General features: G+C 38.1%; 1 protein-coding gene across 15 annotated transcripts; it reads left to right on the top strand.

The window, feature by feature from the left end:
* Positions 1–31,506: 31,506 nt before the first annotated feature.
* On the top strand, positions 31,507–69,295 carry FMR1 (fragile X messenger ribonucleoprotein 1). 15 transcript variants are annotated; one of them, XM_077888973.1, is made up of 17 exons: positions 31,507–31,663; positions 40,884–40,936; positions 44,185–44,278; positions 46,875–46,946; positions 47,222–47,370; positions 48,675–48,768; positions 48,852–48,968; positions 51,220–51,390; positions 51,480–51,558; positions 55,484–55,593; positions 56,345–56,479; positions 56,998–57,060; positions 59,361–59,447; positions 61,944–62,139; positions 63,764–63,871; positions 64,339–64,421; positions 66,937–69,295. In XM_077888973.1, exons 1-17 carry the CDS (start codon positions 31,613–31,615, stop codon positions 67,045–67,047), a joined length of 1,773 nt encoding a protein of 590 aa, XP_077745099.1. In that variant the 5' UTR covers positions 31,507–31,612; the 3' UTR covers positions 67,048–69,295. The 15 variants fall into 15 exon arrangements, with proteins under 15 accessions (XP_077745099.1, XP_077745097.1, XP_077745098.1 ...); XM_077888971.1 differs by having other exon boundaries at positions 66,886–69,295; XM_077888972.1 differs by having other exon boundaries at positions 63,725–63,871.
* The last annotated feature ends 2,794 nt before the right edge of the window (positions 69,296–72,089 follow it).

The following is a 72,089-nucleotide window of genomic DNA, read 5'->3' as shown; positions in this document are numbered from 1 at the left end:
ATAGGGAGAATTTGAAAAGTTAATTAAAAACATAATTTAAAATTTTGGGGTGTAAAAATACAAGGCAGGAGAGTTTTGCATAATTGTAATTCTATCAAGCCTGGTTTCCAAACAGATGTGTTCTTAAGTTTGTATAAACAAATAGTAACTCAGGGTATGCAATTCCCAACTACAGTAACTCAGAGGAAAGAAAGTTCCAGAATCAATTAACTTTACTTTTGCAGTTTAAGGTAATACTGTTTCCAGAATGAAGAATCAAACAAACCATGTATTACTAGACATGTGTGATATCAGTTTAAGTGGATTTAGAGTCATCTGAACACTTGATCCAGATTTTTGGTTTTGCCTATCTGCTACTCACCATGGAGGATATATAGATAGAGTCAAATAGGATTTTCAGGAAAGTTAAAAACCAAACAATATTCTAATCACTAGACTATGACTCTTTGGAATTGACTTTCAAAACAGGTAAAATACATGAAATCATTGGTTCTGTCACCATTTTTTGGATAAAAAAGAAGATATTTGAAAGCACATTTTCCCTATGACCTATAGAAACTAGACAGTCCTTTTGTCTCTAACACTGCTTAAGTATTTTACATATTTTATCACATTTAAAAGCCACAAAATCCTATGTGGGGAGAACTATCACTGTATGCATTTTAGAATGGAGGAAACAGAGAAATAAAGTTATGAACTTGCCAGAGGTTTGACAACTAATAAATAGAATGACCAACTTCTGAACTCCCAGCACTATGGTCCCATAATCTTAACCACCTCTCTCTAGTGCCTACAATTCAGAGCTGGCTTGAAAATGTCCCCTGGAGTGGGAAATATCAGAAAGGGAGACAGAACATGAGAGACCCCTAACTCTGGGAAACGAACTAGGGGTGGTGAAAGGGGAGGAGGGCAGGGGGTGGGGGTGACTGGGTGGCAGGCACTGAGGGGGGCGCTTGACGGGATGAGCACTGGGTGTTATTCTGTATGTTGGCAAATTGAACAACAATAAAAAATTAATTTATTATTAAAAAAAAAGAAAATGTCCCCTGGAAACAGCTGATGAGTCAGAAAAAAATCTTACTTCATCCTGTCTGAAAGAAAGCCTCTTTTAATATAGAAGTTGAAATATCAGCCACCTAATAAAATAAAATCTTCTTCTATTCGGTAAACATTTATTCAGATCAAACCATTTTCAAGAATGTAAAATATAAGGAAATTTCATTGTTATAAATACCCAATTCATGAGAATAAGAAAACATCTGGGTCTAATTAATCATTATAAACTCTGCATTTTCATATTCAAAAAGCAATCAAATATACTCTGTCCACAATCAGCTAAGAGTAAATTATGGTAATTCATGCATATTAGCTTATCACAACACATAACAAAAAAGCAGCATTCTTTGTCATTGTTTTTATTTTATCAAAGTAATGAATGTAAATGGTAACAAACCAAAGGGTACAGAAAATCCTAGGACAAAAGCCTACAGATCTCCCACCACACAGTTCCCCAACCCTAAACCTACTTCTTAAAAGCAATCCATTTTTCCTAATTCTGCTTTTAGCTTTCTGGAAGTATGGGTGATCTTCTTAGACATCTATTGCTTGATTTGTATCTGTTGAATCACTGATAGCCCTGAAATTAAAGAAGCACTTAACTCACAAGATCCCTCTGGCCCTTTCTCATCTCTCCGATTGTTGATCTTTGTTATTTTTAGTCTCTCTCTGGTTACCTTGGTAACTTTAAATACTGTACTTAAAGCTCTATTTCTACTTCCATCAACTTTTGATTGTATCTCTTGGACAGAATGTAAATATAGGCAATATTGACAGTATAGAAGGTGGAATGTGGACAGAGCTGGCTTCCTAGGTATGCGACCTGTGCAATCACACAGGAGCCGAGAAGCACTAAGTGCTTGGTTTAATGGTCTGCTGTCATTGTCTTGAACTCTTGAAGTTAATTATGAAAATCTTAAACAAAAAAAAGGGATGCCTTGTTCATGGTCAAGTGACCTATAATTCTGTATTTTTTTTTTTTTTTATAATTCTGTATAATTGCAACTAGAATCTCAACACATTTTTAAAAGTACTCAATAGGTACATTCTGAAATTTATATGCTTTAGAATATCCAAGGTTTGCTTTTGCTGTATCATATGTCAAAAATTATTATAAACCAATGTTAATGTAACATTGGTATAGGGATAGGGAACTGACAAAAAAAAAAAAAAAAAAAAAAAACCAGAACAGAGTGTGGAGAAAGAGATCCATGAATATATAGAAATGATAAATGCCAAGAGTAGTATTACAGTGACAGAATAGATTATTCAACAAATGATGCTGAGACAACTGGATATGCTACCATATGCCATACTCACAAATCAGTTGCTGATGGATTAAAACTTTAATATGAAAAAATAAATTTAAAAAATTTGAAACAGTATAGGAGGATATCTTTATAAACTCAAAGGAAATATTTCTTTAAAAAGACACACAAAGCAATGACAATTAAAGAAAATATTGATAAATTTGACTCTGTTAAAGTTATTAACTTTTATTCATCAACAAAGAAAGAAAATAAGTGATAATCTAGCAGAAGATATTTGCCACAAATATGCCTAACAAAATATTAACATGTAGGATACAAAAAATCCCTTACAAATCAATAAGAAAAACAGCCAAACAGAAAATTGGGCAAAAGACATGAACCAACACTTCACAGAAGAAAAATAAATAGCACATCACCACATAAAAAGATATCTCAACTCATTAATCATCAGAGAAATACAAATTATAACACAATTGGATATCATTTCATATCCCCTAGGTTGTGAAAAATTAAGAAATCTGTTAACATCAAATGTCAGGATGAAGATCACTGAGAGCTCCTGGTATAAGTACAAACAGGTAAAAACACTTTAGAAAACAATTTGGCACTCTGTTATAAAATTGAAATTCAAAAACTGAAAACAGCAATTCTACTCTTAGGAATATGGCCTAGATAGTCTTGTATATAAGCACCAAGCTTATACCTACACTGTTTACAACAGCAAAAAAAAAAAAAGGTAAAAATCAAACATTCAACAACAGGTGAATATAGACAAATGGGGGTAAATTCAGACACTGAAATATTATATAGCAGGGAAAATGAATTCACTATAACTACATGCAGCAACATGAATTTTATGAAGACAATATGGAGTGAAAAAAGAGACACTACTGTAGTATTTCATTTTTACAAAGCTCAAAAATAAGCAGAGTTATACAAACACAAACTTCAGGGTAATAGCTACCTCATGGGAAGGCACAAAGATGGAAGAGGGAAGGAGTATACAGGTGCATGCACCACCCAGAGCCCTGGCAGACAGATGTTTTCTTACTCTCCCCATTTCCTGGAAGATGAAATTTTTCTAGTTCACTTTTCATTTAGACTGCCTCACTTAGCTTTATGTAGGGGTCTCCGTTCAACTCTACATGTTATGCAGTCCCCTGGGCTTATCTCCTGTTCTGCCTTGGTCACACATTCTAAACCTTTTGTTACTGAGATTGGCATGCATAATAGTGATAGATGCAGCCCCATTCTCCAGTTACCCCTCTGGTTTTCAGCTCCATTTGACCTATTCCCCAGGAACTGCCCTTACTTTCTTTTGAAAGATATGCTTTTCAAAGGATGCTTGTAATAGTTTGTCCAACATTCTAGGGTGGATTTTGACACAGTAGATCTTAAATCACTCTTCCAATCTCTTTTATGAGATTACTCTTTCCCAGTTTTTCTACTCTTCTTTTTTGGTCATCACATACTACAAAGAAATCAGTAAAATCCCTCTGCTTTCAGATCTGCTGTCAAAGATCTGTATATAATATTGACTTATAGTTCTATCACTATGTTACATGAGTTTGTCTTCTTTCTGCTTATAAATTTTACCAGATTCAGTTTTTTCTGCTTGTTCCCCTTAATCAGTCAAGCAAAAGGATTTATCTAATTTATAAGTATTTTCAAATAACAAGTTTTGGGATTTTTATCCTATGTACTACCCTATTTGTTTCCTAATTTATTAATTCTACCTTTTGTTTTTCTTGATTATTTTTTCATAGTTCTCCTAGTTTCTTTCGTTATGCTTTTTCTAAAAAAAATATTGAGTTCTTAGTTTCCTTATTTCTCATCATTCTTTTTTAAAATGAAAATGTTGGGCAGCCCAGGTGGCTCAGCAGTTTATTGCCGCCTTCAGCCCAGGGCCTGATCCTGGAGACCCAGGATGGAGTCCCATGTCGGGCTTCCTGCATGGAGCCTGCTTCTCCCTCTGCCTGTGTCTCTCATGAATAAATAAATAAAATCTTTTTTTTTAAAGAAAATATTTAAGGCCATGAGTTTTCCTATGAAAATACATATTAATTACTCCCATTCCTTTCTTTTTTCCCCCATTCCTTTCTAAATAGTTTCCAATTTTCTTTTTGTCTTTGATCCTAGGATTATTTTAAAATGTGTTTTTAAATATCTAAGTTGAGGGACACCTGGGTGGCTCAGTTGGTTAAGCATCTGCCTTGGCTCAGGTCAGGATCCCAGGATCCTTAACTGACTAAGCCATTCAGGTGACCCTAAGTATATTTGACAGTCTCTGTATTTTACTGGAAGAAATCAGTCTATTCAAATATAACGTGAAGTCTGATGTCCTTGGTTTTTTGTTTTTGTGTTTTGCATCTGCTCTATATTTACTATTTATCATGTATTGCTGTTTGCTAGTTTTTCCTTTCCTCTAATACACATATTTTGTTACTATTTATTTAAAATAAGATATTAAGGGGTGCCTGGGTGGCTAAGTCCATTAAGTCTCTGACTCATGATTTTGGCTTGGGTCATGATCTCAGAGTCATGAGATTGAGCCCCATGTCAGGTTCCGTGCTGGGTGTGAAACCTGCTTAAGATTCTTTCTCCTCCTCCCTCTCCATCCCCTCTAAAAAATATCACTAAAACAAAATATCAAAATGCTCCATTTCCTCCCCCATTCTTCTCCATGCCAGTAAGATGAAATATTTCAAATACTTTTGCTCTACCCAACCCCCCTCTATCTTTTAAAAGGCCTTATTTCCACTCATTTCCCATCTTGCAGCCTGAGCCCTACATGTGGTGTTAAAACAATTTGATACCTATTTGGTTTTTTTATATAAACTTATTTTTTATTGGTGTTCAATTTGCCAACATATAGAATAACACCCAGTGCTCATCCCGTCAAGTGCCCACCTCAGTGCCCATCACCCAGTCACCCCCACCCCCCTTTTTCCTCCCCTTCCACCACCCCTAGTTCGTTTCCCAGAGTTAGGAGTCTTTCATGTTCTGTCTCCCTTTCTGATATTTCCCACTCATTTTTCTCCTTTCCCCTTTATTCCCTTTCACAATTTTTTATACTCCCCAAGTGAATGAGACCATATAATGTTTGTCCTTCTCTGATTGACTTACTTCACTCAGCATAATACCCTCCAGTTCCATCCACGTCGAAGCAAATGGTGGATATTTGTCGTTTCTAACGGCTGAGGAATATTCCACTGTATACATAGACCACAGCTTCTTTATCCATTCATCTTTCGATGGACACCGAGGCTCCTTCCACAGTTTGGCTATTGTGGACATTGCTGCTATAAACATGGGGGTGCAGGTGTCCCGGCGTTTCATTGCATCTGTATCTTTGGGGTAAATCCCCAGCAGTGCAATTGCTGGCTCATAGGGCAGATCTATTTTTAAGTCTTTGAGGAACCTCCACACAGTTTTCCAGAGTGGCTGCACCAGTTCACATTCCCACCGGGGAAAATTAACAAAGCAGGAAACCACAAATGTTGGAGAGGATGTGGAGAAAGGGGAACCCTCCTGCACTGTTGGTGGGAATTGATACCTATTTGAAAAGAAAGTGAAACACAACCCATACCTCCCACCTCATACAAAAGTTAAACTGAAGTGGATTATGGACCTAAACCTAAAAGCTGAAACTATAAAACTTCTAGAAGATAACATAGGAAAAAAGCTTTACCACTTTGGCCCAAGAAAAGTTTTTTAGGTAGAACACACAAAGCACAATCTATAAGAATAAATAAATAAGTTGGACTTCATCAAAGTTAAAAATTACTGCTCTTCAAAAGACACATTAAAATAACGAAAAGACAAGCTACAGACTGGGAGAAAATTTTGCAAAACGCTTATGTAACAAAGGACATGGATCCAGAATAATAAAAGAAACAGGCTTATTGGGGATCCCTGGGTGGCGCAGCGGTTTGGCGCCTGCCTTTGGCCCAGGGCATGATCCTGGAGCCCCAGGATCGAATCCCACATCAGGCTACCGGTGCATGGAGCCTGCTTCTCCCTCTGCCTATGTCTCTGCTTGTCTCTCTCTCTCTCTGTGACTATCATAAATAAATAAAAATTAAAAAAAAAAAAAAGAAACAGGCTTTTTTAAATGAACAAAAGATTTTTAAGTAATTTACCAAAAAAGCCAGTGAATAATTTAGAAAGTCTCCAACCCAGCCCATATATGAATGAATAATAAGCACATGAACTTAATTTGACTACTCATCATGGAAGTACAAATTAAAACCCAACTGTGATATCACTACACACCTATTAGAACAGCTTTTTAAAAAAATTTACTTATTCATGAAAGACACAGAAAGAAAGGGGCAGTGGAGACACAGGCAGAGGGAGAAGCAGGCTCAATGCAGGGAGCCCGACGTGGGACTTGATCCCGGGACTCCAGGATCACACCCTGGGCTGAAGGCAGACGCTAAACCACTGAGTCACCCAGGGATCCCCTAGAACAGCTTTTTTTTTTTTTAAATAACAATACTAAGTGCCAGCAAAAATTCTGAGCGAGTTGTTTGCACTGCTGGTTGAAATGTGAAATAGTACAGCCACTTTTGAAAAGAGGCCGGCAATTTCTTATAAACATAAGTACACACTTAACCTATATGACCCAGGAATCCCACTCCTGGTTATTTACTTGAGAGAAACAAAAATTTGTATTCACACAAGTACCTCCACACAAATGTTTATATCATGTTTATTCATAATCTCCCAAAACAGGAAACAACACAAATGGCCTCCAAATAGCAAATGGATGAACAAACTATGGTACATGTACGTATGCACAACATGTAATACTACTTAGCAATACAAAGTATAGGACCACTAATACATGCAACTACATAAATGAATTTCATTTTTTAAAAAAGATTTTATTTATTTATTCATGAGAGACACAGAGAGGCAGAGACATAGACAGAGGCAGAAGCAAGCTCCCCACAGGGAATCCCAGGCAGAACTTGATCCCAGGACCCCGGGGATCATGACTTGAGGCAAAGGCAGAAGCTCAACCACTGAGCAACCAGGTCCCTCACAGATGAATTTCAAATGCATTTTGCAAAGTGCAAAAATCCAGACTGAAAAGGCTACATATGAATATATTAATATGACATTCTAGAAAGGATAAATCTGTAGAGAAAGAAAACAGATTAGAGTGGTTGTCAGGGGCTGTGTGTGAGAAGGCTGCCATTATACAACTGTAACTGTTTGTTAAAACTCCTAGAACCATACTGTTGAAAAGAGTACATTGTGCTTTATGTAAATTACTCTCCAATAATAAAAACAACCCAAAGAGACAAAATAGCCCAATTTTGCACTCTGTGGTTAGCTCATGATCAACATAGTGATAAATGGCAAAGTCCATTCCTTCCAAGCAATCTAGTGAATATAACCCACAGGAGACCCAAGTGTGGAGTATGGTTTTGCCAGACCCATAACAGGCTAACTAGGGGTTGAAATTCCTACTCAAAGTTGGATGGGACCAAGGCCAGTAATGTATTCTTCAGGAATTTAACTGCTTTAGATTAACCCTTTTCTAGGGGCCAGTAATACTAGCAGTTCTCATTTTGCATGTCCAATCAGCACCTGCTTCCAGCAGCAATCTGGCTCGGGGGCAGGGGCTCAGTCAAGATTCAGTTTTCTGAAGTTTTTTGTTTTTCTAATTATACCTTTTCCCTGTGCCTATGGGCACACTCTTCTCTGAGCTCTGGAGGAGAGAACTGCAGCTTCTCTTCCACCAGGTCCCGTCTGACTTCCTTCACACGTCTGACTTGGACATCTTTCTTTAAGTTTTAATTTTAATTCCAGTTAGTTAAGTTACACTGTTATGTTAGTTTCAGGCATACCATATAGTGATCCACGACTTCCATATGATACCTGGTGCTCATCACAACAAGCGCACCCCTTAATCTCCATCACCTACTTCACTCATCCCCTCACCAGCCTCCCCTCTGGTAAACACCAGTTTGTGCTGTATAGAGTCTGTTTCATGATTTCTCTCTCTCTCTCCTTCCCTTTGCTTGTTTTGTTTCTTAAAGTCTACATAGGATTTAAATCATGTGGTATTTGTCTTTCTCTGACTTATTTCACTTAGCTTCATACTCTCTACTCCATCCACGTTATTGCAAACAGCAAGATTTCATTTTTTTTTAATTTATTTTTTATTGGTGTTCAATTTGCCAACATATAGAATAACACCCAGTGCTCATCCCATCAAGTGCCCCCATCAGTGCCCATCACCGTTACCCTCACCCCCCGCCCACCTCCCCTTCCACCACCCCTAGTTCGTTTCCCAGAGTTAGGAGTCTCTCGTGTTCTATCTCCCTCTCTGATATTTCCCACTCATTTTTTCTCCTTTCCCCTTTATTCCCTTTCACTATTTTTTATATTCCCCAAATGAATGAGACCATTAGAAACGACAAATACCCACCATTTGCAAGATTTCATTCTTTTTGATAGCTGAGTAATATTCCATTGTGTATATAAATATATAAACATCAATCGATGGACACTTGGGCTGCTTCCATATCTTGGCTATTGTAAATAATGATGCACATATCCCTTTGAATTAGTGTTCCTGTATTTTTTAGGTAAATACCCAGCACTGTACTTACTAGGTTGTAAGGTAGCTCTATTTTTTACTTTATGAGGAACCTCCACACTGTTTCTCAGAGTGGCTGCAACAGTTTGCATTCTCATCAACAATATAAGAGGGTTCCCCTTTCTCCACATCCTCATCAATATCTGTTGTTTCCGGAGTTGTTAATTTTATCCATTCCGAGAGGTGAGAGGTGATATTGTAGTTTTGATTTGTATTTCCCTCATAATGAGTGATATTGAGCATCTTTTCACGTATCTGTTGGCCATCTGGACGTCCTCCTTGGAGAAATGTCTGTTCATGACTTCAGCTCATTTCTTAATTTGGATTATTTGTGGTGTTATTTTTTTGTTGCTGAGTTTTAGAAGTTCTTTATATATTTTGGATACTAGCCCTTTATTGGATATGTCATTTGCAAATATCTTCTCCCATTTCATAGGTTCTTTTAGTTTTTATTGCTTCCTTAACTGTGCAGAAGCTTTTTATTTTGGTGTAGTTTCAGTAGTTTATTTTTGCTTTTGTTTCCCTTACCTCAGGAGACATATCATGAAAGAAGCTGCTACAGCCAATGTCAAAGAAGTTATTGCCTGTGTTCTCTTCTAAGATTTTTATGATCTTAGATCTCACATTTAGGTCTTTCATCCAATTTGAATTTATTTTTGTGTGTGGCGTAAGAAAGTGGCCCAGTTTCATTCTTTTACATCTTGCTGTCTAGTTTTCCCAACACCATTTGGTGAAGAGACTGTCTTTTTTCCATTGGATGATTTTTCCTGCTTTGTCAAAGATTAATTGACCAGAGAGTTATGGGTCCATTTCTGGGTTTTCTATTCTGTTCCATTGTTCTATGTGTCTGTTTTTGTGCCAGTATCACATTGTCTTGATTACTACAGATTCCCAATATAACTTGAAGACTGGAACTGTGATGCCTCCAGCTTTTCTTTTCTTTTCTTTTCTTTTCAAGATTTCTTTGGCTTTTTGGGTCTTTTGTGGTTACATACAAATTTTAGGATTGTTTGATGTTATGTTTTTAAGATTTATTTATTTGTTCATGAAGACACAGAGAGAGAGAGGCAGAGACACAGGCAGAGAGAGAAGCAGGCCCCATGCAGGGAGCCCGATGTGGGACTCGATCCCAGGACTCCAGGATCATGCCCTGGGCCAGAGGCAGGCACTTAACCACTGAGCCACCAGGCGTCCCTCTAGTTCTATTTTATAAATGCTGTTCTTATTTTGATAGGGATTGGAATAAATGTGTAGATTGCTTTGGATAATACAGACATTTTAACATTTTTTCTTCCAATCCCTGAGCATGAAATGTCTTTCTATTTCTTTGTGTCCTCTTCAATTTCTTTGATCAGCATTTTGTAGTTTTCAGAGAACAAATCTTTCACCTCTTTGGTTAGGTTTATTCCTATGCATCTTATTATTTTTAGTGTAATTATAAACATTGTTTTCTTAATTTCTCTTTCTGCTGCTTCATCATTGGTGCATAGAAATGCAACAGATTTCTGGCCATTGATTTTTTATCCTGTAACTTTACTGAATTTGTTTATAAATTCTGGGATCCCTGGGTGGCGCAGCGGTTTAGCGCCTGCCTTTGGCCCAGGGTGCGATCCTGGAGACCCGGGATCGAATCCCACGTCGGGCTCCCGGTGCATGGAGCCTGCTTCTCCCTCTGCCTATGTCTCTGCCTCTCTCTCTCTCTGTGTGACTATCATAAATAAATAAAAATAAAAAAAATTAAATATAAAAAAAAATTCTGGCAGTAGTCTGGTAGAGTCTTTCAGGTTTTCCACATAGAGTATCATGTCATCTGCATATCATGAAAGTTTTGTTTCTTCCTTACCAATTTGGATGACTTTTATTTTAGTTATTGTTGTCTGATTGCCGTGGCCAGGACTCCAGTACTAAGTTGAGTAAGATTGGTGAGAGTGAACATCCTTGTCTTGTTCCTCACCTTAGGGAAAAAGCTCTTGGGTTTTCCCCACTGAGGATGATGTGAGCTGTGGGTTTTTCATATATGGCCTTTATTATGTTGAGGTATGTTCCCTCTAATCCTACTTTATTGAGGGTTTTTTTTAAGACTTGATTTATTTATGAGAGACACAGAGATGCAGAGACACAGGCGGAGGGAGAAGCAGGCTCCATGCAGGGAGCCTGAAGTGGGACTCGATCCCTGGACTCCAGGATCATGCCCTGGGCTGAAGGTGGCACTAAACCGCCGAGCCACCCAGGCTGCCCTATTGAGGGTTTTTTTTTTTTATCATGAATGGGTGTTATACTTTGTCAAATATATCACGTTGATTGATTTGTGAATATTGAATCATCCTGGCAACCCAGGAATAAATCCCATTTGATCATGGTGAGTGACTTTTGTAATGCATTATTGAATTTTGTTTGCTAGTGATTTGTTGAGGATTTTTGCATCTATGTACATCAGGGATATTGGCCTGTAGTTTTCTTTTATAGAGAGGTCTTTATCTGGTTTAGGTATCAGGGTAATGCTGGTCTCATAGAATGAATTTGTAAGTTTTCCTTTCTCTTCTATTCTTCGGAATAGTTTGAGAAGAATAGGTCTTAACTCCTCTTTAAATATTTGGTAGATTTCCCCCTTTGAAAACATCTGGTCCTGGACTTTTGTTTGTTTGGGGATTTTTGATTTCTGATTCAATTTCGTTGCTGGTTATCAGTCTGTTCAAATTTTCTATTTCTTCCTGTTCCAGTTTTGGTAGTTTATATGTCTCTAGGAACTTATCCATTCCTTCTAGGTTGTCCAGTTTGTTAAAATATAGTTTTTCATAATATTCTCTCCTAATTGTTTGTATTTCTGTGGTATTGGTCATTACTTCTCTCTCATTTGTGATTTCATTTGAGTCCTTTCCCTTTTCCTTGGTAAGTCTGGCTAGAGGTTTATCAATTTTATTGATTTTTTTTCAAAGAACCAGCTCCTGGTTTCATTAATCTATTGCTTTTTAAGTTTCTATGTCATTTATTTCTGCTGTAATCTTTATCATTTCCTTCCTTTTGCTTGCTTGGGGCTTCATTTGCTGTTCTTTTTCCAGCTCCTTTAGTTGTAAGGTTAGGTTGAGATTTTTCTTGCTTCTTGAGGTAGGCCTGTATTGCTACAAACTTCCCTCTTAGAACCACTTTTGCTACATCGCAAAGGTTTTGGACCATTGTGTTCTCACTTTCATTTGTTTCCATATACTTTTTTATTTCTTTTGTTTATGGTTGACCTGTGCATTGTTTAGTAGCCTGTCCTTTAACCTCCATGTATTTGTGGACTTTCCAGATTTTTTCTTGTGGTTAACTTCTAGTTTCATAGTTTTGTGGTCAGAAAAGATGCATGGTATGACTTTGATCTTGAATTTGTTGAGGCTTGTTTTATGGACTAATACGTGATCTATTCTGGAGAATGTTCCATGTGCACTTCAAAAGACTGTGTATTTTGCTGTTTCAGGATGGAATGTTCTGAATATATCTGTAAAATCCATCTGTTCCAGTGTGTCTTTGAAAGCCATCGTTTCCTGGTTTATTTTCTGTTTAGATGATTTGTCCATTAATATAAGTGGAGTGTTAAAGTCCCCTACTATTGTATTATTATCAATTCTTTTATGTTTGTTATTAATTATTTTATGTATTTGAGTGCTCCTATGTTGGGGGCATAATATTTACAACTGTGAGATCTTCTTCTTGGATTGTTCCTCTTATTATTATATTGTGCCTCTCTTATTACAGTCTTTGTTTTAAAGTCTAGTTTGCGGATATAAGTATTGTTACCTGAGCTTTCTTTTGTCATCCATTTGCATGATAGATGTTTCTCCATACCCTCACTTTCAATCTGCAGGTATCTTTAGGTCTAAAATGAGACTGACATCTTTCACTTTGGATAACTCTGGCTGTACCTGCAAGAGGAGCCTGCTGTGACCTAGCAACATGGGGAAATGAGAGATCTCCCAGTGTTTTGCTGGATCTCCTCCTACTCTCTCTTCTCTTGTGTGCCCAATGTCAGAAGTACTATTGGACTGTGAACACAACAGATTTCCATCCTGTCTGATACTGTCCATTTAATACCCCTACCATCTTTTGCAATCTGCATTTCTCCAGCTTTTATTACAGGGACAATCCAAATTCTCTATATGCTAGGTCAGATACTACAGCCTCAAGCTGAGATTTCAAAACTTTCTCAGAGGAAGAAAACAAAAGAAAAGCAGACTACTCTTTTCCCAAGTCTTCTAGCCTTGAGGAAGAACTATTTAATAACAGTCTGGATTTATTGACAACTGCTCCCTTGCCCCCAGTCTTAGCAGCATCCCATTCCAGCAAGATCATCTTCTCTCTTAAGTAAAATCATGTGTGAAGTAAAACAAAGTACCTAACTTGTTAAAATTATACTTATTTTAATCCTTTAGGTAAAGTACCTGAAGGCAATTTCAGTTCAGTACACTTGCAGAATATAGATCATCACAGAAATGCCAAAACTTAATTGCTCAGACCCATTAAAAGTCCCAACACTATCTGATCTACCTGCCCAAAATGCATGCATATACGGAGTTATTTTTTAAACAAAACATCAGGCAGAAATTGTTTTTTTGGACCATTAACCAATGGAAGTTCCATGTTGCATTTACATATACATTTTTGGGTGGAGGGTCAAATTCCATGTAGAAAATAATTTCTAAATCTTTGTCCTCTGACCATCAATTAAAAGGAAAATAATTCACCTTCATAAATCACAAAGTTCAAAGATTCCAGCTGCCTTTGAAGGGGAACAGTTTAGTACACCTTTCACAAGAGTTACTTTTAACAGAAACTTTTAACTTGAAGCCCATTTCCTCCTTAGCCTGTTTTTCAGAGAAAGTTAATAAAAACAAAGCTTTTTAAACTTTACTGGTATTACTATTATCCATTCCTACATTTAAAACTTTAGGGGGATGCCTAGGTAGCTCAGTGATTGAGCATCTGCCTTCGGCTCAGGGCATGATCCTGGGGTCCTGGGATCGAGACCTGCATTGGGCTCCCTGCAGGAAGCCTGTTTCTCCCTTGGCCTGTGTCTCTACCTCTCTCTGTGTCTCTTATGAATAAATAAATGAAATCTTAAAAAAATAAAATAAAATAAAATAAAAAACTTTAGGTATCTACTTAAATTCCCTGATTTTGTAGTCTCCATATTTCAGACCATTTCTACAAGGAATGAAAGTTAAAACTTTTTCGTCATTGCTGTCATCACTTACTTCCCACTTCTAAAAGCCCTGGATACTATCAAATCCCTGCCTGAAAATTTAGCAACTGTTCATTTGTTGGGGTCACAAGGTGGTCCTCAAGACATCTCTAATTTCCTGTGTTACCATCTGCAGTAATAGGACCGGGGGGGGGGGCATCCATTTGAGGTACATATTCAGGCCCCTGGCTTGAATGTCTGGTTTCCCCTCCATTCAGAGTTCCAACTCCCTTTTGCTGTGAATAAAAAATACAAATGATACATAAAAAAGACTAAGCCAAAAAAAAAAAAAAAAAGACTGCAGCAACATTAAGAGTGTACCAATGTCTCAGAATGGGAGACAACTTGCTTCTAAGTTCCACCTGGAGGTGCAGCTGCCAGTGGTACTTTCCCTATAGGCAGGATTCCCCCCAGATCAGAGAAAGTGGCCAAATGATTGCTACACCACTGCCCTTTTATTCTCAAATTCACATCACATTCTGGACAATCTGAATAATCTGGGTGTTTTCCTTCAAGGCAAGGTTTACGAACATTGAGCTCTCTTGATTCTCAACTGAAACTTGGCCCCAGCCAGGGCAGGGAGCAGAGTCATTGCCACGGTGTCCCTGGGGAGTACCTTATCCTGAGGCTTTCTGGTGTCCTGGAAAGCCCATTTCCCCTTCCCAGTCCCTCAGTTGGGAACCTGGTGACCTCTTTCATCCTATAGACCCTGGTCTTTCTTCTCTCAGGTCTCTACTGTGGACCCTCCCCCATCTGCTCCTTTTGCTCCTCTTAGGCCTCCTACTAACTTGCACATTATATATGTGTCTGTCCTCGAAATGTCCTTTTATTTTCTCTCATGATTTCCATGTCTCTCTATTTTTGTATTTTGGGTTGATGTTCCAGGCCACAAAATTGGATCCCCACAGTGACTCTCCTTCAATTCATCTACTGTATTGTGTAGTTCGGAGATCCAGTTGTAGAGCTTTAGACTTCTCTTCTTGGTGCTCTTGAATATCCTCAAATGCTTTTGCTATTTTCCATACAACTTGTTTTGTTGCCTCTAGCAGGCCATTTACCTGAATGTGTCTTGATGGATCTTTTTCTCTGGCTCCTGTGCCCCTGAGCTGATGGTTATTTTGTGTTATGGTTCCCTCTTTAGGGCTCAGTTCTGGATTTTAAAGAGCCCTATGTTGAGGTAGTCCTTCAGCTAGAAGCAAGTGAAGAAAAGATTCAGCCCCACAATCATGAACATAAGCAAATAGATTGCAAGTTCCCAGCAAGCAGGCACTGAAGATGACTCCATTTGACCACCAAGCTCTTCTTGGGATATAAAGCATTCTTCCCCTAAGCCCAGGACTTCTGGCTACTGCTCAAGGTGTTTCAGTAGCCTGTAGAGGAGAAAGTCCCACAGCAGTTGTCTCCACTGGAACTCAGAGCCCAAAGGTTTACCTGCACTCAATAGCTGGAGGCGTCAGCATCTGTCTCAAGAGGGAGAGATTGGAGTTGGGATCTGTATGTTCAAAGTCTCCCTCTCCACTTCCAAGACTTTGTAACACCACTAAAATTGAGGAATTTTTTATTTCAAGCTATAAATTGACTTTGAATTTAAAACTCTGCCTGATTTTCTTCTAGATTTATTGCAAGCATTTTCAGAAATTCATTATGGTAAAGAAGTTTCTGATTTTAAAAATCACAAGATTGGTAACATTTTTTGGTGTTCTTCATATGGTCTTCTTATCACAACACTTAACTGTCAGTGATCAGATTGACACCAGCTCCAAACCCTAGTGCTGAAGAATTAATTTCTTCTGAATAATTAATTGGTCAGTTTCCATGAATAATAATGATGTTTAAAATGTAGCTTATTTTCTCTCTTAAAAGACAAGATCACCATTTACTTGAAGAAAGTAGCATTTTCAAATACACATCTTTCAAGCCAAACTGATTTTCATTTCCTTTTTTATCATTCTGTATTTTGGTCAGCATCCATGAGTCAGATTTCATGTACTAAAAGAACCCAGCAAGTAAGAATCAGTTCTACAGTGAGGCCTTGCAAAATGTGTTCTCATATAAACTGTGATTCTCGGGTCATGTCAACCTCGATGTTAAAGGAAAGTTGCAATGGTGGTTGCATGTTAGTATTTCTCTGCCCCTGCTCTTATATAGTTCTGAGGAAATGTTGGCCTCTTCAAACATACGTCTTTCTGGTGAGTCCCCTGGCTTTGCTTCATGTATTTTCTTAGAACCAGCCTTCTTGGCTCCATGGCATTTTATATGCTCCTCTTCTCCCATATTGGTATCTCCTATCACTAAAACGATGCTACTGCTGCCAACTAGAAGCACCCCTGCTGATTCTTCCACCCTCCAATCAGACCAATGATGCTTGGGCCCATTGCTGAAAGTGCTACAATAAGAAAATGCACACTCCCATCGCTCTGAAAAAAGTTCGTGTCATGTCTCTATTGCTTGGAGAAAATCATGGGCCCTATGCAGTTGACACCTTACATCCTCTGTCAGCAAACTTTATGAGCCTTTTAATGTTTCTCTTACATCTAGAAATCTGGCATAATGCCAGGGATTCTAGAACTGGGATACACTCTCAATGACTGATATTGCACTATACTTAGAATTGGTCCTCTTGTCCCATGGTGGTCTCAGTCCTTGAATCACATTTCATTGATCTCTCCACCTCAAACATAAGTTCTGTAATAACAGTCTTTTCCTCGTGAAAAACAGACTCATGGTGGGCCTTCCTCCCACCAGTTTTCTAGACATGCCTAAATTTGAGCTGTGAAAATACCTTACACTTGGACCCCATTCACTCTAATTACAGTTGCTGTTAAATAAATAGAAACACTTAGTTTGTCATGTAACCATTTTTCCTCCAACATTATCCTAATTTTTTCATGAACGTTTTATGTTGGAATAATTTTCAGTTTACAGAAAAGTTACAAAGGATAATGCAGAGCTCCAATAAACACTCACCCAGTTTCCCCTAGCATTAACATACATAACGCCTTGTTACATTTGTCACAAGAAACCAACTTCCGTACACTTCTATTAACTAAACTATAGATTTTATTTGGATTTCACTAGTTTTTCTGCTACCTTCTTTTATCTCTTCTAGGATCCAAACTAGGATACCACACTGCATTTTGTCATCATGTCTTTTTAGTCACCTTTGGTCTATTACCATTCCTCAGACTTTTCTTGTCCATATAATTTTTAAATGGTTGAAATATTTTTATGTCAGTTTTATAGGAAGAGTCTGAGCCCTGCTCTGCCTAGATACTAAAGGTTATGGAAAAGATTTTTTCCCATTAGGGATGCCTGGGTGGCTCAGCAGTTGAGCTTCTCTCTTTGGCTCAGGGCATGATCCTGGTCTGGAGATTGAGTCCCACATCGGGCTCCCTGCAAGAAGCTTACTTCTCCCTCTGTCTATGTCTCTGCCTCTTTCTCCGTGTCTCTCATGAATAAATAAAACCTTAAAAATATTTTTTCCCAGTTTTTCCCTTCTGAAAAGGTTGGTTTGCCATTAAAGAGAGAAGCAAGAAAGCTCTAGAATATAGCTTTACAATATAGCAATTACATATTTCTGAGTTTAGACTTTCCTTTACTCCTTCAAAACAGGCAACCTTTCCATAGAGGCCAGGCACAAACATCTCTACATTTCACCAACACCCTTTGCTCTGTCAACTAGTTTGCAATTGTCAGCTCCTCAGCTATTATTGTTCCACAGTTGACACTATGGACTCAGAGTGTGGCACTCACAGCCACAGCCAGCTGTATACCCAATATCATTTCCATCTTCTTCCAAAATAAAACCCAAACAAACCCCAGTTTTGTTTAGAACTGCAATGTGTCTAGTTAAAAGATGGCAATCCTCAGGCTTCCTTGCAGCTATGTGTGCCCATGAAACATCATCCTGGCCAGTAACATGTCAGCAAAAGTCTACTGGATGGGGCTTTTGAAAAGCTAGTATTTTCCTAATTTTTTTAAAAAAGAAGCAGCTGGTATGTGCCTTGTGCATTCTATTCTTCCCTCTTTTTCCTGAATAAAATATAAACTTAAGGCCTGGAGAAGGAACGGTCAACTTGCAAGCATGAGGACATCAAGAACAGTAAGTGGAAAGCAGGAGGACTTCCCCCATACTAGCTCCACACTGCCTATCTCCAGGCTTCTCATTACACGAGGATAATAAATAAAATAATATTTTAAAAACCTTATTAAGTATTTGTCAGGCTTAAGTGATATGTATACACATATAATAACACAGATAAACAGAGCCACACTTGTGACATGTACTGACCCAGTACAACGGTAGGCAGTGACAGTTGGTAACTTTTTAAAATAATCTCTGAGAAATCAAGAGAATGAGAAAAATGCCAGGAGACTGTAGATGTCAATATTCCACATTTCAAGGAGGACATACAGACCTCCAAGCTTAGTCAATTCCTGAAATAATTCTAAACATGATTGTTACTAACAAATTCAGGCTTCCAAAAGACTTTAATTACTGCCCTCCAGGTTAAAGTTCACTTAATTTTTGCAGCTAATCGGGCCCAATGGTTAAATCAAGGTTCCATTGCAACTTAAGAAATGTTTCTCTGCCCTGCTATTAAGAGTCCTTCTTGGGGGAAAAAAAAAAAGAGTCCTCCTTGGAGTACTCCTTGATGTATGAAGAACAAGCCAGTCATGTGTGCTGCACTCCAGAGTGAGTTTGTGGCTAGTAATGGCCATGCAAGGCAGAGGGCTATGTCCACAATCCAGTTCTAACATTGTTGATACAATACTTCTGGTGTGCAGACAGCAGTTAAACTTTTCACATAGATTATCTCACTTAGTGCTCACAATGCCCCAGTGAGCATACTATTATTATCCTCATTTTACAGATAGGGAAACTGAAGCACACAGAGATCCAATAAGCCCAAGAAGACTGGTTAAGGAAGAACCTCTTACCCCTAATTCAGATATTTTGAGAAATCTATTCTTTGTTTAATTTCATCTGTGCAGCACTGGGATACTACAATAGCTCCAATCTCCTTAAAAGTTGCCCTTTTCTCATGCTACTGGTCACTGTGATTTTGAACTTACACAAAATCAACATTCCTTCCACATCTCACAAAATGTATGTGTAGAACAAAGGGCGATCAGCAAAACTCTAGTCCCTGGTATTTCAACATTAAGACTAATCTTTGCTTTAGTTATTTGAATAGGTGGGTGTCAGCATTACACTCTCATGGTAGTCAAACTTTTTCCTGCTCTTTCTAGTGTTTATCTATCAGACTCATTTCTTGGTTTTATACCTCAGATTCCATATTGGTTAGGTGTTTCATGAGTTAGAAGTGCATTACATCTATAGGTATAAAGCCACCTTAAGAAGGCTAAAACAAACAGAGGTTTATTTTTCTGACACAAGAAATCTGGTGATAGGTGGCTGCTGGCAATGGTTCACTGATCCCCTCCTGGTTTCCCTAGCTTTAGGTATCAAATCCACAATCAAGGCAGGCATTACAGAGGAAGTAGCAACACCAGCCAAATTTGTCCCCTTTTTTCAAAAAAAGCACTTTCTCAGAAACTTCCCAATAAACTCAGGTTTACATCTTATTTTTGAAAAGAAAAGGAAAGAAAGAAACCCTGTAGCCATTTTTTGCCTCCAGGTAGCTGGAAAAATGCATCTTCATGTTTTCTGGCCTCTAGGGTAGAGGCAGCCAAGGGGAGAATAAGGCTAGGAATGGAAGTGGAGTTAGCCAGCCCACTGCCTGCTATAGGTTGCATGCTAACTTGTTCTTAATGTATAAAAAGAAAATAATATAATTATCTCATAATGAAGTAGATACTTAACTGACCTTGAAAGTTAACACTTCTACTTGTGCAGGCTTATTAATGACGTTTGGGCTATGAATAGGAGTTCTGACACACAATGCCAAGGTACAAGAGAAATTCCAACTCAAATGTCTAATATGGAGCTCTGACATGTAGAGAATGTGGAAGTTCTCACTCCTGGCCTCACAAGAAAGATGCTGAGCAAACAGAAAAGCAATGACTTTTTTTTAGACCCAGAGAACTGAGGTCATAGGGCAGACTGCCAGCCTAAAATGCGGAAAGACAGGTGCCTACAGAGTATCAGAGCAGAGATCAGGTTACTTAAGGCTGAAGCTGCTGGAGCCAATTATTGGTAGGAACACTTAAACGGTGGTTTTAATGAATTACTCGAGGCTGGGTGTAGACTTGGTTGAGAGTTAAAAACTCCTGGGGGACCAATCTTTAGGGGAGGCCTATATTTTCATAGGTTTTGCCTCTAGAAACCCACCAGATTCTCACAGTGAAGATCAGTGAAAAAGTCCCTTCTGTTTCCTGAAGATGGAGAAAAGCAACCATTCTAAAATACACCCCGTTCTCTATAACAAAGGCCTGCCTTCCAAGGGAAATTACTTACCAGAGCCAGTCCTAATCTGGCAGAGGGGTTATTTGCTAACGCTAGTCCCCTCTAACCTTCCTCTATCACCTAAAGGTTGGGGGGAAAAGCTAAGAGATGCTTCTGAAGAACACAGGCCAGGGACTCAGGTGTACTAAAACTCTGGGAGTTAGTCATAAGATGATCAAATGCTTTCCCTCCCTAATACCTTGCCACAATGTCAACAGGACTCCAGGGTAATAGTGGATTAGAACTAAGAAAGCTGAGTAGTAGACTATATAAGAAGGAGTTCTCAGGGAAACCCAAAGATAACAAAGGGGACCAAAAAAAAAAAAAAAGTAAGGATACTGAAGGAAACTGAACTGTCACCTAAGCTGCAACAAATAAACACAGCTCAGCTCCTAACCAAATTAACATAAAACCTCAAACTAAAAGCCTAATTAACTTGGTTCATATTACTCAATACATCATTCCTTAATTTTATTTTTTTAAAGATTTTATTTATTTATTCATAGAGACATACAGAGAGAGAGAGAGAGAGAGAGAGAGAGAGAGAGGCAGAGAAGCAGGCTTCATGCAGGGAGCCCAACATGGGACTCGATCCCGGGTCTCCAGGATCCCACCCCTGGCTGCAGGTGGCGCCAAACCGCTGTGCCACCGGGGCTGCCCTCATTCCTTAATTTTAACCAAAAATTGCAAAGTATGCGAAAAGGCAAGAAAAAAACACAGTCTGAATAGTCAAAGCAAGCACAGGAATGAGACTTAAATATGATACTGGTTCTAGAATTATTAGATGGGGAATTTAAAATAACCATGAATTATATACAAAGATTCCAATGGAAAATGGAGACAACATGCAAGAACAAATCAGTTGTCAAAATCAGATACCACACACACTGGTGGTTTCCAGCTTATAATTTTTGCTATTATCTCTAATCATATTTTTCCTGCCTTTATACCTTAAAATGTCCAGCACTATAGTTTTATTTTTTATTTTTTATTGGTGTTCAATTTGCCAACATAGAGAATAACACCCAGTGCTCATCCCATCAAGTGCCCCCATCAGTGCCTGTCACTCAGTCACCCCCATCCCCCGCCCACCTCCCTTTCTACCACCCCTTGTTCGTTTCCCAGAGTTAGGAGTCTCTCATGTTCTGTCTCCCTTTCTGATATTTCCCACTCATTTTTTCTCCTTTCCCCTTTATTCCCTTCCACTATTCTTTATATTCCCCAAATGAATGAGACCATATAATGTTTGTCCTTCTCTGACTGACTTACTTCACTCAGCATAATACCCTCCAGTTCCATCCACGTGGAAGCAAATGGTAAGTATTTGTCCTTTCTGATGGCTGAGTAATATTCCATTGTATACATAGACCACATCTTCTTTATCCATTCATCTTTTGATGGACACCGAGGCTCCTTCCACAGTTTGGCTATTGTGGACATTGCTGCTATAACCATCGGGGTGCAGGTGTCCTGGCGTTTCATTGCATCTGTATCTTTGGGGTAAATCCCCAGCAGTAGCACTATAGTTTTAGTAGAAATTTGAGGAAAAATATTTTCATGAATGTTAGCAGTAATGGAATAAGCAGAAACAGAAGGAAATAAGAAAAACACAGTGTCATTCTCCAATATCACTACTGAAGATGTATAAACTGAATCTAATATTGATAGAATACGAGATAAACTCAATTTGAGTGACAGTGTACAAAATATCTTATAATCCTGAAATGTGTCAAGGGGATTAAAATCAAGGTAAAATCAAGTAACTATTATATATATGTGGCAATCAAATGTCAAAGTATTATTGTAGACTGAATCCATTTGCTATAAATGGCTTTAGAGAGATAATTGGCCAAACTTGAATAGAATAATAGGATTGTAGTATTTTATTGATGTTAATTCTTGATTTTGATGGTGGTATTGTCATTATGCACAGAATGTCCTTGTTTGTAGGAAATATGCACTGAAGTATTGGGAAGTAATGGGCATCAGGTAAACAACTTACTTCCAAATAGTTCAGGAAGAAAAAAAAGTCTCTGTAATGTAATCACAGTTTTTCTGTAAGTTTGATATAGTTTGATAATAGAAATAATAAAAAATGTATATGTATAAAATATGAAAAATAATAAGTCAGTAGTGTAAGCAGAGGAATGAAATCTCTGAGAAAGAATAAAAAATTATGGAAATTAATGAAACCACAGTGTAACAGAAATGAAGAATGCCTTTGATAGGCTCATTGGTAGACTGGTCACAGCTGAGGAAAGAATCAGTGAGCTTGGGGATCCCTGGGTGGCGCAGCGGTTTGGCGCCTGCCTTTGGCCCAGGGCGCGATCCTGGAGAACTGGGATCGAATCCCACATCGGGCTTCCGGTGCATGGAGCCTGCTTCTCCCTCTGCCTATGTCTCTGCCTCTCTCTCTTTCTCTCTCTGTGACTATCATAAATAAATAAAATTAAAAAAAAAAGAATCAGTGAGCTTGAAGATATGCAAATGAAAACTTCCCAAACAGAAATGCAAAAAGAAAAAAAGTTGTGGAAGAAGAAAAAAACAAAAGAGAATACCTAAGAACAGTGGAACAATTGCAAAAGGTGTAACACTAGCATAATGGGAATACCAGAAGAGGAGAGAAAGGAGAAAAAATATTTGAACTAATATAGGCTAAGAATCTTTCAAAATTAATGACAGACAATAAACCACAGCTCCAGAAAGCTCAAAGGACATCATGCTTAATAAATACCAAAAAATCCACACCTAGGCATATCATGTTCAAACCGAAGAAAAACTAAAGACGAAGAGAAAACTTGGAAGAAGTCAGGGGATGGTGGTGGTGGCATTTACTTATGGAGGCATAAGGAGAATTACCTCAGACTTCTCATCAGAAACTATATAAGCAAAAAGAGTGCAATAAAATACTTGAAGTGTTGAAAGGAGGAAAAAGACATAGAATTCAGTACACAGTGAAATTATCCTTCAAAAGTGAAGAAGAAATAAAAATGTTCTTAGCTAAAGACTGACAGAATTTCAAACTAGTAGATCTACCTTGCAAGAAATGTCAAAACTTCTTCACAGAAAAGGAAAGCAATGCAGGTTAGAAACTCAAATCTAGAGAGACAGAAAGAGAAGGAATAAATGAAGGTAAAAAAAAAAACCTCTTGTTTTTCTTAATCTTGATCTAAAATACATAAAACTATCTTTCAAACCAATAATAGCAACAATGTACTGGTGATTATTGAGCATAAATAGTGAAATTAAATGACAGGAGAGAAGAATTGAGAATACTATAATACGGTACCTGCACTACCCATGAAGCGATATAGTGTTGCTTTAAAGTAAACTTAAATTAGTTATAAATATATATATTACAAATTCTAGAGAAACCACTATAAACATTTTAAATAAGTATAACTGATATCTTAAAGAGAGAACATAGAATCATATAAAATGCCCAATTAAAACCAGAGAAGGTAGAAAAAGAAGATAAAAAAGGAAACAAAGAACAAATGCAATGGATAGAAAACAGTTACAAACATGGTATATTAATCAAACTATATCAGTAATCACTCTAAATGTGAATAGTCTACAAAAATGAATTAAAAAAGCAGAGACTGTCACAGAAGATATGACATTTTGTCTACAAGATATCCATTTTAAATATAAACACAAATAGATTAAAAGGGATGGAGAGAAATATACCATGCTAACACTAATCAAAAGAAAGAGTAGGTATATTAATTTCAGATAAAGCCGACTTCAGAGCAAGGAACATTATCAAGGATAAAGAGGAGTATTACATAATGATAAAGAAGTCAATTCTCCAAGAAGACATAAAATTTCTTAAGGTCTATGCAGCTAACAACAGTGTGTCAAAATATCTGAGGCAAAAGCTGATAGACCTATAATGGAGAAATGGACCAATCGATTACTCTGTTTTTTTTTTTTGATATTTTATTTATTTATTTATTCGTGAGAGACACAGAGAGAGAGCGAGAGAGGCAGAGACACAGGCAGAGGGAGAAGCAGGCTCCATACAGGGAGCCTGACGTGGGACCCAATCCTGGGACTCCAGGATCATGCCCCGGGCCGAAGGCAGGTGCTAAACCCACTGTGCCACTCAGGGATCCCTGGATTGCTATATTTGAAGACTTCAATACTATTCTCTCATTAATTGATAGACTGAGCAGCAGAAAATCTGTAAGGATATATAGTTGAACTGAACATCTCCATCAACCAACTCGATCTAACTGGCATTGATAGGCTACTTCATCCAACAGCAGCAGGATACTTTCTTCTCAAGTTCACATGGAACATTCACCATAACAGTCCACTGTCTGGTCCACAAAACATACCTTAACAAATTTGAAAGAACAGAAATCATATAATGTCTGTTCTCAGACAACAAAATTAGATCAGAAATCAATAGCAGAAAGACAACTGGAAAATCCCCAAATATTTGAAGATTAAACAACACATTTCTAAACAATACATGGGCAAAAGAAGTTTCAAAAGAAATTTAAAAATATTTTGGACTAAATGAAAAAAATACAACTTATCAAGACTTATGGGTTGCAGCAAAAGCAGTGGTTAGAGAAAGATTTATATATAAGCAATGAACAACTGGAATTCGAAAACACAATACCATTTATATCAACACCAAAAAACATGAGATACTTAGTCATAAATCTCACAAAATATGTACCTATATGAGGAACACTACAAAACCTTGATGAAAGAAATGCATGAAAATCTAAATGGAGGGATATTCCATGTTCATGGACAGAAGATTCAATATTTGTTAGCATTTCTTCTCAACTTGATCTACAATGCAATTGCAATCAAATCCCAGCAAATTATTTTGTAGATATTGACAGACTGAATCTGGAGTTTATATGGAAAGGCCAAAGACTCAGAATAGCAAACACAATACTGAAGAACAAAGTCAGAGGACTGACACTACCCAACTTTAAGATTTACTTTAAAGCTACAGTAATCAAGGGAGTATGGTATTAATGAAAGAATATACAAATCAATGAATGGAAGAGAGACCAGAATTAGACTCATAGAAATATAGTCAACTGATCTTTTCCAAAGGAACAAAGGCAATTCAATGGAGAAAAAGGAGTCTTTTCAAAAAATGGTGATGGAATGATTGGATATCCATATGCAAGAAAAAAAAAGAATCTAGACAGACTTACACCTTTCACAAAAATTAACTGAAAATGAATCATAGACCTAAATGGAAACTGCAAAAAAAAAAAAAAAAAAAAGGAAACTGCAAGACTATAAACTTCTAGAACTTAACGGGGTAAATCTAGGTGAACTTAGGTTTGCTGAAGACTTTTTGGATACAACGCCAAAAGCATGATCCATGAGGAAAAAATTACTAAATTAGACTTTTTTAAAATTAAAAAATTCTGCTCTGTGAAAGACACTGTTAAGTGAATGAAAAGAGAAGCCAAAGACTGTGAGAAAATATTTGCAAAACACTATCTGATGAAGAGCTGTTATCCAAATAACAAACTATTAGAACTCATCAATAAAAAACTTAATTAAGAAATGAGCAAAAGATCTGAACAGAGACCTTATCAATGAAGATATACAGATGGCAACTAAACATAAAAAGGTGCTCAACACCATGAGTCATTAGGGAATTGCAAATCAAAAGAACAAGATTCCACTATACGTTTATTAGAGTGTCCAAAATTCAAAACACTGATAATACCGAAAGCTTGTGAATATGTGTAGCAACAGGAACTCTCATTCATTGTTGGTGGGAATACAAAATGATACAGCCACTTTGGAAGACAGCAATTTCTTACAAAGCCAAATATAGTCACCATACAATCCAGTTATTGCACTCCTAGATATTTACCCTAATGAGTTGAACACTTACGTCCACACAAACCTGCAAACGAATGCTTACAGCAGATTTTTTCATAATAGACAAAAAGTAAAAGCAACCAAAATGTCCTCCAATTGGTGGATAAACAAACCATGTACATCAGATGATAGAATATTACTCCTCAATGAAAAGAAACATGCTATCAAGTCATGAAAAGACAGGAAGAATCTAAAATGAAGACAATATGAAAAGGCTCCATACTGTATGGAACCAACCATATGACATTCTGGAAAAGGCAAATCTATGGAGACAGTAAAAAGATCAGTGGTTGCCAAAATCTAGTGGGTTCAGCTGATGTATGTAAGTGGAGTACAAGAGATTTTTAGGGGAGTGGGATTACTCTTTTTTATCTTTAAATTTAATTTAAATTCAATTTGCCAACATAGAGTATAACGCTCGGTGCTCATCTCATCATGTACCCTCCTTAATTAATGCCCATCACCAGTTACCCTATCACCCCACCCCCCTCCCCTTCTGCAACCCTTTGTTTGCTTCCCAGTTAGGAGTCTCTCATTGTTTGTCTCCCTCTCTAATTTTTTTCCACTCAGTTTCCCCTTTCCGCTTATGATCCCCTTCCCTATTTATGCTGAGTGAAAGAAGTCAATCAGAATAATTCTATATACTATAATGGTGGATGCATTATGCATTTGTCAAAATCCATGTACTGCACAACACAGAGTGAACCTCTAGGTAAGCTATGGACTTTAGTTAATAACTATGTATCAATATTGGTTCGTCAATAACAACAAATGTACTAATATTATTAGATGTTCATAACAAAGGAAACCGGTGGGGGGAGTATCGGGGAACTGATATGGGAACTCTCTCCTATTGCCTCAATTTTCCTGTAAATCTAAAACTGTTCTAAAAGATAAAGAGTATTAATTTTTAAAAGTTTGTTTAATATCTAGTTCAAAGGAGAGGTCAAATTGAGGAGAAATTGTGTGAGGGAGTGTCATGAAAGAAGTGAAGCTTTAGCTGGGTCCTGGAGGATACATAGGGTTTCTAGAATTAGAAAGGACAAAGGGCATTTCAGCTGGGATTGAGGCATGAAAAAGACTCAGAGGGCTCAAATTGCGAAGGAGCAGGAAATAACACAGAATAAATCAATGCAAAGACAACAGGCAGCAACTTAATGGAAGCTAGGGGCCAAGACAAGGCTAGAAGTGCTGAAGCATCAATTCCAATATCAGATAAACATAGGCATGGGCGCGGACTCGATTTGAACTGGGTCTTCAACACATATTCACTCATTCATTCACTCAATAAATATTCATTCAATAAGCACCTGCTATGTTCCAAACACTGTGGTAGGCACTGGGGACAAGTGAATAAAAGAAACAAAGATCTCTGTTCTCAGTGAGCTGAGAAGAGACAGCTAGAACTTGCATGGTGTTTCTAGAGAGAAGAGACAGTCAGAACTTGCATGGTGTTTTCAAGAAACAGCAAAGAAGCCAGTATGGCTGGAATGGAGTGAAGGGGGAAGTAGAAGGTGAGATAGCTAACAGAGGCCAGAATAAATAAGCACTTTGGCTTTGACCCCGAGACAATCAGGGAACAACCGGAGGGGTTTTGAGTGGCAGAGTGCCTTGGCTGACACCTGAATAGGGTCACTGTCTCTTCTGTGTTCAGAATACACAAGACAGTAAGAGTGGCTGCAGGGAGACCAGCAAAGTTTTTGCTGTCATCCAGGTAAGAGAAGATGGGGGCTTGGAACATGGTCTTAGCAGTGCAAGTGGTGAAAAATAGATTGTAGACGACTCTGAAAGGATTTGCTCATGGGTTAGGTGTGTGGTGGAAAGGGTAACAACGACTCAGTTTTAGGCCTGGGGAACTAACTTAAAGAGTTGCCAGTTACTAAGAGAGAGAACATATGGGAGGAGCAGGCTCACAAAGGGGACTGAGCTTGCATCTGGCTTCAGCTAAGCTTGTGTTGAAAGGGGGCTTTGCAAGAGCTAGAGATCAGAACAAGACTAAGAGCAGATACAGGAAGTGAAGCTAGGCAGGTATTCATTCATCAAACATTTCCTAAAATCAACCACCTTGTGCCAAGGATACAAAGAAAAATAAGACATCTTTCCTGCCTTGAAGCAACTCACAGTCCAATGAGGGAAACAGAAATATAAATAAGTGATTGTAGTACATTAAGCATCATAGGAGAGGTATCCAACATTTACTGACTCCCTGCCATATGCCAAGCAGTGTGGTGACGAAGCAGGACGTGTGTACAAAGTTCTATGAGAGCACACACAAAAAAATTCGTAAAGACATTCACAAGGGTTGTCACCACAGTGTGACATCAGGGAGTTGGCAGTAGCCTAGAAGCCCATCACTAGGAAAATGTATCATCAGTAAAGTCTATGGAATACTCAGCAGCAGTGAGAAGCCAAAAACTAGGTGTACACACAGCAACGTGGATATAACTCAAGAACACAGTATTGAGTGAAAACAGTGAGAAACACATTTCCAGTCCAATATCATCTCTTTAAATGTAAAGGCATACACAAAACACTGCAAGTCTTAAATTATCAAGGATCTAGATCAACACATCGCAGTTGGTATCTAGAAGAAGGATGAGAGTAGTATTAAGATAATGAAAAATAATAACAACATAAAATAATAAAAATAAGAAGGGTTGGCAGTGACTGATGATGCTAATGTGCTAATAATTGAGGAGCAAAGTTATTTTTTTTTGTTGTTTTTGAGGAGCAAAGTTAACTCAACTCTCTGCACCTGAGGAAAAATAACTAGCTAATAGGAATCCATCCAAGGGGCACCTGAGTGGCTCAGTCAGCATCCAACTCCTGATTTTGGTTCAGGTCATGATCTCAGGGTCCTGGGATCGAGCCCCCAGTCAGGCTCTGCACTCAGTGTGCAGTCGGCTTGGGAGTCTCTCTCTCCCTCTCCCTCTGCCCCTGCCCTGGTCTCTCTCTCTCAAATAAATCTTTTATTCATTCATTCATGAGAGACACACGGGGGGGGGGGTGGAGGGGCGGGGAGACAGAGACACAGGCAGGCTCCATGCAGGAAGACTGATGTACTGGATTCTGGTCTCTAAGATCAGGCCCTGGGCTGAAGGTGGTGCTAAACTGCTGAGCCACCTAGGCTCCCCTAAAATAAATCTTTTAAAAACGGAATCCATCTGATAACCCTAAGGAGAAGGGTAATCCTGGGGATAATCCCTGTGTGTAGAGACATGGAGGCATGAAGTGACTCATAGATTCACGGAACAGCACCAGGTTTAGCAGGGCTTGTAGAAGTTTTGAAGAGCTGATAATGTCTGAAAGCCCTGGATGAACTGAACAACACCCTACATGTGGATGGTATAACCATTCGAGTCAATCTGTCCCCTTTAACTACATTGGGGTTAAAGAGCAGGCTCCGCTCCCATCCAGCCCGTGGTGAGATTCTCTTTCAGTCACCCTGCAGTCTTCACAGCTTGTGACTACCTCAGAAACCCTATTCCAATGGTTCATTTTTGTGTACTGTGGCCTCAAGGAATGTGGCCTTTGATCCACTGCTTTAAAACTGGAGCCCCACCCGTACTGCTCTGGCTAGGCTAGGCGTAGGGTGGGAAGGAAAGTGGAGGCCCAGGCATACCTCTAATTCTGGGGCACCTGCCTGGGGCGGTTCACCCAACCTCCACCAATTCTCTCTGGTCACATTCCAGCTGGAGTCACTTCCCAGTTCTGACCACCCCTGTCCCACCCCAGACTGGGTCCTGGCCACTATCATAGGTGTATCTAATTCTTCACAGCCCTTATCGCAGTTGCAACTCCACATTTACTTTTCTGATAATTTATGTCCATCTATGCCTCTACGTTCCTAGGTGAAATGCTGGCAACTTTTCTCTTTTTATTCCTCGCTAGCACTTAGCACAGTGCCTGGCATATAGCAGAGGCTCAATAAACTCCTCCGTAGGATACAGGCCTTCCAAAGGAAACCTAGGTCAACGTGGATGCAAGCTCGGTGCAGAAACAGGAATAAGAAAGAGCTGAGGTTTGTTGTACTGTGGGGGGGTAAAGAGGGAGAGCTGCACCGAAAACAGGCGCACTGGCCCCTGCAGAGAGGTCACCTGACTGCTGTACACATGCGCACACTCCACCCTCCTATTCAGGGTGGGCATACAGTAGGGGCCAAACAGTAGGAAAATAAATTGTAAAGAAATTTAACGAGTGTTTTAAGACATTTTTTTTTTAAAGTCAAGTATGGAACTGAGCCGAGGGAAGTACACGGGTCAGTGCTGGGTCTGAGGGCGGCCTGACATTTCCAGAGGTCCTGACGCAGTCCGCTGCCCTCAGAGGGCACAGGATGTAGCCACAGGACAGCCCAAAAGCTCTTGCGGAGGGAGCGGCGTTACTCTCACCTGCTGCCTCTAAGGGTCACACAAGGCTGGGTCACCGTGGAGGCCACTGTTACTAGTTCAAAGTCGTCTTCAGTGTGATTCTTCACCTGTAGTCTTGTCCCCTCCTCCACCCCCAGCTCAATGAGCCTCTGCCCCACTTAAACGAACCCTCCAACCCAAGGCAGCCCAGACTCGGATACGTGCATACACGTGACGCTACGCGAGCACCGTTCCCACGCCTCTGCTTGACCTTCTACAGGCATAGGCGCTCTGGCCCTCGCCGGGCGACGCCAAGCGACGCCAAGCGCCGCCGCCTCGGCCAGCGGCGCAACCTGTCACCGCCCTTCCCGCCTTCCCGCCCTCCACCGAGCCCGCGCACGCCGAGCCCGCGCGCCTTACGTTGGGCCCGGCCCCCAGCCGGTGCCTCAGCTGCACGCATGCGCGCGCTCCTGGGCCCGCGGGGAGAAAGAGGGCGGGACCGTGGGGCCAAGCCCGCGGGGGGAGGGGCGGTGTCGGTCACGTGACGCGGTTTCACTGTTTACACGCGGAGCGGTCGGAGCTTTCGGCCTCAGTCAGGCGCTCGGCACCGTTTCGGTTTCACTTCCGGTGAGGGGCCGCCTCGGAGCGGGCGGTGAGCCGACGGCGAGCGCGGGTGGCGGCGGTGACGGCGGCGCCGCTGCCGGGGGGCGTGCGAGAGCGCGGCGGCGGCAGCGGCGGCGGCGGCGGCGGCGGCTGGGCCTCCTGCGCCCGCAGCCCACCTCTCGGGGGCGGGCTCCCGGCGCGAGCAGGGCTTTCGAGAAGATGGAGGAGCTGGTGGTGGAAGTGCGGGGCTCCAATGGCGCTTTCTACAAGGTACTTGGCTCCAGGGCAGGCCCCATCTTCGCCCTCCTTTCCCTCCCTTTTCTTCTCGGCCTCGGCGGGAGGCAGGCCTGGGGCCCTCTTCCCGAGCGCCGCTCCCGGGGGCCAGGGAGCACTCGTTGGGATGTTGTTTGGGAGAGAAGGACTGGACTTCGGGCCTGTAGGAAGCCCCTCGAGCCCCGCTGCCTCTCCTGCGAGAGGCCCCGGTGCCTGTGGGAATGAGAGCGGGCAAGGAGAGGAAGGTGTCCTCTCGGGAGCCGACGGAGAGCCGGGGATGGCCAAGGGCCGGCAGCAGGTACAGGATCCTGGCGGGAAGGGCCGGTATCCGCGCGAACTGCCGGCGACGGCTGATTTCCCTTTCCTAAATATCCTCTCCCAGTGGGATCCGGGCCTGACGTGTGGGTAGTTGCTGAGTAGCGGGGGGCGCTTCCGTCGAGCCGCCTCCTGCCTTGCAAAGAGGTTTTGAGATCTCCTTTGGCTTCTCTTTTCCGGTCCAGCATTGGGACTTCGGAGAGCTCCACTGTTCAGGGCAAGGGGTGTGGAGAAAGAGTAGTAAGAAGCTGTAGTCCGTACCGACTCACAATGGCAACTGATTTTTGGTGGCCTCTCTTTGTGGATTTCAGAAGAGATTTTAGATCCAAAAGTTTCAGGAAGACCCTGACATAACCGAGTAATGCATTAGAGAAGCTCGTAATCTTAAATATTCGCGTTCCCTCTCCCTTGTTATAAATGCGGCCAAATCCAGGAATTCAGATGCTTCAGCATCTAAAAGCATTATAGCAACTCTGCTGCTTAAGGAAAAAAATTTTTAACCCTCCAAAGGCCTTGAATGTATGCCACGAAACTTCAGGCAATTAACTGAGAGTGCATTATTACTAGAGAATTTTAAATCGTGAGTAGAGATAATTGTGTTGTGCTCCAAGTACTTGACTGTCTTCTCTGAATGTGTAATGTTGCAGTCGACGGTATTCAGGTTTTAAATAGACATGCATAGTATTACTGTGGATTTTTCTTTTTTTACGTTACACCACTGCAGATCAACTAATAGCTTAGATTTTCAAAAGGAGGTTTAGAAATATGTTGATGTATCGGTTGTGCATCTGTTGATACATACTTAGTCTAGATCTCATAATTTATAGACTCTTGTTTTCTCTTGAATGTTCCTCTGTAACTTCTGTAGGTAATATCCCACCTTAGTACAGTATTTTGGCAGTAAAAGGTACATATGGGAAGAAGCATGGAAATTAGCTATTGTTGTCCAACACAATTCTTAAATTTATTATGGCATAACTTACACGTTTCAAACCAGACCTGTTTGCAATGGGAAAATTAACAATTGACTTCATGTTTACCAGTTCTGTGGAGATATTTGGAGATCAGCATATTTCATAAGTGGGTAAACTATGTAAACTGTTCATACTTTGAGCCAAAAGATAAAACCTGTAGCTGTAAAAGGAAGAAACCCAGCGTTTATGTTAACATTCTCACCAATATAAAATTGTCTCAGTTGACTCCACAGTCAAAATTTTGGTTGTATTTATTTCAGTGGTCCATAGTGATTCCTGCTAGTTAGTGTGGAATCATCTGGTTCCTAGATTGGTAGTTTTGCTCACTAGATTTGTGGTACTAGCTATAATAAATATAAGTAGGGGTTAATGATTGAGCAGTATTCTAATAGGCCTGTACTATTTGGTAAGATTGGACACCACTGTTAACGTCTTCCAGTGAAGTTTGCCTGCTACAGGAGGGGCTACTAAGTAGCACATCGTGGTGTTGAAGGACATATTGTTCTCTTCCAGCAGCAACGAATGATTTGCTCTGGTGATTTTTCTTGCAAAGTGATTGGAATATAATAAGAATCCTATATCTTTCCTATTAATCCCCCATTTTAATTGTCTTTAACAAATTTGCTTAATTTGAAGATGAATAACAAAAATGGATAGTCCCTTAGTTCCTTGAGGAGAAATGTGAAACTTGGTCAAATATGTGTAGAGAAATTGCTATCACATTTACTTAAAGTTTATTTTTCAGAAAACTTCGAATGGTCTGTATTGGTAGAAAAAGGTTCAAGTTTTTATAGGACTCATTGTTGTGAGTTACAAAAGTAAAGCAAAAAGTTAACCGAGTTGCTTATCCAGTGGGATGGGCAAAAAATATGGGAAATGAAGACCAATAAAAAATGAACTACTGTGGAGAAATGTTAGATTCATGAAAAAATAGGGACCTGTTCATCAAATTGATAGAAAAGCCTTTAAAAAACTGAACAACTCAGATGACTTCAGTATTAGTGAATTCGACTTTGATTTGCCTAACAGAACCACCATATTGCAAGGAATGATTCCCCATCTTCTGAGCACATGGTCCAAGTTTACAGTATAAACTGGATAAAGTATACTTGGGCATATGTGGATTCTTTCTTTGCAAAATAACTAAAGCTCAGGATTCAGAATTAACAGAACCATGAAACCTAAACCCTAAGATTGGACAGCTCATTTTTATTTTTCCTTCTGTTTATTCTTAAACACTTGAAAGTTAGATTTAGTAGTTGTCAGAGCCACTACTTTTGTGCTTAGGTATTACTTTGACTTAGAAAGTTAGTCTGTACACCTTAACCTCTTCTGTTATTTAAGACATGAAGTCCCTTGGATAAACCTCACAAAATCTTTACGAAGTGTTTCCTAAATGCATAATGTTGAAATAAGGTCTTTATTCTAGGGACATCTACCTAAAATAGTATAGTGTTTTGCCTTTTTTTTTATGTTGGGGGTTTCTTTGGAGGGGGGACTTGACTTTTGGTGTACTGAGAATGAAAATGAATTTAACTCCATTTTATGTATAGAATGTATGTCATTCTGGTATGAATATACTAGTATATCCTGATTCTTAGGTTTTGGGTACCAGTATGAAAATTGCTGAAGATGCATAAATCATGTGTTGGAAACATAAGGTTTAACACCTTTTTGTTTTCTGAAAATATAGTGACTGATATCTGATTTGTTATTGTAATATGGTGTGAGAAAGCTAAATTGTATTATTTTTAGATTTTCATCTAATATATCTTATGTTTTTAAGTTTGATACCAGGATAGCTTTAACATGGTGAGTAATATTATGGAACTAGCAGCTACCTATGACAAAATGTACAATCAGGAGGAAATATTTTTAAGACATTAGTGGCCTAGCATGTCACGTTAGTTACCTAGCCTGCTAGAAATCAGTGTTTTACCACAAATAAACTTGCGTAAGGCATTATTCGTGTTTTCTCTGAAGTCTCTAGATCTAACTTTGCATACAGATGTTATTATGTACTTCAAGGAAGTGAATTATTCAGGTCAACCACATTTTTTTTTCTTCCCCAAGTCTAACTTTTTAATGTTCCGTGTCTTTGTGGAAGCATTGTTTTTCCCCCATTGAACTGTGCATTTTCCAACTTCATGGTCACACATTCTGAAAAACCTCCAAATTATTAATTAAATGCAAAATTTAGTGATACAATAATTGAGTTTCTGATTCCTGTCCACTGTGGGAAGGTGCACCTGAGATGACTGCAGTCATGATCACAATAACTGAGAGCTTTCTAGGTGCCAGGCACTATTCTAGACATCTCTAAATAATTTACTTAATCCTCTACCACAATCCCGAGGTCCTGTTGTTATTTCCACTTCATAGATGAAGATGGAAATGTACAGAGAGATTAGGTAAGTGGCTTACTACTAAGCAGCAGAGCTAGTAAGGGTCCTCTGATCTGGAATTTGAGATCAGATAGATTGACTTCCTGAAATGATGAAATTTAGCTTGAGAAAATGAACTGCATTTGATTTCCTGCCTATTTTCTTATTTCATTATAATCCTTGATTATATTTTGTTGCTGTAACACCTCCTTAGCATTCTTTACAGTTGGAAGGTGATGCTGCCACTTTTTTGATGCAAAGATGTCATGACCTACTCAGCTTACCTATCTGCTTCCTCTTTTATTAACTCTCACAACTTGATGTATTATACTGTATTTCATCATATGAATGCCTACTAAGGAAAGAGAAAGTTGACAATCTCTGACCTTGCTATAAAATCTGCTTTTGTTATGTTGGAAGCACATGAGAACTGAAGTATTGAAAAGTTAGAATACACACACACAGGAAAGTTCATACTATTCTCTCTCTCTCCCTCCCTGTGTGTTGTCTTGGGGTCAGGATGAATCAGAAAGAATGCATTTTTCTCAGAATTTGTGTTAAGTGTCCAAGTAAAGTCAAGTATTCCTGGACCTGTGCTGTGTGGTTTGAAAGGTTGTTGATGCTGTTAATTGTGCTTTTCCCTCTCCATTGTTCATTCCTTTATGTTGTTAGTGCCTACAAACAAAGGTGACAAAGTGGTAACTAATTTTATATGTGAAGCCTTGGGTTTGAATTATATATCCCTATCCTCTGGTCCTATGCGTTTTCTTTAAGAGGGACATTTTGCATTGCTCTGCATTTTTTTCTAATGAGAGTTGTCATTACACTATAGGTGTTGTCTTTGGTGATAATGTAGTAGTTGTAGTCAGTGGTGGTCAGGGGCTTATATTGAAATTTTGTCTGTACAAGTGCTCTTGTGACCAGTGACTCATTCATGAGTTTACTAAGCTAAGGGGTATGAGATTGACCGTGAGGGTTAAGAGTTCACCCAAATAAGGATGGACTTTTTAGTTTCATCAATCCTCATAATGTAATGTTTGAATTGGATAACTCTAGTCATTGCACACTTTGGTAAGTATGATTTTGTGATTGCTTCTTTGATCTATTTGCCAATAAGTTGGGGATCACATAATGACTTTTTGATTTCTTTGTTTATTCTCCTCATGAGGAGCCTATATCTTTTTTTTTTTTTTGAGGAGCCTATATCTTTCTGCACTTTAGCACCTTTCTCAAACCCCAAAGATTTTTGTTACGTTTTTGTCTTCTCTGAGTCTGTAAACAACCTTCTAGTATTTCTTTGAGGAAATAGCCTTTTCTTTTTGTATCCCAATTTTTAAGTCTTTTTTTGTGTGTGTGCTTTAAGATGTAGCTTTCTCAACTGCAATAGTATTTATGGTTCTGCATCTTTTATAAAATACGCCCCTCTCTGCTTTACCTCCCATTTATTTAGTGCCAACTATGTGATATGCGGGCATTGTAGTAGACAATAGACATGTTTGATTTCATTACAGCACCCTTAGAAAGCAAGTCCAGTTCCCCTGTATCCTTTTGTACTTGCATTTGAGGAATCTGAGGCAGGGAGACCACTTGGAGAGTCGAGTCTCACAGCTTATCTTGTAGAACCAAAATCTTGAACCCAGGTCTCATTACCAACTCCTATAAGATCCCTAGCTCTCATTCAGAAGGGTGCAGCTCCTTTTGTGCATTCTATTCAAACTCCTTCTGTTTGCCTTCTTTGGTAACCTCTCAGGAATCCCCTGAACCTGTCTTCTCCCCAAATGCCAACTTTGCTTGGGATCAGAACAAAATGTAGTTTTCCTGATGGTGGCAGGTGGGGTGATAGTGCTCTGGCGATACCCAGGGAACAAGGGGAAGAGTATTGGAGTAAGGGAGGGGTGGCTAAAAGAACAGCTGTTGGAGAAAGTGTGATGAGCAGCAGGAGGATGGGACCTTTGTTGGAAGTGGATGACAGTTTAGTAAAAAGGCGTTAGAAGTCTAAAGAGGTGTTTGTCCTTGGTGTGAGTGCAGGAGAGATGTGACCAATAGTTTGTTTTAGTCAGTGTATTACAGTAGCAAGGAGAAGGTATTACTTACCTTCTGTATTTACTTAATATGCAAAGTGACTAAAAATGACTGATTTTGGAACAATTGTGCAAACATCCACATATAGATAAGCCTCATTAACTTGAAGGCCATGGGCTGGTAGGCCGTATGATTATTCAAACTGTTTCTGACACTCTACATCCGGAATTGCTTTCCGAAGCCTTTGGTTGTTAATAGTCACAACAGTTGCAGACCTTCCTCCTTTGAGGGAATGTTTGATATTAGGAACTAGGCAAATGTGATGAATGAGTATGATTAAACTATGCAATAACTTTGTGACAGAAAAATGCAGCTATAAAGTAATAAGACTTTTAGAATGCTTTTAAGGTGGGTTTGAAATCAGTCCCCCATGTTTGGAAATTATTTAATATTATTATTATTTTTTAGAGAGGGAAACAGGGGGGGAGGGAAGGAGAATCCTAAGGAGGCTCTATGCCCAGTGCAGAGCCTAAGGTGGGGCTCGATCCCACAACCTGAGATGAACCGAGCTGAAACCAAGAGTTGGACACTTAACCGACTTGAGCCACCCAGGCGCCCCTGTAAATGTTTTAGATCAGTGCCATACAATGGAATTTTCTGCAGTATTGGAAATGGTCTCTACCTATGCTATTCACTACAGTAGGCACTCTAAGCCCTGTGTGGCAATTGAGCACTTGAAATGTGGCAAGTATAATCGGGAGACTGCTTTTTCATTTTATTTAATTGTAATTAATTTAAATTAATCACATACGGCCAATGGCTGCTATAGTGGAATAGTTAGAATAGTTTTAGACAAGGGCAGTGGTATCGGAAAGATGCCTGATTAAGTGAGAACAGTTCCTCACTTAGCTGTAACAAGGTTCCCTTAACTGACTAAAGGACTTAACATTTTCAGCATAATATACAATAAGGAACTTACGTTAATTACTGCCAAGACATGCAAACATAAAACTTCAGACAAGAATGAAAACAGAAGCAATGGCCCTTCATGGTACATAAAGGATCACTCCTAATAGGAGTCTTGATTTTAGCCCATGGTGGACTCCCTTCCCCCAAAAGCAGATTGTTAATTCGGTATTAGCTATCCGGTAAAGAGAAGGGAGAAATGGGGCTTGGGGGGGGTCTGTTATTCCTATTCTTCATAATTTGCGGAGCTTACTTTTTAAAACTAAGAATAACCAAGAACTAACCAGAGCTAGAACTATAAACAAACAAGTGATCCAATGAAAATGTCTTGGTAAACATCTTCAAAGACTTGAAGTTTGAGCAGAGTCTGCTTCTCTTTCTCCCTCTGCAGCTCTCCCTCTGCATGCGCTCTCTCTCTCTCTCTCTCTCTCTCTCTCTCTCTCATGGTCCCTCAAATAAATAGATTTATTTGAAAATTCAAAAATTTATTTGAAAGTCCCATCTTTTTGGCATCTAAGAAAAACAAAAATGTAACAAAGTGCCCTGGTGGGGACATGCTGATGTCATCTCAAATAATGCCTGAAAAACATGTCTGAGAATGAATTAAGGAAGGGAAAAAATGCCTTCCAGATAATGGAAAACTAGCCTCCTCATAGAATCTAAACACTGATTTTTAAGTTGTCATTATTGTATGTGCCACTAAGAGAGAACATTAAACTATGACCTATAGTAACTATTAAAAAAAAAAAAAAAGACTTGAAGTTGATTTTTGTATGTGGTCTGACGTAAGGGTCAAAAATTTATTCTTTTGCACGTGGATATGCAGTTGTCCAGGCACCATTTGTTAAAAACACTGTTCTTTTTCCCCATCGAATTGTGTGGGCTTCCTTGCCCACAAAGGATTTATTTCTACCATACCCTAAGCTGTGTGTCCAGGTCAGAGCTTTTGTTCCTACCCCTCCCCCTTAGGCCTGGCCGACTTCTATCCTCCACTCCCTTTTGTGTGGCTAATTCTTTGTCAGCCTTCAAAGTTTCATAAGGAAACTCACCTTCTTCAGTTTGTCTTCCCTGATGAACATAACACCACGCGCAGTATGTGTGTACGGGCACGTCTTCCTCAAAGGGTAGGATAGGAACCCCTTAGGCACTGATCCATTTGATCACTCACGGAGTTCTTAGTAGGCGCTCTGAAGCCCAACTAAATATTAAGACCTTAGAAAACTTACTCTTAATGGGGAAATAATAATAATATGGTGGGGTAAGTTTATGGTAGGGATAAGCATGGGATATGCTACAAGAATGCAAACGACGGAATTTAATCTAATCTGGGTTTTCCCCTAGGTGGTGACATCTGAACTGAAACCTAAAAGACTAATAGGATGTAGCTAGATGAAAAGAGGGGAAGGACAATGAGAAAGAAGGAACAGCATTTAGGGAGAGAGGCCCAGTAGTTTAGCACTTTGCTGGATCATAGCCTCCAGGGATGTGAAAGATGAAGCTTGGAGAGGTGAGGGGTGGGGCCAGGTCTTGAAGGGCCTTTTACAGCCAGAAAAGGAGTTTGGCCATAATCCCACAGGCAGAGAGAAACCAAGGAAGGAGAGAAACCTGTACAGAACATTTTTGAGTAAGAAGCTTAAATCTCTCAAGCCATTTTAAAATGAATTAAGAGATAAAGCCCCTTGGGTTTCTTTATGCTTTACCCTACTCCTCTAATTGTCAAAACAAAAGCAAAACCTCCTTTCCTGCACCTATTAAAAACTTAATTTTATAGAATTACAGACAGCATGCTGCTTAAAGAATTCTTGATAATTAGTTAGCTATTACTTTAGTTATGTCATTTTATAGAATTACGGACGGCATGCTGATTAAAGAATTCTTGATAATTAGTTAGCTATTACTTTTGTTATGTCTTTCTGCAGATTACTAGCAATTGCGTCATCAGATTTAAAAGATTTAAACCTCTACTTTATATTACTGTTTTTTCCTTCAAGTGCCTCTGAGATTGAGAATTTAATTAAACTCTGGTAATTGGACATTTTAGTGGTATTAGCAGCATATTGTTGTTAAGGAAAATTTAGTGTGCTTGTATATACCTAGATTTGAGATTGTATTTAGTCATTTACTGTGGTATTCTCCTAAAATTTATTAAGGAGAAAAAGATAAGTTACAACAGACCTATACAGGCTGGCATGTGGCTTGTGGAAAAAATTTCTTTGTTTTCAATAATTCTAGCCTAAAGTGCACCTCCAGGTTTGTACTCACCACCTGCATTGTAATTTTCAATTATTTTGCTCTCTCGCTCTCTCATTAGATGCTGAAATCTGGAGCAGTTTTTTTCATGTTTTGTTTTAATTAATCCGTATTCCTAGGGCCTCACACATAGTAGGTGGCTAAATAAAGATGTGATCCACGAATGGGTCATCCTCACAAACAGACAAACTTTCATTTGAAGCTCCATTTTTTTTCTTAAACAGAAAATATTTGATATCTCTATAAAATTAAATAAAAACGTGGTCTTAAGCTTAGAAGTTAATTTACCTGGTGTTTTTCTTACAGGCATTTGTAAAGGATGTTCATGAAGATTCAATAACAGTTGCATTTGAAAACAAGTAAGTGTCTTGCTATAATGTTAATGTTCGGGTTCTTAAATATTTTTATAGTAATTATTCTTTTTATTCCTCATTTAAAATATTTCAGGTCTAGTTTGAGTGTTTTTCAGGAGTGGATCTTCATGTTACTGACCAGGAAGTTCCTGAACAACTCCATGTTAAAACCAATGGAATGACTGTTCCGCCTAATGACCTTAGAGATCCCTTTCGTTTAACCTTGATGCCTACATTTCCGTCCCCTTGAATGTGAAAAAGAAACCGATACTTCTGTATTAATAACTGAGAGTTTGGATAGAAATCTTTGTTAAAAGATGAAAATGAATGAATTCATGAGTATTGGTAAAATTAATGCGGGTTTATAATGTTAAATCTAAAATCGATGGTTTTAGTTGTCTAGTATATTTTATCAGGAATAATCATATTATTTTACATCTGTTTTCATGTATTTATAATCAGTAACAGCGGTAACCAATCTTTTCTGCTACAAGAGTAAATAGAAATACTTATAGGCCTACGAATGTTAGCCATATGAAGACGTATAGATGTTAGCATTTTATCAAGAGAGACAAATTTCTTGACTTAAATTTTTTGAAAAGTAATAAGGGCTATTTTCAGAGTAGCAATTCAAGATTCTAAAGTACATATAAATAGCTTAGCCAGAGTGTTGATGTGATCATGATCTTAGGATCATATTGAACTCTGAATAATGGTCAACAACTACAACATTTTGGATTTTGTGTACTAAGAGAATTGATAGTATCCCAAAAGCAGGTTGCAAATCTATAGAGAAAAGAGATTAGTAGTTGCTTGGGGGTGGGGGTGGGGAGAATCATAACTAAAGGGCATAGGATTTCCTTTGGAGGTGATGAAAATGTTCTTAAATGCGGCTGGTGATGGTTGTACAAATATGTTAATATACTTAAAACCACTGAATTGTACATGCACAAGTGGATGGATTATATGGTATGTGAGTGACATCAGTAAATTTGTTAAAATATCATATCTGACCCAGACATACTATAATTTGACTGTTAGATTCTTTTAGCTACCGAGAGGACAAAGTAGTAGTATTCTTGGATGCCTGTAACACATTTAGGGGACAGAGATAAAAGGATTTAGAATATCCAACCCTATTCTCAGCTCTAGTCTAGTCTCAGTCCAGAATATAAGTATGAATAATCGAATAACTTTTTCTGAATGCATAGAGCCAAAAGTTCCAGAATTTGCCTCTGCTGTTTCTAGTATCCATGGATTTGTGTGGTTATACACTAGACTGTAATATCACACTTTTAACAGGACAATCTTTGATAACTTGAGAGTAATTTTTTTTTGTAATTATACTTTTATCTGCTTGCTCCCATTATTAGATAAACACTTTCCCATAAAAGAAGAGTTCTCTTTATTTTCCACTTTTAATTTCTCCTATAGTGTTTAAAGTGTTAAGCAAACACTCATTTCCTCCATGCATTTAAGAATGTGTCTGGTTAATATACTAACTCATCAGATCAGTTTCTCTTTTGTTTTCAGATTTCTACTATAAACCTAGAATAATTCTACATTCGGACCTTCTAATTCTCTTCTGTATTATAGCTGCATAAAAGTTTCTCTTCAAGATGTCATCCTGAGAATTTGAAACAAATAAGCTGTTTTCCTTGTGTACATGAAGTATGTTTGAAATTCAACACTGGGTTTGAGCACATCACTAGGGTATGATAGGTCTCTACCAAAGTAGTTTCTGCCCTTTCTTGGGCATTTTCTTTTTGTTTTTCTGTTAAAAAAAACTAATGTTTTATAGAACTTTGGACTGTATTTACCCTTTCTTTCCTTTCAGTCATAAATTCCTATTACTATAGTACCACTTTATTTTAGATGCTGTTTTTACCTTCCATATTTCACATTTTTGAATGAAGAATTTGAATTTTTCTATGTACATTAAGACTTAAAATAAATCATCCTTTAGAAAATTATGTATTTTTTTGAATCACGTTTAGCAATGAATTTGTAACATGTTAAAAGTCATTAATTTTCGGTAAATATAAAAAGGCTTTTCTGAAGTAAAGACAATGTTTTCTAAAGCTTCATAGTTTTCACATGTGTATAATTCAGAGAAAGGGTTCCATATAATACAGGCCTAATTGGATTTCCACAAATTCTGACTTAATTACCTACCCTTCTTATATATGGCTCTTCTTTAAAAAAAAAATTAGGGATACCTGGATGGCTCAGTTGTGTAAGCATCTGACTCTTGGTTTTGGTTCAGGTCATGATCTCAAAGTCCTGAGAGTGAGCCCCAAGTCGAGCTCTGTGCTCAGCACAGAGTCTGCTTGAAATTCTCTCCCTCTCCTCCTCCATACTTCTCCCTCCTCCACCCCCTACCCCTGCACACTTTCTCTCAAATAAATAAATAAAATCTTTTTAAAAAATTAGCACTTTTTTCAGTCCGATTTTACTAAAGAAAGCTCTTCAGAAAACAAGAAATGACTGCTGCAGCAGTTGAATCCTCCAATGTTTTTGCAGTTGGTCTTTTAATATTTAATATCATTTTGGATATAAAAGAATAATTTGGTGTTTTTCAAAATTGTTCCATATCATTTTAAATTTAAAAACATAGGCAACTTACCAAACTCCTATAGGCTGTCTCCATCGGGTTTCTGTGGTTTAGCAGACCCCACGAGGCCATGCTGATCAGCAGCCAGCTATCCATGGCAAGAATTGACCACCTCGTGGGATCTAAAATTTAAAGGGGGAAAAGTGAGTTGTGAATTGCTGATGTGCTGACTGCCCCATTTTGCTTGGGAATTAGAGGGCATTTAGGACCAGTTTCTGTGGTCCTTAGAATGTGCTTAAAATTCTTTTGCAAGTGGAAGTATGGTGATGATGTTACTAACACTTACTAACATTTAATTTAAGCATCAGACGAAATTGCTGTTGTGGCCTTGCATTTAGCACTCTTAGAGGTTGATATTACTGAAAGAAAGACTTGTTTGGAAAATTGTAATGTTGATCTGTTGTGTTTAGAGGACTATTCCAAACAGAACTACAAGGCTGCTATGCTGCATGCATACTTTGTTGAAATGTCTCTACATTGCCATTATGCCCGACTCAGCAGAACACTGACTGTTTTCAAAGCATTTGCCTCTTTAAACTAGAAAAACAGAGGGTCACACTTAACCAAGAGTTGATGGCAGTGTGGTCATTATTTCCATCAAACCAGAAAGAATGTTAATTATGTATTTGCTTATTTGCAGCTGGCAGCCAGAGAGGCAGATTCCATTCCATGATGTGAGATTCCCACCACCTGTAGGTTATAATAAAGATATAAACGAAAGTGATGAAGTTGAGGTAAGTTTCCCCTGCCCTCACGTTACTAAGCACTGGAGTGGGAGCATTGAATTTGCCTGTGTGTTTTACACCCCTCCTATTTAACACTGCTTAGACTACCTTGAAAATTATAGCTGTGATGGACATGTGCTTTTGACTGAGCCACCTTAATAATGATCTGAAAATACCCCGTGATGTTTATATGTGGCTTCTTAAGCAGCACTGAGGGCACATCATTGAAAGTCAGTACTGATTTCCTTTGCCTGCTAGGAAATTCCTTTTGCCTTTTCCTTGAATCTCTGAATCTTTATTTGAATAATGTATTGTTGGCTTACAACTTTGTCTCCATTTTAAGCAAAATGGATTAGGAAAATTAGTTTCATAAAGGAGAAGAAGTCATGCCTTATAATAGAGCAGCATTCTAGAATTTCTTTAAGTAGCAGTAAATCCTCCTGGTGTATTATGAAAAATTCATCTATGAGTTTTAGTATAAACACATATAGGGAAAACATCTTTTCACTGGACATGCTGTGAACCACCTGCGCATGTGCCATTGATGTCTTTGATCAAAATGTGCTATAGAGATATAACACATTAACAGAAACATTGTGTTTATAATTTCTCTAGCCACTGAAAATTGTTTGAGGACTTAAAGCACTCGGAGTCTGTTTTATATTGTAGTTGATCTGTGTAGTGTCCTCTCCTTCCTCCCTTTTCACACCATTTTAAGCTGCTTCTCTTCTTTTTTCCACAAGGCCTATTAATAGTTGCAAATTCATGAATATTTGTGGTATGAAGGAGGCAGCTAAGTAGACATTTATATACAGGTAAGGTAAAGTGTACTAGGTCCTTGAATTCTTATTTCCTGTGCAAGGGTACAGATGGTATAGTGAAACAGAAGAGTCCCCTGCCTTTGATGAGGTCACATTCTAGTCAGAGTAGCTAATATCATGGCAGATGGAAGGAAAAAAGTAAGAGGATGCAAGGTGATAATAGGGGCAGGAGTAGTATTCTAGGCAATACTCAGGGAAGGCCTCTTGATGTCCAGGCCTGTGTTCTTTTCTCTTTCTAAAGTGGAATAGAATAAAGTACTATTTAGTTACCAAAAATGTACTCAGTATCTATTAGATATAAGCGAGTGGGCTTGGTGTTGTTAGGGATCCTAGTAGGAAACACATTGTCTGTACTTGAGGACCTTCAGTTGTCTGCTTCCCTAGGAGACTACAGGCTTCCTGAAGGCAAGGACATTTGATCTATGTCAGAAATGCTCTGATAATGTTGGGATGGACAGCAGAGACTTTTTCCCAACTGAATCACATGACAGGTGGAGACCAATGAAATACTTTGCTAGAGTGGCCTTACAGTATTACTTGACAATGATACATAACAGATTGTTGCTCTAGCTAGAAAAGAGATGAAAGGGATTGATGGTGGCAAGAGGGAAAGGTAGGTTAAATTGTGTTAGTCACTGTATTTTATAACCATTAACTTAGACTATAAAAGGGACACAAGACACCGGGTCTTTTGGTCTGTCTGTATCAGGAATGCTCATGGTAGCGACTGATTGAGAGAACCACCCCCCCCCAATTTTGTCACATAAAGATGGGGGACCAGTGAGTTGCTGTTGCCACGATGACCTCCCTGTATTACTTAACAATTAACTGGGTTATTTCTTTGGCTAGAGCAGAACTGAGACGAAGTGATGGGGGCAAGAGAGAAAGGGCAGGTTAAGCTGTATTTAGTCACTGTGTTGTGTGACTGTTAACTTCAATTGTAAAAGGAGTTTTACTCAAGAACTGCCTCATCACCTGTAGGCTCTGACCTCTCTCTCCTTTCCTCTCTTATCCTCCTTGTCTCCCTGCTTCTTTCTGCTTCTGAGTATTTGTTTCTATCTCCATGTATACTGTCCCATTAATTTTGATTTGCTAGTGTCTTTACAAAAGGTTCCATGCTGCACATCGTAAGTGAACTTTGACGTGATCACCAGAGAGATTGGTTAGAAGAACTGATCAAGTATGTGAGAGCAGGAAGGTGGTATCCACAGGATTGCCAGGATGGAGTTGTCCATTTTAGTGGAGAGAGGAAGCGGACAGGAGACCAGAGAGTGACCAGGGATCTGTTCATTTAGGCACCAGGAGACATGAATGCCAGGGTGGTATCCTTAGTGGACTGAGTAGTCAGAGGTCTCACCTATTTAGTGACCAGGCAGTAGGCCAGGGTCAATAACTTCCAATTAGTTATTTGCTTATTAGAGAAAAAGAAAAACAATTATATACATTTTTAGATATGTTTTCAAAGCTCACAAAGTATCCAAGCAAAGTATGCCCAGGTTTATGAACAATCTGCTTTTCTTGAGCATGCATATACAGAGGACTGATTATTACAGACCTGAAACAAAGAAAATAGGAAAGTGCTTTGTACAGGGCTCTCCCAGGTAATCAAGCAGTTTCTGATTATGTTTCTCTGCCTAGCTATAGGGTTGCAGTCTACTTTAAGGTATATAACAAATGACTTTAAGAGATACCTGGCTCATTTTAAGAATTTTCTTCAATGTCTGATAATCTATAGATTTCTGAATGTTAATTATGAAATAATCTATGTTGTAATTTTTGTGTAGGTTTATTCCAGAGCAAATGAAAAAGAACCTTGCTGTTGGTGGTTAGCTAAAGTGAGGATGATAAAGGGTGAGGTAGGAAACTGCATATTTAAAATTTTTTATACTATTTGCGTTTTCTAAACCCAGGTATTACATTTCAGTGTGGATGTCTGTTTTAAAGGAATATCTAACTTGTCATTTTATTAAAATGTTTTCTCTACATGTTCAGTATGTTTCATGTGTTTTACTTAATTGAGCAAATAGTGTTTTTTCTTCCCTTTGGAGAACTTAAAAATAACTGTATAGGTATAGCTTATTGTTTTTACTTTAAAAACTGACCAGGAATGACTTTCATCTATTTCTCTCAGTTTTATGTGATAGAATATGCAGCATGTGATGCTACATACAATGAAATTGTCACAATTGAACGTCTACGATCAGTTAATCCCAACAAACCTGCCACAAAAGATACTTTCCATAAAATCAAACTGGACGTGCCAGAAGACTTACGACAAATGTAAGTTGGTATGCAAGAAGTGCTGAGAACTTACAGGTGATATGCAATTAATTTAAAAGAATACGAATTTTAAAATAATAGAAAACACTTTTTAAATTCGATGACCTTTGGCAAAAATGATTTGCAAAAGTAGTGAAAAAAATGCCTTTAGCTTTTCAGCTGTATAATCAAGCCAGTACTGCACTTGTCTAAACTTAGTTGGCTAGATACATAGCTAATATACATTTGTTTTCTAAAATTAACTTTATACATAGAATTTTGAAATTTTAAAACTGAGTAGCACAGATCTGTCATAAGTTACAAATCAAAATCTAGACAATGAAGACTTCCCCAGGTCTTTTTCCTTTAAGTTAGTATTTTCAGATAAATATGTAACAGGAGTTAACGAAGCTTCCAGAGGTCGTCTCCATCTTTTAATTCTTGGTCTGGAGTAATGGTTAAGACTTTTTAGATAAGAGATTCCTTTTTAAAGGTTTCATCAAGGGGGTATACTAGGGACACCTGGGTGGCTCAGCGGTTGAGCGTCTGCCTTTGGCTTAGGGCGTGATCCCAGAGTCCCGGGATTGAGTCCCACATCAGGCCCTCTGCATGGAGCCTGCTTCTCCCTCTGCCTGTGTCTCTGTCTCTCTCTCTCTGTGTCTCTCATGAATAAATAAAATCTTTTTAAAAAGGGGGGGTATACTGAGTTTGATTTGGATGTGTCATACTTCAGATAAAAATTAACCTGCAGTTCACAGTACATAGGAATCCTTTTTTGATTGGAGAGATTGCATATATGTATAAATTTTTGTGCTTTCTGACTCCTATACATTTCCTTCTCCCCCCTAAATTGGTCAGAAGTTTTTCTATAGAAAAGAAGCAGCAAAACAAAATTGAGTACCCTGTAGTTATCCCCAAAGGTTAAGAAAATTGCTAATCATATGTAACTGAAATAAGGAAACTTGCAGAGGAGAGTGACTCTCCTAAATAATGTCACCTTTGGTAATCTAAAACCACAAGCAATCCCTTAAGAGCATAACTGTTTTTTTCCTCTCTGTAATCTCAGATCCTTGAAAGGGCTGAGTATTACAGAGATGAATAGCAAAGGAACCTTTTTTGTAATCTCAAATACTTGAGTAGGCTAAAAGTATTTCAGAGATGCACAGCAAAGGAACTAAACTTTTTAATGGATATAACATTTTGCATGCATCATGTTTAGTATGAATTCACAGTTCTTTACTAAGTACAAATCTCTGCATATACTTAGGCCTGTAGTTGGTAATTATTCATCTTAACTTCACAGTGGATATTATTTTTATTTCTAGGTGTGCCAAAGAATCGGCACATAAGGACTTTAAAAAGGCAGTTGGTGCCTTTTCTGTAACTTATGATCCAGAGAATTATCAGCTTGTCATTTTGGTGAGTGGTTTTGACTTCTCTATTTTGAATACTCATTTGGAGTATTTGCTTTGATAATAATTGTGTTAAATTATGTCCTTTAGTCCATTAATGAAGTCACCTCGAAACGAGCACACATGCTAATTGACATGCACTTTCGGAGTCTGCGCACTAAGCTGTCTCTGATACTGAGAAACGAAGAAGCCAGTAAGCAGCTAGAGGTATGTGGCTTTCCCTAGGGCTGCTTGTGTAAGGCTATCTAGAAATGATAACTGTGGAGTTAAAAACTTGAATATGGGCAGGTTGTCCTTTATTTACTGTTTTTTTTTTAGCAATTCCCTATATTTTATATTTTGAAAAATTAAATTATACAAAGCCTAATCATACTAAACTTTTTTATGCCTAAGGTTTCAGAATTAAGCAGCAGTTGATGTATATTAAGGAACTTCTTGGTCAACTCACTTTTTCTAGAAGTTCATCAAAGCTGCTAATAAAATGAGGCAATGCTTCTTCCATATAACATGTTATCATTTAAGTACTAGAGAGTATTTAAATATCTAATCATATTCCTTTCATTATGTATGTTTATCTCTGTTTAAAAGGGTATAGAACTTCTTCATTCTAATTGGTTGTCACTCTTTAAAACTCCTGTCTTCAGATTCCTGCCAGAGGCTATTTCCCTAACTTACTATTTCGTCTCTTAAGGTGCATTTTATCTACTTTTATTAATCTTCCAATAATTTCCATCACCATACATTTATTTTCATTGATAACTATCTAGTACTTCCATCCATTACCATAGAAACTAAATGGATTTTAATGTCCCAACTCAAGTATATTACTGTCAGGTTCCAGAGTTCCTTGTCATTAATCATTTCATTAGAGGGAAAAGACTTACGCAGTTGAAATAATAAAGAAAAAAAGTTGCAAATTGCATATTAAGAGAAGGTAGTCAAGGCTATGTTCTTGTAAAACTTGCCACCTTCCCACTTGATGTCTGATTGCTGAACTCTTAGCAGGAGAGGAGACTCTCATACCTCCTTTTGCTACTTTGTTTTCCTTACGGCCATGGAGGTCTGTTTAATTGGTTTTTACTCTCATTCTTTCTTGATGTCCCTATGTTCACACATTTGTGGTTTCTTTAGTAATTCTCTCATAACTTTTAGGCCAGAAAGAGCGCCCGGATAGCTCAGTCGGTAGAGCATCAAACTTTTAGGCCAGAACAACCTCCTTATTTTCATTGTATTATGGAAAATATACTCATGCCTCTTCTTAAACATCTAATTCTTCTTAAATGATCTGTTATGATACCTTTGACTTACCATTTATCAGTGAAAAGAATAAACCAGGTGAATGAACCAGGATTCAAAAAACAAGACTTCTTGAAAAGTCCTAGGAACATTTGATACATTTTGTTACTCTGATACACAAAATGGATGATTAGACTTTTAAGAATTGTTTAGTTACACTCATACATTCAAATTAGCAGGTATGTTGAATACTGAGAAACTAGTGTGCATGCCTCTTTCCTCACTACTAATATTAAAGAGATCCACATATTCAGATAAGAAATTTCCATTTTTCAACATGAGCCACTAATATGTTTGGTTTTCATTAATGGCATGCTAGAACTAAACATTAAATTTTGATGATGCTGTTTAAAGAGAGAGCAATTATCCACAAGTTTGAGGTGTCAAGTATAACATAGTTCAGTCATTACTGAATATTTGAAAGAATTCATCATACTTGTGGATCCAGACCACAAGGTCTTACAGACTCCCATATTAGGTTGCAGGTGTGTATGCAAGATAAGTTGTAAATCTTTGGCATTCTGTAATCATTTGATTTAATGACTGCACCAACAATTTTTTTGATTCTGTTCCTCAGAACAGGAGGGGGGGGAGGTAGGGGAAGGAGAGTATTGTTTTAATGTCACCATTTCATCAGAGGGATATCTAGATCACAATATCTAATGATAAGTTACGTAAATGGTGCAGTTTCCAGGAAAAAAACTGAGAAAAATATATATGTATATGTATCCTTTAAATAAAAACGAATATGATTTTCTGTAAAGATGGTATTTAAATTTTTATTTTACTTAAATAACATTGAGTCTGTCAGATCTGGTGAGCTGGTTTTTATTTGGGAACATTTGATCTGCTTCTTAAGTATTACATTATTGATATCATTGGTTAACTAAGGCAGCCTTGCAAATAGGTTTTCGAAAGTTACCTTGGAAACTTGACAATAAGCCCTTTCCTATTAACAAAAATATATCAAATGGTATAGACCTTCAGGAACCTAAAAAGTACTTATGCCATGGAAGGTATTTTCTAAAACCTGTTAGTTTACAATTGAAACTAATTTATAGGCCCCCAATATATAGGGTCAAGATAATTTATATGGCTGACCTAAATACAGTTGTCTTAATAGGTGATAAAGCATATTAATCAGATGTGCATTTCTCTTTAGAGTTCAAGGCAACTTGCCTCAAGGTTTCATGAACAATTTATCGTACGAGAAGATCTGATGGGTCTAGCTATTGGTACTCATGGTGCTAATATTCAGCAAGCTAGAAAAGTACCTGGGGTCACTGCCATTGATCTAGATGAAGATACCTGCACATTTCATATTTATGGAGAGGTAAATATTTTACAATACAGCTTTTTTTCTAAAATAACAATATTTCGCATGGCTCATCTTTTGTCCTATTTTTTCCCCTTTTTTGTTAGGATCAGGATGCAGTGAAAAAGGCTAGAAGCTTTCTTGAATTTGCTGAAGATGTCATACAAGTTCCAAGGAACTTAGTTGGTGAGTCAGAAATTACTGTTGACATACACTACAAAACACCATTTAGAAACAATTTAGTTAATACTGATAGCATTCCATGTTCATATACTTGGGGGAGTGTCATTTAATTGAAGCTTAAGCTTTGAAATATGGTCTGTTGTTACAGTGTACAGAAAATACATGATAAATACAATACTCAAAAATTAGAAAGTATATAAGATACTGCTGTGCTAGTTCAAACCTATTAGTGCCTGGAAGGATAGATTTTGTACAGCCTCTTGAGCGTGTATTTTCTATATCTTAAAATTAAACATTTTTTTCAAAGGGTGCGTGGGTGGCTCAGTCAGTTAAGCGTCCAACTCTTGATTTTGGGCTCAGGTCATGATCTCGGGGTCCTGAGATCGAGGCCCTGCGTTGGGCTCTGTGCTCAGCAGGGGGTCTGCTTCTCTCCTCTTTCTGCCCCTCCCCTAACTCGCATTCTTGTGCTCACTTTCTCTCTCTGAAATACATAAATCTTTAGGAGCCCTGTGGCGGGGGGGTAGTTGGTTAAGGATCCAACTCTTGGTTTCAGCTCAGGTGGTGATCTCAGGTTTGTGGGATTGAGCCCTGCATCGGACCCTGTGCTCTGTGTAGAGTGCTTGGGACTTTCTCCCTCTTTCAAATAAATACATCTTTTAAATAATCAATCTTAAACGTTTTTTCAAAATGAATTGATATTTGAGGGCTTTATAATTTGGAGGATATTGGTATTTATTTGATCTAAGGGGTCTATAAAATCATAGCATTTTGAGTTAAAGGTCTGAATGTCAGTTACTTAAATTTAGTAAGTTACAAACCTAAAAGTAACTGTCTCTGGGGCTTTTTGCAACATCAGTAGTAATTCTTCATTTTGACTTTGAATATTGTTTTATTACTATCACCATCACAAGTACCAGCAAATACCAGAAACTCTCTACCAATACTTTCAGGTGCTGCAGACACCGTTAGCAGAACATATCAAAACAAGTTGCAGTTTTTATCAAGAATATTACCTATGTCTTTAATTTATACATAAGATTGTGACATACTGCCTATACATTTTTTTATTTTCTGAACTTGATATCACACAACTGATTATAAAAAGTAGCACACACCCTTTGGAAGATTTGAAGAATGAGAAAATATGGCCTTCCTGTGCATTTTTGTTCCCATAGTTTCTGTCCTGCTTAACCTGCTTTTATTTTTTATCAGCATAGAATTAATCAGCATCTTCCTCTGCCATTAAAAACACTTGGAATAATATTTTTCTCTTGAAGAAAATTAGTTCAAGGATAAAGACTAGTGAAATGAATGCAGGATTATTCATTCAGCTGTGTTCTACAGACAGCTAAAGAATGCAATGTTATTGAGATAACTTGGACACAGTTGTGTGTATAGCACTGTTCTGATTACTTCAGAGTAAGCAGGGTTTTAAATGATAATTATTTTCTTTTTTATTTATAGTTTGTCAAGCAATTGCATACATTTTATAGTTAGAAAAGTTATTTTAAATTTAGAAATTCTTATAAAATATAGCCAGAAGACAGGTTTGTTTTTTTTTTTCAGTAATTACCAAACAGAAACTTAGGTGTCAGATTCACTAAAGTTCATTTGGGAGAAGGCATGATGCCTCTAGGGGAACGTTCTTGGGTGTTGGAGTTGAAGTTGAATTTAGATTTCAGTCTCTAATTCACTTTTTGGTAGCTATTTGACCTTGTAATTGATTCTGCCCCCTTGAATCTTATTTTTCTTACCTCTAAAAAAATGTGAATAATAGTGTCCACCTTACAGAGTTGCTGTGATAACTAAACAGATTGTAGATAGAAAGGTATAGATAGATGTACATTGCCTAAGCTCTGGATGTAGTAGGGGACCCTGTTAATGTTACTTCTCTTTTCTCCTCCTGATTCAGAACAATTCCAGTTTAGTAGAGCAGAATTGTAGTAAGCTGTCAGATGAAACTTGAAAATAATCGTGTGGAGTAGAATTACATCATCTGCTATTAAAAATAGGTTCTACCTGTGGTCATACCTGAAGAGAAGAGGGTCCCAGCAGTGATCTTTCACCAGAAAGCCTGCTGAAGTACAATCAGCCTGGGTTTTGTTTTGTTTCTAGTGAGTAAAATAAAACAGTTCTGTTTTAGAGATTGTCTACTATGACACTGGCAGTGTTGAGTTTTTTGAGAAAGCATTTTTATATAATAGATTTGGCAAGGCAAATCTTTAGGGAGAGGTCTAATTAGTATTACATGAGTTTTCTTTGAGTCCCACAATATGATTTGTGTTCTCTTTTATTTTCACAAACTCTCTAGTACTGACACAGATTTGTCATTCTTTTCTAAAAATTTGCTTGTTTTTCATCCACTTTGACAGTGAATTGGTTTAATTATTCAGTTAACTATAGTTAACATGTTATACCTAGGATAGTTGAGATATTAGCAACATGTGCCAAGTTCATTTTTCTTTTTCCTAACTCATTTAGACCTTTATTAAAATCACATTTATTCAAAAAATGTAAGTATCATAGATTAAAAACAAACTGTGGGACAACTCCATGTAACTTCTCTCTTCCCCCACCTCTTTTCCTTTGAAGACAAGAGGAGCAGAAACAATTGACAAAAGGACCTCCCTATATTGGGAGTCCTGATTTAGTATCAGTTCTGTTCCCTGACCGCCAACCAGTCAAAGGAGATTATAGGGGTGAGGCTGCCAGACATGGCAAGGGTGCCAAGGTTATGCTGATTAGAAGAACCACAAGATCTTGTCATGAGGCTTTCCCTGAGTTCTTCTGTAGGATAGACTTGAAGCAAATTTTGGCTTCCAATTTTTTCCCTATCCTTGCCTTAGACGAGATGGTGGAACAAGCACATGATGAGTTTGGCTGGTATAGGGTGCTTTAGGTACCTTGAGAGGGCTCCTGGAAGCCAATGTGATTCACATGTAGATTTCTAGAACCAATAGTTCTTTTTTTGTTTGTAGAGTCTTGGTTTACACTAATGCATGATGATGGCTATGAAAGTGGTCATTTCCCAGTTAAGGATATGATTCAATTTTATAAAATGAGGGAAACAATGCCTGTTGATTAGCAGTATTCAAAGTCTTTGGAGTTAGAACAGATGGTATTGAATAATACTTAATCTTGAACTGGTTATAAGTTTTTTCATTGTGGTTTTGAGTTCTCTTAAAGTGTGATTTCTTAATCTTTTATTCTGTGACTGTGACTAGAGATTAAGAAGTCATACTTGACCTTTTAATATACTGATACAAGCTAAGAGTGATACACAGGAGTAGTATTATATTTAACACATTGGCCTGAAAAATGTGCCTTTCTTTTAGTGTATGTTTAGCTGCTTAATTCCTTTTCAACTTAGAGTATCTTTTATAAATGTGACATATAAGATTCTTTTTTTTTTTTTTTTGAATTTCTATTTATTTATGATAGTTAGAGAGAGAGAGAGGCAGAGACACAGGCAGAGGGAGAAGCAGGCTCCATGCACCGGAAGCCCGATGTGGGATTCGATCCTGGGTCTCCAGGATCGTGCCCTGGGCCAAAGGCAGGCGCCAAACCGCTGCGCCACCCAGGGATCCCGACATATAAGATTCTAAAAATATTTACCATAGGCAAAGAAGCAGATTTAAATCAGATACAGACAGAACTAAAATTGTTGAATGAATAAACGAATGAATATATTTTCTGTTATCTGTCATTTCCCCTCATTCCTTTTACAGAACTTTGCAGAGTGATACAAACCACACAGTGACAACCTAGTAAAACAGAAAGCCAGGTTAACTCTGTCTTTATGAAAAGAGTTTCTGTTTGGGTTTTGAAATCTTACAGTTTTATGTGATAGTTTACAGTGGGGTGTGCTTACTGGTTTGAGATAACATGTTTTTAAAACCAAACATGAATTATTCATTTCTTAACTTAGGCAAGGTAATAGGAAAGAATGGAAAACTGATTCAGGAAATTGTGGACAAGTCAGGAGTTGTGAGGGTGAGAATTGAAGCTGAAAATGAGAAAAGTGTTCCACAAGAAGAGGTATGTTATAGTCATGTGTTTCTGATTTGTCTGATAAAAGTTTCGTATTGTTTTATTCAACATGTTAATTTAGAGCCCTCTACTGTGCACATGCTGGGAATGTGAAAATTCTGACCATTAGTCATGCCAAACGTTGTTATAGCTGGAAAGTGACTTGGGACTAGTCACTTGAACACCTTTAAATCTTCTTTCTCAATCTTTAAAATGGATGTACATAAATTTAAAAAAAAGTATAAGGCATTTTTCAAATATTGTTTAATATTGCTGACAGATCAAGTTGGGACACTAGTTAGGTTTTCTGCCTTTTGTTCTCTGTCCTTTTCAGTTTGTGTGTGTATGTGTGTTTATTTTGTGGTTGCTTTCAATTTTTATCTGGGCATAATGTCTCTTCCCAGTCTTTAAATTGTATAATCTCCACTTTTATCTTCATGAATATATGCTTTTTGGTAGCAGCTTGTAAAGTATTTGTGTGGGTTGGGGGAGGTAAGGGTGTGCTCTTCTATACAGCAATACCGTTTAAAAATAAAATCCCCCTAAATTGCCATGTTTTTCACATATTGACTAGTCTTTTGTGCAAGGTTCTTTTAGCTTTTGGGGGTTTTACTGCATAATATTTGCATTCTGTAATTCCATGTGCCAAAAATGTTTATAGTAATTTATATTCTTAAAATATGATCATTGATACAAAAATGGAGCTAAATAAAGTCTTTTAAATTGGTCCTTTTTTCTCTGTTTTGTGTTTTTTACCAAGGAAATTATGCCACCAAATTCCCTACCTTCCAGTAACTCAAGGGTTGGACCTACTCCCTCAGAAGAAAAAAAACATATAGATATAAAGGAAAACAGCACTCATTTTTCTCAACCTAACAGTACAAAAGTCCAGAGGGTAAGAAATATTTGTCACTCTGAATTATACTATAAGTAATTTCTTTGACCCAGATGTCACAGTTGGTGTTTTGGGTGTTTTCTCTGATTAGGCTTATAGGCTACTCATTTTTTTGGTGTTTTTTTTTTTTTTTTGAAATCTAATTGCCAGCTTATGAAAGATTACAAACCAAAGTGATACCTACTTCTCAGTTTACTCACAGTGACAAATATGATGCTATAAACCTAAAATATGGGGTTACAATTAATGATCACATTTTTTCTTTTGAGGGTGGTCTTTCATTTTTACATGCTGTATCTTTTAAATTTTGCAGGTTGTGGTAGCTCAAAATGTACCTTCTGTTAGATACATTAGTTACTACTTAGAGCCATATTTTAGAAAGTGGTTTTCAATATTTGAACTAACCTAACTGTTTAGAAATGGGTTTAGAAGTCCTACAGTGAAAGTCCTGCGTTCAGGCTTCTGTGTATCATTTGTTATAGTTAATGACATCACTTGCATTCCTTATACTGCTTTAGGTGTTAGTGGTTTCATCAATTGTAGCAGGGGAATCCCAGAAACCTGAACTCAAGGCTTGGCAGGTAGGAAAACATTCCTTGAAAAATAATTTTAATTTTATATTTTAATGTTTATTCCCCTTGTTAAGAAAGACCATCAGGGTTGGGGGATGGTGGAAGAGTGTTTTGGGGTATGTTCATCCATTGCCCTGGGGAAAAAGCTCAAGTTCCTTCCTGTTGGCTTATCAGGCCTTTCTTTGATGTTCACCTGTCCTATGTCATCTCTTATCACTCCGCCCTCCTTTACCCTCCAGAGCAGCTTGAACCATACTGAAGTCCTTAGAGTCTCTGAACACTATTATCTCTGTGTACATATGTTTCCTCCATCGGAGTGCCTTTTACCCTCCAACTTGCCATCTTGCTTGGACCTTGCTCCTTGTGCAGCTTTCTTTGTGTACTTGCCACAGGTCCCCTCCCCCTGGCTGGTTCGAGGGCCTTGTCCCCTTCTGTGTTCCAGTGTGCTCATCCCTCTTGGTAGCACTTACTACATACACTTTCACTTGTTAATCTCTTTGGCCACATCATTAGTTATTTGGGGGCAGGACCCACTCTGTGGCCCATGAGAACTATTTATGGGAAAAAATGTTATGGTTCACCAGAGATGAAAAGCAAAACCTACCATTTTATAAAGAGAAATACAACCACAAGTGGATTGGATATTCCTCTCTGCCGGGCAGCTCAGTTCTTATCCTAGTCAAGGAATCCCTTTGTCCTGGTGTCCATATTGAAGGCCCCCCTTTGTGCTCTTGGCCCTTTTTCATTTTACTATTCTGGTCCCCTAGTGCTCAAATTAGAATAGCACTTGGGTACCACAACAGTTTGGATGTGGGGAAAGAGAATATGTTTTAAAATTATTTGCTCCAGAGTGATCAGACTAAATCTGGGACTTAGGGCTTTAAAGTTTATTTTAGACATACATGATCTAGAGGGAAGAGTGTAGCATTTCATCATATGACATTTTGGAAAGTAATAAGGTTTAACTGCTTTGTAACAACATTAGTTGGGGGAAAAATAGTTAAAAAGTGTTTTTGAGAAACGGAGGTCTGATTCATAAGCCTGATTATTTCCACAGTACATATATTATTCGATGCAAAAAAAAATCTGTATGAAGCCCATGGGTTTTCAGTGGTACCTAACTCTTCAGGTGATCATTGCGCTAGGAAGCAGTGCCTTGCCTACCAGATACAGGTCATTTGACAAACATTATTTCTTCATTGTTCAGTTTTGTTCCCCATCAACAGCCATGTTCATGTGGAAAGGTGGGGGGAACCTGTTCAGCCCCATAATGCATTTAAGATGCTGTTTCCTGAATGCAGGCAAGCAAAAGCAGCCCAACAGTAGCCACACCTATCAAATGATTGCTCTTTCTAATTTAAAGGGGTGATACTTTCTAAAGACACAGCTTCTTGGTTTTTCACACTTAAAAACTTTGCCTAGAAAATTTTATCCTCATCAAAGCTGTATGGTTTTCTATAGTCACATGTGAATATAAATAACCATGTACATTTCTTCGGTCGCAAAATACTGACGTCTTCTCCACTTCAGATGTCATCATTGCTAGCTATCTGCACGATACCTAGGCTTCCCTAGAACTTCTGACAAGAAATTTTTTTTTCTCCTTTGTATTCATGGGCTAGAAGTATAAATTTTTCAGTATATTCCTTTCTGAAAATCTACATTAAAGTAGTGTCATGGGGAAAAGATCAAACTTCCCTTATGATTCAGCCTTCTATAATTTTTAGAGTACATTACTGAAATTTATTGAAATGCTAAATTTTGTGCTCATGGACCTGCCTCTTTACCCCATTCCCCCGCACAGATTAATTAGTGCATTTTAATTTATCCTAATTCTTTTTGTGTTTTGTTTTTACTCTCTTGACTTGGTTAGCAAAATGGATTTAGTTTTTATTTCTGTGCCCTAGTATTTAACTTTGAATTTCTCTTTAAAGAATTTGATCTAGATTCAGCCTGTAGTGTATGAATTAAAGTACTTTAAAGTATTTGTTTTGTTTATGCATCTCATGTCAGAGCTTGTATAATTTTGAATTACATAATTTGTGATTTTGCCAACATTTAATAGTAGCATTTAAAACATAACAATATGGTACACTCATGGGGTTGCTGTATTGATCTGTCGTTATTCACAGTAGATGTGTAAAATCTGCCAACTACTTTTGTTTCCATGTATTGATTTATATTTTCAACAAACCTTTGTATACCTTCTGTTTGTCAGGCCCTGTGTTAGGGATTTAGTCACTATTTGCATTTTTGTCAAATAATCCATTATTGATGTTATAGGATCATTGTTGCCATTTATTTTTCAGGGTATGGTACCATTTGTTTTTGTGGGAACAAAGGACAGCATTGCTAATGCCACTGTTCTTCTGGATTATCACCTGAACTATTTAAAGGTGAGAACAAGAAGAACTTTAACTTCTAATCCTTTTGTACTAAAATATAAAAACTCCACAGTCAGGCAGTCTTTCAGCAGTGAAGGTTCATTCTAGCCTGTACGTTACAATGAATGACCTGTAAAAGGTAATAGAGAAAATACTTTGTTTTGCTTATTATATTCCTTCTGAAAACACAAGTCCATTTTCTATCATTACAAATTAAAGGACCAATATCCCAGTTCTTAGTAAATTCCCCTATTTCCCATTATTCTATTGTTAAACCCTTACACTCAATTTAGGCACTCCTGTACATAGCCTTTTCATTCAGTTGATCCTTTCTAGCCTTTGTGAGTTTTTTCCAGGCCAAATTTTGTGTCTGTTAACACTTGCCTTTGTTTGTCCCTTTTATGTCATATATCAAGGAAATCTCAGTGTTTCATGAAGTCGTCTGTTTAAATGTTTACCCTTTGTATTTTTCTCTATACTCTGTTATACAAAATATAAACAACTTATGTCTTTTAGATGCTCGTTTTAGTTAGTGTTTGTACAGTTAGGCCTTCTCTAGATTGCAAACTGGAAATCAGGAACTAGGAAGCTACAAGATATAGTGGAAGGAGCACTGGATTGGCAGTCCAGTGACTTGCTTCTAGTCTGTCTTCTATCATGGACTAGTTTATGTGACTTTAGGCAAGTCACTTCTGCCTATATTGGATGCTTTTCTAAGATTTCCTGTGGCCAAAATGTTCTATAATTCAATGAAATGAGATCTTACCCATGTCACTTTTATAATTTCTTCTTTTTATATCTGTATGCATCAAAATTACAAGTGATTGGTACTAAATAGTATTTAAAAATAATCCAGCTTTCTATTTTATGTATGATCTTATCTTAATAAGAATATTTTTGCTGATTTCTTGAAAGAAATAAACAATTTTGATTTGGATGCAAATAAGGGGAACAAAAGTGCAATAGTTAGGCATTTCACTCATCTTATGGTGGTCACGTAATAATTGAAAATGGGAAGGTTTCATCCAGCAAGGTTTGCATGGGTAGGATACCCCATTGGTTTGCTTTTTATTTTTGTTTTAAGGTGTGTTTTATTTGTAATCTGTTGTATGTGTTTTTTTTTATATTCTTAGCTTAAATAATTATGATGACCTGGAGAGTTAGGGTTGCATTATAATCAATCCCTTGTTCTTTTGACTAATGTTCTTTTTAAGATCCCTTTATTTATTCTTCACAATTGAATCTTTTTTGGTTATCAGCAGTTGTCCTGTTGCTATTCTTTCCATCACTAGATCTTCCCTTGATTGGGCCTGGCATCTCTCACCAAAAGGTGACTGCTTTGCCCCATTGGGATAACCTGGACTACCATTCTGTTTTGCAAGATACACCCATTCCATGAGCTATAACTATACTCTAGGAGTAAGCTACTCACTCAGTCTCTCCTTTGCTCAAGTCCTTTGTAAAACAGAAAATTTGGTTCAGAGCACAGATTAAACCTATCTGCCCTTTCTTTGCCAGAAGCATCCACAACCAGGATTTTAAGAACTTAGCTTAACAGGGGCTTATCCAGTGACTGTCCATGTAGGCAGTCCCTATGATGGCCACTGCTTTCCTCAGACACCCAGTACTATTAAGAGTTATGGATCCAGTTCCCTATAGCCAGTAAAGGAGATGTTTTTTGGGTAGATTGCAAGGACAAGGGTTAGAATTGAAGCTTCATCTGAATTTGACAGAACCCAGCATATCAGAAGCACTGTGTGTAAGGGTCTGTCAGTGGAGCCCAGGTGTATATTTTGATCAACATTAATACTGTTTTGTTGTACTTGTTCTAGCACAGTTGTAGTCTTTAAGAGCTTTCAAGGCTTGATGTTAAGTCTAACTTTTTTGGTCAGCTCTTAAATAGTCATATCCCCCTCCCCTACCATATAAGGAATAGGAGCATTTTCAGTTTGCTGAAAATAATTTTTCCTTAACTGTGTGATCATATCCAAAGACCTACCATAATATATGTTCCTTGAAAGCGGAAGATGGCCCAAACGCAGTGCTTCATAAATTAAGAACTGGCAAATATATTTCAGTTAAGATTATTTACAGTGTGTGATTTTTAAGGTTAGCTGGTTAAACCTTAAATGTCATTTACCTGTATTTTAGAGTTGCTTTATTCAACATCCTATCATCAAGAAGTCCCCAAACTAGCATATCTGTGCCTTAACAGATTCTATTGGATAATAGTACCAAATCAACTTTAAATTCTATACAGTAGAATTCTAATGCTGAGTATTTTTGTTATATCTCTAATTATGGACATCGATAATCTGTTATCTATAGTAATTTTTCTTTTTAAGGAGACCATTCAATTTCCTGATAATTCTGTGTAACAGTGTTTACTATAAATTTAGAACTGAAATTGAAATATTTCCAGTATATTTTTATCTGATGAAAAGGAGAAAGGTATTATTAAGTAAAATGTCAAATTATTTTTACTGTTATCTTGTATATTTTAAATAGGAAGTAGACCAGTTGCGTTTGGAGAGATTACAAATTGATGAGCAGTTGCGACAGATTGGAGCTAGTTCTAGACCACCACCAAATCGTACAGATAAGGAAAAAGGCTATGTGACTGATGATGGTCAAGGAATGGGTCGAGGTAGTAGACCTTACAGAAATAGGGGGCACGGCAGACGCGGTCCTGGATATACTTCAGGTACAAACTAAGCATTTTACTCAGTAACTTTATCTGTTCCTAGACTTAATAGCTGCTAATCTCTAATATTCATTAGAACCCCATTATAACGGTTTCTCACTACATGGTTTCCGATTCACAGTGGGTCAAATTGTGTTGCAAGAGACATATAGAGTTAAAACATGATAATAACACACAGAGTTTACAGGGCAGGTGTGAGTTCTGTCCACGTTCTGACTGGGGATAAATCTGCTTAAGCCCTTGTGTGTTGATGACTTTCTTAAGGCCTTTCCTGATTTTATTACTGTATAGCCAAAATTTTTTTCATTTGTGTACTGTGGCTCATTTTTTTGTCAGGCATGTGCTGGTCATACTTGCTGGATGGACTGTGTAAATCAGGGCTCTGCATCCTATGGCTCATAAGGTGATTTTGAGTGTCATGGCCAAAGTCAGCCCCAGGCACAGTCAAGAAGTAGGCAAAGCTTCTCTTTGCCTTCCCAGCTTTTCTGTCAGTGCTTCTTTCTTCTCTCCCAGTACCTTCCATTGAACACTGTCCCCACCTGCCAGTTCCTACTGTCTTTCTTGCTCAACTGTGTATCTACTATGTAACTTGCTAATGATGGTATAAGGTATAATCCATCTCACAAATATTTGCATTTCAAAAAGGAACTCTTTAAGATGGAAAAGCCTTCAAGATCCACAGGAAAGAAGCTATAATGGTGAAGCTATAATTGGTCATTAGCTCCAACAGAGGAAGAGAGAGAGGTAGTAGAGTTGATATTCTGGAGTGGGGGAGAGAGACACCTACTCCTAAGGCCAACCTTGAACCTAACCCCTAACCCCTCTCCCAACAGTCTGTTCTTTTTGCTGTTGAAGTCCCACCTCACCATAGAGCTCTATTCCCCCACTCCCATCCCCCTATATCATTAACCCACCCCCCTATGCATAATGAGTTTATCTTAATAATTCCTTTATTAATGATAAATTATTTCAGTGGGAGTGGGAGGGAAGGTTGTGGACCAAGCATCAGGCAAGCCTATCCCCTTTCAGCTAAATTCAATCCCTCATCCCACGAAAGACCCTTCGCTGACACAGTTGCCATGGTGGCCTTTGCCACCCTCTCAGAGGTGACCAAAATGTATGCATTCCCCTCTGTCCCTGGGCCAAACCTTGTTAAAAGGAACTCTCTTTATAGAGGTTTTGTTTATCAAGGTATTGCATTTAACTGTTGTAGACAACTTTTCCTCCAGAGAGCGCAGATGTTTAAAGGAGCACAGCTGTTTAATGATGTGGCATACTCAGGTTTGAACTTAGATGGCTAATAAAATACCTTTTATTTTTTTTTAACGAGAACCAAAAACATTTAAAATCAAAATTACCTCAAATATTGTGAAACCCTTCATTTTGAATTTAAGATAATTTGTTTTACAAAATGGAAGGTGATAATACTCTTTGGGCTTGTAAAATTGGGAAGAATATTGGATTGCCCCTGAAACGTCTCTGGAAGCTTCTGTTAACCTAACTTTTTTTTTAAGTCGGACAACGGTATATAACTTTTAACTCTTGATAGGAACTAATTCTGAAGCATCAAATGCTTCTGAAACAGAATCTGACCACAGAGACGAACTCAGTGATTGGTCATTAGCTCCAACAGAGGAAGAGAGGGAGAACTTTCTGCGCAGAGGAGACGGACGGCGACGTGGTGGTGGAGGAAGAGGACAGGGAGGAAGAGGACGTGGAGGCGGCTTCAAAGGTACAGAGGTGTTCTTTTCTAATAATAAAAGGTGAATTTTAACAACTGTCTGAAGTCCTGTGAAAGATCGTGGTGATTCAAGGACGTATTACTAAAACCCTCTTTTCCTGTTATATACTGGTCACCAGAGGAAAGGCTCAGCAGTAATCAACAGAACATTAGCCTTTCCATGGTATGTGTAGAATACACAAACACTGATGACTAGTTCAGCTTCTTTGGGGATTCTATGCATAACCTGTGATCATTAGCTCAGGCTGACTGTAACATAATTGATGCAGAATTGTAATGCCTATTTTCTCCTGCTTGGTACCATGCTAGATTTCTGAGCATTATGTACCTGGAATCACTAGATTGTTGATTATATTTTAGATTCTGTGCTCTAAATAAGTTGAGAATGTGGGAATAAAGAACTTCCAGTAAGCACGTCAGAATCAGTAACTGTTGAATGTCTTAAAAATGACCTATAGGAAATGACGATCACTCCCGAACAGATAATCGCCCGCGTAATCCAAGAGAGGCTAAAGGAAGAACAGCTGATGGATCCCTCCAGGTAAACCTGTGTGCCACTTTTCATCTAAATTATTTGAATTACTGTAGTTTGAGACTTACAAGTTTATTTTAATTTTTAAACATATTCAAAAGTCGTAAAATTGGTATATGTGAAAGATTTTCAACATTACATTGTGGGCAATCCTAGTTTTTCATGACAAGTATACAAAGATTTCCCTAGAGAATATGCGGTCTTAAGCATTTGTGAAGACTTTGACAGCTCATCAGGACTTAGTTCCAAGTTGGTGGTTCTCCCCGAATTCCCTGAAGAAAAGGGACATCCTGGAATATACTGAGAGAGAGAGACCTCAGTAAACCCTGTTGATCCCTCTTCCCCTTAGTTGCAGAGATAGGGTGATCTCTTTGAGTGGAAAGTAAGGAAAAGAAGGTGTCTATCTCATAGGTAATATGAGAGGGCTGATGATGCTCTCAGCTAGTACATGCTGAATCAGCCAGCTGTTTGTTTATAACCAGTCTCTATTCTGGGAATCCCATTTCAGTTGGTTATGACCTATGCTGACCCCATTGTTAAATAATTTTAAAATTACCCCTGGGGGATGTCGGACACCGTTGCTAAGTGGTTTGTGTGTGTTGTGTTATCTCATTTAATCTTTCAGCAGCCCCTGAGGTAAGTAGTTTTATTTTTCTATTCTTTAGGTGAGTAAACTGAAGCTTTTAGAAAGATTCAGTCCTTTGTCTGTGGTCACATAGTGAGCATACATATAGTAGAGTGATATTTGAGCCCTGGTGTCTGATTCCCAGAACCCATAGTCTCCTCTGCTCCTTTAACTCTCAGTTCTTAGTCTAAGTAGTTAGGGTTCCTTACTGACTACAGATTGGTTTGGGACTAACACCAACATTAGTGGGATGCTTTTTAAGAGCAGAAACTTCATGACAGAATATTCCTTAGGAGTCATAGCAATTGTAAGTAAGTGTTAACTATTGGCAAGTTCCCAAGGAATAGAAAAGACCTTAGATTGAGATAAAGAGATGATGAAATGATGTACATATGTGTGCTTTACAAAGATGTAAGGCATTTATCTGTTGGCCTTGTAATTCCCCACTTAAAGTGTGTCCCATGAATTTGGCAATCTGGTCATATTGGTTAAAAGGATGCGTGTTCATAATTATATTTATAATTAAAACAGGACATCAAATAAAAAGGTTGTATTTTCTGTGTAGGAGAATAGATCCAAGTTAGAGCACTAAATCCTTGACAGCCAAACATTTAAAACATACACTGACCTCTCTCTCTCTCTCTCTCTTTGTGTCTCTCATGAATAAATAAATAAAATCTTTTAAAAAAAACATACACTGAGGGATGCCTGGGTGGCTCAGTGGTTGAGCCTCTGCCTTTGGCTCAGGGCGTGATCCTGGGATCTAGTCCCACATTGGGTTCCCTGCAGGGAGCCTCCTTCTCCCTCTGCCTATGCCTCTGCGTCTCGTGTATAAGTAAATAAAATCCTTAAAATAAATAAACACACTGAGACACCCAACATGTGAACACACTTTGAAATTACAGCAAACCATTTTGAGATATATGTAGCATTTGTACTGGAAGCAGATCAATATTTGTAGTTGTTTTAAGCCCACTGGTCAATATTATCTTCCTTTTATACAGCATCTGGAATTGTTAGCAGTGTTTTAAGTGTTCCATGTTGGCACTTATAAGTGTTCCATGTTGGCACTTATATTCCAAGATTTATAGGATACTTTTATTTTCTGAATTGCATTCATCTTTACACATGTCTTGGGATTCTACTCCTTCCACATATTAGTATTGTCAAATTTCCCTATACCATCATATTCTTCAGACAGAGCTCAAGTTGTATTATCATCTGACTTCCCTTGCCCAAAATACAAGCTATAAGAAAGCAATGCTCAAATTTTTCTCGTGTAAGACAGTGGGAGCCTCAGTATAGAGAAAGTTAATCATACCTATGGTAGACAATTCAGGTGTTAACTAAAGGCTAGTTACATAACAAGTTAGTTGACTTCTTATTCTGGTAAAGGTGGAATAGGAAGGCAATGATTTGGGCCCCGCCCCCTTGGGTTTCATAGTCTTTAAAGAATAATCCATTCTTTTGAACTCTGGTATTACATAGGTATATATTATCTCATAATTAGTAATAGTAATTCATTAACTATTTCTCATTATTTTATTCTGCTTAGAAGAAGACACGGTAGGATTGTGAGTTTTTAATCTAACTTTGGACGCAATGAGATGACCAGTGTGTTCCGGTTAAAGAAGAGAAGAGTGTTTTAAAATCATAAACTAAATAAAAAATCCTACCTGACCTTAATTTCTTGTACCTGACCTTAATTTCTTATACTACTTCTATCCTCACTCCCATTTCCCCTTTTAACATGTGGAACTTACACTTCAGGCTTAAATTTCTTATCAGGCCAATTACAGATTACAATAGGATATGGTCTGTGTATATAACAACTATAACTTGTTTTAGATCAGAGTTGACTGCAATAATGAAAGGAGTGTCCACACTAAAACATTACAGAATACCTCCAGTGAAGGTAATCGGCTGCGCACGGGTAAAGATCGTAACCAGAAGAAGGAGAAGCCAGACAACGTGGATGGTCAGCAACCACTTGTGAACGGAGTACCCTAAACTGCATAATTCTGAAGTTATATTTCCTAAACCATTTCCATAACTCTTATTCCATATTAGAAAACTTTGTTAGGCCAAAGACAAATAGTAGGCAAGATGGCACAGGGCATGAAATGAACACAAATTCTGTTTAGGAAATTTATTTTTTTGGTATTGGCCATAAGCAACAATTTTCAAATTTGCACAAAAAGACGTTGAAATTTTGAAACATTGCTTTTAAGTAATACTTTAGCATTTCAGGGCAGGATTTTAGTTTGGTTTATTTTTTAAAGTACTGAGCAGTGATTTTTTGTTGTTGTTGTTGATTTGGACCATTTTCCTGCATCGGGTGATAACTCGCCGGTACATTTCAGTTTTTCTGAATAAATAGCATTTTTGGTAATCATATTACACTTCCGTTTTCAATCTCCTATAGAAGTCCATGAAAATACTATGTCATTTCATGTCCTGTGTCAGTTTATGTTTGGTCCACTTTTCCAGTATTTTAGTGGACCCTGAGATGTGTGTGATGTGACGTTTGTCATTTTCATTAGCAAAAAAAAAAAAAGTTGTATGATCTGTGCCTTTTTTATATCTTGGCAGGTAGGAATATTATATTTGGATGCAGAGTTCAGGGAAGATAAGTTGGAAACACTAAATGTTAAAGATGTAGCAAACCCTGTCAAACATTAGTACTTTATAGAAGAATGCATGCTTTCCATATTTTTTTCCTTACAGAAACATCAGGTTAGGCAGTATAAAGAATAGAACTTGTTTTTGTTTTCGTTTTGTTGCACTGAAGTTTGACAAATAGTGTTATTGAGAGGGATGTGTAATTTTTTTGTATAGACAGGAGAAGAAATAACTATCTTTTCATTTGAGAGAGGCTAAAATGTTTTCAGCTAGGAACAAATCTTCCTGGTCGAAAGTTAGTAGGATATGCCTGCTCTTTGGCCTGATGACCAATTTTAACTTAGAGCCTTTTTTATTTTGTCCTCCCCAAGTTTTGTGAAGTTTTTCATATTTTAATTTCAAGGTTATTTGGGGGAGATAGGAAGGTCATTTTCATGTGTGCATAATAATCCTGTGAAGTACAGGTACTTTGTCTAAGAAACATTGGAAGCAGGTTAAATGTTTTGTAAGCTTTGAAATGTTAGGTCTAATGTATAAGTGGGATTGGAAAGCAGACTAGAATTGGTTAACAAATACTTCTTTCCTTTAGTTTTTTTTTTCTTTTGTTTTTTGATGTGTTGGGTTTTGGTTCTGTTTTTGAGTCTTTTTTATGAATGAAATTTACTGAGGAAAAATATGTGAAGGACCTTCACTCTTAAGATGTTATATTTTTCTTAAAAAATAACTCCAAGTAGGGGTACCACTGAATCTGTACAGAGCCGTGCAAACCGAAGTTCTGCCTCTGATGTATTTTGTGAGTTTGTTTCTTTGAATTTTCATTTTACAGTTACTTTTCCTTGCATACAAATAAGCATATAAAAATGGCAACAAACTGCACATGATTTCAAGAATATTAAAAAGTCTTTTAAAAGTATTGCCAAACATTAATGTTGATTTTTAGTTATTTATTCTGGGAATGTATAGTATTTGAAAACAGAAATTGGTACCTTGCACACATCATCTGTAAGCTGTTTGGTTTAAAATACTGTAGATAATTAACCAAGGTAGAATGACCTTGTAATGTAACTGCTCTTGGGCAATATTCTCTGTACATATTAGCGACAACAGATTGGATTTTATGTTGACATTTGTTTGGTTATAGTGCAATATATTTTGTATGCAAGCAGTTTCAATAAAGTTTGATCTTCCTCTGCTAAATTGATGTTGATGCAATCCTTACAAATGATTGCTTTTAAAATTTTAAGATAGGCAAAGAAATCTATAGGAAGTGTTCTGTTACAAAATGTAACTGTTACCACTGGAAGTTTCACATGTCATAGGAAGTTAGCTGTTATCTACCAACTTTCAAGAACTTGATCTTGTTTAATAAGGTGGAAAAAAATCAACAAAATGGTACAAAAGCACATTGTGCCATTACAATATGCACTAAGTCTCTTTTTTTACAAAGGCTGAATTCAGCAAGGCGCTAACTTGCTTAAATGTGAATTACTAACTTCTAAAACTGTAATTTGATTCACATGTTTTCAAATGGAGTTGGAGTTGATTCGTATTACAATATTTGTGTGCTAAACGTGTATGTTTTTCAGTTCTAAGTCATGATGTTTTTAAAATCTTATTAAAGTTTCAAAAATCTGAAGATTGTTTATCTAGATGTAAATTTTTATTAAAAAGTTGCACTTATGAAAAAGCAAAAAATTAGTCTGAAAGATGTTTGCTCCTGGTCTTAAATTTCTAAATATAGCAAATAGTAGCAGTATCTGGGGGGAGGGGGAATTATGTATCATGCAAAGCATATATGCCTTGCAAATAATGTTTTATGCGCCCTTAAAGGGCAAAAACATAACTATTGGAAAGTGATTCTCCATATTCCCAGTTATAAGATTTCAACACACTAATTACATAGGGTGCCACCATCCGTATTAAACACATACTCCTGTCTGTGTACACATAAATATACCCTGCCATTTGGAAAATACTAAATGTGTCTATGTAGTTTAAAAAAGAAAAAACTTTTGATGTCGGTTTCTCCATAATAAAATAAATGATGGGTTTGTAGGTAGAAGGTGCCTGAAATGGCTGTTGTGGTCACTTCAAGAAACTTGGGCATACCCTAGAAGAAAGGGTAGAAATGGAGATGTGATCAAGACAAAGTTCTCCTCTGTGTTAGAATCCAAAATAACTTCCTGATGCAGGACAGTCTCTTCTACATTGATGGACTGCCTCTCCCTTCCCCCGACGCCTCCCTTGGAAAAATCCATCTTCATTTTCTGCCTTTCTGGTTTTTCATTCTCCTGCTGGTTCTCTGCTATCTCTTCTGCCTGGTTCTGGGCTCTTCCAGGGCCAAAAGAACTGAGCACAGTCCATTAAATATGGTAGGTAAAACCAATCTATGAAGAATTTGTGTTTTCCTGGTTTCACAGTGGGCTCCAATGCTGCATGTGAATAGCCTGTTGACATCAGCCTTGAGACTCCACTTGGCTTACTCAGGCATTTCTCCCATCTGATCGCGATCTTAGAGCTCCTGCCTTTTAGAATCAATATACTGATTTGATCCCTGTTGAGTCCATTTGTCTCGTGGCCAAAAGTAGCATCTTTCCCTCATGACCTTCTGATGCCTCTGTAACCAGTTATTCTGAAACAGCCTTTAGCAGATGAAAATCTTGATTGCTTAGAAGGCTTAACAGGTACTAATATTTAAATCTTCAGCATCTTTATCACTGTATGTTTATTTAAGGCTGTTTAAAAATTTTATTTGGGGGCTATTTAGAAGTCGTCTTTACAGCGCTCCTGGGTGGTACAGTGGGTTAAGTGACTGACTCTTGGTTTCAGCTTGGGTTGTGAGATCGAGCCACATGTCAGGCTCAGCTCTCAGCAGCGTGGAGTCCTGTTTTCCGCTCCCTCTGCACCTCCCGCTCATTCTCTCAATAAATATTTCTATTTAAAATTTTTTTCTTTCTATTTCTGAGTACTTGCCAGAAAGAAACAGGGAAATCCTTTTTTTTTTAAATATTGAGTTTTATGTTAGTGGGAGAGGCCTTAAAACTCTTTGCAAACTGCACTTGCTAAATGATTAAAGACTAAGCTTCAAAATGGAGTGCTTGAAGGCTTTCCCACCAATTTGTGTATACCATAGACTTGATTACAGGGGTAGGTTGAAAATTGGAAAGGAAGATTGTCAATAAGAGATGGTTACACAGAATCCTGGAAATTGGGGTATATGATGATGATTCAGCATCATTCAAAACTTCGATGGCTCATGTGGGGAGGAATAAAAAATCCAATGTTATTTCTTCGGGTATCCAGTTTCTTTGCTAAATACTAAAGCATCTTTGTCAGATTTCCCTGGAAATCAAAACCTATAAAATACGGCATCAAAGAACAGAATGCTAGTGCTCAAGGAATATATATCATTAAAAGTTGCAAATGCAGTGTAGCTACTACATGACAAAAAGGGACATCGGGAGTTATGCTGTGGAAAAGGGAATTGTGGAGTAGATTCCACCCTTGACCAGGGCACAGACTAGCTCAGTGGTAACTGAGTAAGTCCTTTCATTTCCATGTGTAGGCTTTTCCATGGGTTAAAGAAATGGTTGCTAATAAGTGTTTGTGTTTTATATGGAGAAAGCTACAGAGTCAGTGGCCATGAACCTCACCCCTGGTTTCATCTGGCTCTCCGTGAATAGTCCCTGAATATTTACTAAATAGGCACTTCACAAGCTTCTTGGGGAAATGGGCAGTATCTGAGACGTTCCAGAAGTTCACTGTCAAGTGGGAGAGCTTGAATCAATGGGCAGCTGCAGCATCTGGTACAGAAGATACTAAAATGCACAGGGTGAGGTGGGAGCATGTAGAGGGACCTGCCCAAATCAGGGTGGTGTAGAGCCAGTAAAGGGCTTCTCAGGTGAAGTGAATCTTACTTAAAACAGATTGGAGGTGTTAGCCAGGTATAAGGGTACTGTGGGCATTAATCTAGGCATGAGAAACTATTTGGGAAGTTTCCAAGAGTTCCTCATGGTTAAAGCACAGAATTTGAGGAAGAGAGAGAGGAGATATGCTGTCAGAGGCCTACGGTGCCACGTTACAGGTTGGACTTCAGAGAGTCTTGGAAGGATCTTAAATGATCAGATTTCCACTTGGGGTGTGGTGGGACAGACAGGATTTCCCCATGGCTTTGGGAGCCCCTGTCAAGTTACCTTGTAACCAGCTAGCAGGAGGGACTGGGCCCAAATCCAACTTCCAGGACGCTCCTCTGCCCCCCAGTCCAAATCCAGCTTCCCACAAGGTCACAGGTGCCAGTGGTCTGTGTTTCCAGACAGCTCCCCTGACAGCCGGCAGTTTTAAGTCCTGACTTGATCCTCCGAGTACAAGGCTGCTCCCAGGCTTACCGTGTGGAAGGATAGGCTGCCAGAGAAGAAATAGCCGCCTCCCAG

This window comes from Canis aureus, chromosome X, assembly GCF_053574225.1.
Source record: "Canis aureus isolate CA01 chromosome X, VMU_Caureus_v.1.0, whole genome shotgun sequence".
Classification (NCBI taxonomy): Eukaryota; Metazoa; Chordata; class Mammalia; order Carnivora; family Canidae; genus Canis; species Canis aureus.
Note: the sequence above shows the minus strand (reverse complement) of the source record. Positions and strands in the feature narration are given on the sequence as shown.

What these genes read in the sequence shown, in the direction of transcription:
- FMR1 (XM_077888966.1), top strand. Translation starts at nt 31,613, where the DNA reads ATGGAGGAGCTGGTGGTGGAAGTGCGGGGCTCCAATGGCGCTTTCTAC. An exon ending in CCAGAAGACTTACGACAAAT is followed by an intron (nt 47,371 to 48,674) that starts GTAAGTTGGTAT and finishes TTTTATTTCTAG; the next exon opens with GTGTGCCAAAGAATCGGCAC. An exon ending in AAAGTGTTCCACAAGAAGAG is followed by an intron (nt 55,594 to 56,344) that starts GTATGTTATAGT and finishes TTTTTTACCAAG; the next exon opens with GAAATTATGCCACCAAATTC.